The sequence below is a fragment of the Bufo gargarizans genome, chromosome 6 (assembly GCF_014858855.1).
Source record: "Bufo gargarizans isolate SCDJY-AF-19 chromosome 6, ASM1485885v1, whole genome shotgun sequence".
NCBI lineage: Eukaryota > Metazoa > Chordata > Amphibia > Anura > Bufonidae > Bufo > Bufo gargarizans.
In genome coordinates, this window is record NC_058085.1 from 98,606,144 (window position 1) to 98,665,821 (window position 59,678).

Here is a 59,678-nt window from a genome sequence, read left to right on the forward strand (position 1 = left end):
GTACTGTAGAAAAAAAATCATGGTCTAGTGGATGTGTGTCACCTGGGAAAGAGATGGCCCCAGGATGTGCAATGTGAAGAATCCCAGCCAACAGAGGCAGTGTGATACTCTAGTCTAGTAAGTGTCCTATGTCACCCCAGGGCTGGATGCACAGCTACACTCTTCAGTTCCTCGGTGCTGCTTATGAGGGAATGAAAAAGCTCATTTTTTGGGCTAGAATGTTGTGTGTTCAAATGTAAACTATTATTATTTATTTGAAAGAGAGGGTTACACATGCATATTATAAAAAATACAGGAAACTATTAGCACACTGGTATAGAGGGGGAGAGGACCCTGCCCACAAGAGCTTACAACCTACCATGAGATATTTTTATTTGTCCTCCTTGGGAAGTATTTGGTTTGGTGAGTGACCGACACTGATTGATTATATGCATTGCATCCTATAAATGGGAGATTAGAGCATGCTGCATCTTCTTGGATTAGGTTGAACAACCAATGCTGCTGGGATGTTCACTCACGTATGGTCATCAGTTTTTTTTCTAGGGGGTGGAAGTTTTACTAGTTATCATTTATTAGTACTAGTTATCAGGGGGAACCCCTTGTATTACATCCATATGCCCCAATAGCTCATGGGTAAATGGGTTATCTAAGGCCTCATGCACACGACCGTTGTGTGCATCCGTGGCCGTTGTGCCGTTTTCCGTTTTTTTTCACGGACCCATTGACTTTCAATGGGTCCGTGGAAAAATCGGAAAATGCACCGTTTGGCAGCCGCATCCGTGAGCCGTGTTTCCTGGCCGTGAAAAAAATATGACCTGTCCTATTTTTTTCACGGCCAACGGTTCACGGGCCCATTCAAGTCAATGGGTCCGTGAAAGAACACGGATGCACACAAGATTGGCATCCGTGTCCGTGATCCGTGGCCGTAGGTTAGTTTCATACAGACGGATCCGAAGATCCGTCTGCATAAAAGCTTTTTCAGAGCTGAGTTTTCACTTCGTGAAAACTCAGATCCGACAGTATATTCTAACACAGAGGCGTTCCCATGGTGATGGGACGCTTCTAGTTAGAATACACTACAAACTGTGTACAAGACTGCCCCCTGCTGCCTGGCAGCACCCGATCTCTTACAGGGGGATATGATAGTACAATTAACCCCATCATATCCCCCTGTAAGAGATCAGGGCTGCCAGGCAGCAGGGGGCAGACCCCCCCCTCCCCAGTTTGAATATCATTGTGCGGCCCCCCCCCCTCCCCTGTTGTTAACTCGTTGGTGGCCAGTGTGCGCACCCCCCTCCCTCCCTCCCTCTATTGTTTTAATACATTGGGGCCAGTGTGCGCGCGCCCCCCCAACCCCCCCTCCCTCCCTCTATTGTTTTAATACATTGGGGCCAGTGTGCGCGCGCCCCCCCCAACCCCCCCTCCCTCCCTCCCTCTATTGTTTTAATACATTGGGGCCAGTGTGCGCGCCCCCCCCCCCAACCCCCCCCTCCCTCCCTCTATTGTTTTAATACATTGGGGCCAGTGTGCGCACCCCCCCAACCCCCCCCCCTCCCTCCCTCTATTGTAATCATCATCGGTGGCAGCGGAGTAGAAGATTTTCATACTTACCTGGCTGCTGGCTGCTGCGATGTCTGCGTCCGGCCGGGAGCTCCTCCTACTGGTAAGTGACAGCAATGCGCCGCACAGACCTGTCACTTACCAGTAGGAGGAGCTCCCGGCCGGACACAGAGATCGCAGCAGCCAGGTAAGTATGAATCTTCTACTCCGCTGCCACCGATGATCGGGGGAGGGGGGGGGCACACTGGCCCCAATGCTATTATTACAATAGAGGGAGGGAGGGAGGGGGGGGGGGGGGTTGGGGGGGCGCGCACACTGGCCCCAATGCTATTATTACAATAGAGGGAGGGAGGGGGGGGGGGTTGGGGGGGCGCGCACACTGGCCCCAATGCTATTATTACAATAGAGGGAGGGAGGGGGGGGGTTGGGGGGGCGCGCGCACTGGCCCCAATGCTATTATTACAATAGAGGGAGGGAGGGGGGGGGTTGGGGGGGCGCGCACACTGGCCCCAATGCTATTATTACAATAGAGGGAGGGAGGGGGGGGGGGGGGGTTGGGGGGGCGCGCACACTGGCCCCAATGCTATTATTACAATAGAGGGAGGGAGGGAGGGGGTGCGCACACTGGCCACCAACGAGTTAACAACAGGGGAGGGGGGGCCTACTGGCCACCAATGAGTTAAAAACAGGGGGGGGGTCTGCCCCCTGCTGCCTGGCAGCACCTGCCAGGCAGCAGGGGACAGTCATGTACACAGTTTTTTTGTATATTCTAACCTGAAGCGTCTCCATCACCATGGGAACGCCTCTGTGTTAGAATATACTGTCGGAAATGAGTTTCACGATGTAGCTCATATCCGACAGTATATTCTAACATAGAGGCGTTCCCATGGTGATGGGGACGCTACAAGTTAAAATATACCATCGGATTGGAGAAAACTCCAATCCGATGGTATAACAGAACTCCAGACTTTACATTGAAAGTCAATGGGGACGGATCCGTTTGAAATGGCACCATATTGTGTCAACATCAAACGGATCCGTCCCCATTGACTTGCATTGTAATTCAGGACGGATCCGTTTGGCTCCGCACGGCCAGGCGGACACCAAAATGACTTTTTTTTCATGTCCGTGGATCCTCCAAAAATCAAGGAAGACCCACGGACGGAAAAACGGTCACGGATCACGGACCAACGGAACCCCGTTTTGCGGACCGTGAAAAAAAACGTCCGTGTGCATGAGGCCTAAAGCCTAGATTCTCAACCTGTGGTACTATTGTTATGCTTTATGGTGTAGGGACGTGTATAATAATAGCCTTCACAACTTCAGTGTAATTTACTTGGGGAGGGGGGAATTGGCTTTGTAATCCAGAGAACTGTTCTAAAGCAGACAACTCCTTTAATTCCGAGTCATTTCAGACCACTTCACCTGTTAACCAATGACTCTGCACTTGGAAATTGAAGGAACAGTGGAGAAAAATTGACTAGGAAGTTGGAATTAGGCCTCATGCACACGACCGTTGTGTGCATCCGTGGCCGTTGTGCCGTTTTCAGTTTTTTTTCGCGGACCCATTGACTTTCAATGGGTCCGTGGAAAAATCGGAAAATGCACCATTTTGCAGCCGAAACCGTGATCCGTGTATCCTGTCCGTCCAAAAAATATGACCTGTCCTATTTTTTTGACAGACAACGGTTCACGGACCCATTCAAGTCAATGGGTCCGTGAAAGAACACGGATGCACACAAGATTGGCATCCGTGTCCGTGATCCGTGGCCGTAGGTTACTTTCATACAGACGGATCCGAAGATCCGTCTGCATAAAAGCTTTTTCATAGCTGAGTTTTCACTTCGTGAAAACTCAGATCCGACAGTATATTCTAACACAGAGGCATTCCCTTGGTGATGGGGACGCTTCTAGTTAGAATATACAACGAACTGTGTACATGACTGCCCCCTGCTGCCTGGCAGCACCCGATCTCTTACAGGGGGCCGTGATCCCTACAATTAACCCCTCAGGTGCTGCACCTGAAGGGGTTAATTGTGCTATCATAGCCCCCTGTAAGAGATCCGGGCTGCCAGGCAGCAGGGGGCAGACCCCCCTCCCTCCCCAGTTTAAATTTCATTGGTGGCCAGTGCACCCCCCCTCCCTCCCTCTATTGTATTAATAACATTGGTGGCACAGTGTGCGGCCCCCCTCCCTCCCTCTATTGCATTAACATTGGTAGCAGTGTGCGCCCCCCCCCCCCCCCCCCCGCCTCTCATCCCTCTATTGTTTTAATACATTGGTGGCAGTGTGCGCCCCCCCCCCCCCTTTCCTCCCTCTATTCTTTTAATACATTGGTGGCAGTGTGCGCCCCCCCCCCCTTTCCTCCCTCTATTCTTTTAATACATTGGTGGCGCACACTGCCACCAATGCTATTATTACAATAGAAGGAGGGGGGCGGGGGCGCACACTGCCACCAATGCTATTATTACAATAGAGGGAGGGAGGGGGGGGGCGCACACTGCCACCAATGCTATTATTACAATAGAGGGGGGGCGGGGGCGCACACTGCCACCAATGCTATTATTACAATAGAGGGGGGGGGGGGCGGGGGCGCACACTGCCACCAATGCCATTATTACAATAGAGGGAGGCGCACACTGCCACCAATGCTATTATTACAAAAGAGGGAGGGAGGGAGGGGGGCGGGGGCGCACACTGCCACCAATGCTATTATTACAATAGAGGGAGGGAGGGCGCACACTGCCACCAATGCTATTATTACAATAGAGGGAGGGAGGGGGGCGGGGGGGGCGCACACTGGCCACAAACGAGTTAAGTACAGGGGAGGGAGGGGGGGGGGGCCCACTGGCCACCAATGAGTTAAAAACAGGGGGGGGGGGATCTGCCCCCTGCTGCCTGGCAGCCATGTACAGGGAGTGCAGAATTATTAGGCAAGTTGTATTTTTGAGGATTAATTTTATTATTGAACAACAACCATGTTCTCAATGAACCCAAACAACTCATTAATATCAAAGCTGAATATTTTTGGAAGTAGTTTTTAGTTTGTTTTTAGTTTTAGCTATTTTAGGGGGATATCTGTGTGTGCAGGTGACTATTACTGTACATAATTATTAGGCAACTTAACAAAAAACAAATATATACCCATTTCAATTATTTATTTTTACCAGTAAAACCAATATAACATCTCAACATTCACAAATATACATTTCTGACATTCAAAAACAAATCAGTGACCAATATAGCCACCTTTCTTTGCAAGGACACTCAAAAGCCTGCCATCCATGGATTCTGTCAGTGTTTTGATCTGTTCACCATCAACATTGCGTGCAGCAGCAACCACAGCCTCCCAGACACTGTTCAGAGAGGTGTACTGTTTTCCCTCCTTGTAAATATCACATTTGATGATGGACCACAGGTTCTCAATGGGGTTCAGATCAGGTGAACAAGGAGGCCATGTCATTAGATTTTCTTCTTTTATACCCTTTCTTGCCAGCCACGCTGTGGAGTACTTGGACGCGTGTGATGGAGCATTGTCCTGCATGAAAATCGTGTTTTTCTTACCTTGCAGACTTCTTCCTGTACCACTGCTTGAAGAAGGTGTCTTCCAGAAACTGGCAGTAGGACTGGGAGTTGAGCTTGACTCCATCCTCAACCCAAAAAGGCCCCACAAGCTCATCTTTGATGATACCAGCTCAAACCAGTACTCCACCTCCACCTTGCTGGCGTCTGAGTCGGACTGGAGCTCTCTGCCCTTTACCAATCCAGCCATCTGGCCCATCAAGACTCACTCTCATTTCATCAGTCCATAAAACCTTAGAAAAATCAGTCTTGAGATATTTCTTGGCCCAGTCTTGACGTTTCAGCTTGTGTGTCTTGTTCAGTGGTGGTAGTCTTTCAGCCTTTCTTACCTTGGCCATGTCTCTGAGTATTGCACACCTTGTGCTTTTGGGCACTCCAGTGATGTTGCAGCTCTGAAATATGGCCAAACTGGTGGCAAGTGGCATCTTGGCAGCTGCACGCTTGACTTTTCTCAGTTCATGGGCAGTTATTTTGCGCCTTGGTTTTTCCACACGCTTCTTGCAAAACCTGTTGACTATTTTGAATGAAACGCTTGATTGTTCGATGATCACGCTTCAGAAGCTTTGCAATTTTAAGAGTGCTGCATCCCTCTGCAAGATATCTCACTATTTTTGACTTTTCTGAGCCTGTCAAGTCCTTCTTTTGACCCATTTTGCCAAAGGAAAGGAAGTTGCCTAATAATTATGCACACCTGATATAGGGTGTTGATGTCATTAGACCACACCCCTTCTCATTACAGAGATGCACATCACCTAATATGCTTAATTGGTAGTAGGCTTTCGAGCCTATACAGCTTGGAGTAAGACAACATGCATAAAGAGGATGATGTGGTCAAAATACTCATTTGCCTAATAATTCTGCACGTAGTGTACACAGTTTTTTTGTATATTCTAACCTGAAGCGTCCCCATCACCATGGGAACGCCTCTGTGTTAGAATATACTGTTGGATCTGAGTTTCACGATGTAGCTCATATCCGACAGTATATTCTAACATAGAGGCGTTCCCATGGTGATGGGGACGCTTCAAGTTAAAATATACCATCGGATTGGAGAAAACTCCAATCCGATGGTATAAAAGAACTCCAGACTTTACATTGAAAGTCAATGTGGACGGATCCGTTTGAAATGGCACCATATTGTGTCAACGTCAAACGGATCCGTCCCCATTGACTTGCATTGTAATTCAGGACGGATCCGTTTGGCTCCGCGCGGCCAGGCGGACACCAAAATGACTTTTTTTTCATGTCCGTGGATCCTCCAAAAATCAAGGAAGACCCACGGACGAAAAAACGATCACGGCCCTTCGGACCCCGTTTTTGCGGACCGTGAAAAAATACTGTCGTGTGCATGAGGCCTTATGGGGGAGATTTATCAAAACTGGTGTAAAAATGCCTCAATTGCCCCTAGAAACCAATCAGATTCCACCTTTTTTTTAGGACTCCTTTGGAAAATTAAAGGATCAATCTGATTGGTTGATATGGACAACTAAGCTGATCAAAACTGGTATAAAGGAAAACTGGCTTAGTTGCTCATAGAAACCAATCAGATTCCACCTTTCATTTTGCAGAGCTCCTTTGGAAAATGAAAGATGGAATCTGATTGGTTGCTATGGGCAACTAAGCCAATTCTACTTTACACCAGTTTGATAAATCTCCCCCAGTTTCTTTAACTGCTTTCCATCCAGTAGCATATTATGGTGCAGTGCTTGCCACATTTGTAAAGCAAAAAACACCATTTACAGAAGTTGCATGGAAGGGTATGGGATATATTAAATGCAGGACAAACAGGTGGATTTTGTTGTGGTGTTTTTTTTGGGATAAATGGCCTTTTAAAAAAAAAAAAATCACATTATCATCTCAGTCTGGCATTTTTCTCTTCTAGATCCCCACAGTTTTTTGCTGCTTAAAGAAAAGAAAAATGTTTCTGCAAGTGTGGGCATTCTTTTAAGGCCTTCACATTTTGTTTTTTTCCACGGACAGCACATGTACCCATTGATTTTAATGTGTTCACAGATCAGTCGTTTTTCACTGACTGTGGGTCAGCAAAAAAATCCAAGAGACATGCACTACTTTGGTCCATGATGCAGACCAAAACGGCAATTGAAGTCTATGGTTACGTGAAAATCACGTATACAACATGGATTGCATGTTGTGTTTGGTCCGTTTTTCACTGATCATTTGTAGGAGATGCTCTGGAAATTTGTTTTCAGCTGAGCAGTGTCCGTGGAATACAGACGACACACAGACCAAACATGGATCCTTCATTGATGAAACACAACACAGATCTTTTCACGGACATGAAACAGACATGGAAATGTGAACAAGGCCTTATGGTGCATATATTCTTTTAATGTATACATATTGTAATTAGCGGTTAGCGAATCGACTTCGGAAATTAAGTTATTAGGCTAGTTTCACACTCCGGGTGAACAGCCTGTCGGATCCGTCCTGCTGCTAGTTCACGTGTGCCCCCACACTGCCGCTCTGTCTCCATTGACTATGATGGGGTGCTCAGACTACGCCCTGCTCGGACTACGTGCGGAGGTCTGCCAGATTAGCAGCACGTGTCTAGTCTTTTGTTTTGTTTTGGAGTCAAGCTAGATCCGCCTCCCTTCAGGTGCACTGGGTGGGGTCGTTGGTTTAAATTACACCCACTCCCAGTGTTCCATGCGGGTTATAGCTTCTGTCTGGCTCTGTGGAAGTAAGGAAGGAAGGATTGGCTGTTCCTGCTCAGAAAAGATAAGTTGGTTGTTGTTTTCTTGTTGTTTGCTGTCTAGGCTGTTAGAGAGACACCTGTCCCCTCCAGGTTCTGAGGGAGCTGGCTGTCTCTATTCCCCTTCACCATTTTAGGGTATTCTCAGCCCAGGCACGAGGACACGTTATTCCTACCTTAAGGGTCTGACTGTGGGCATAGCAGTATAGGGAGAGCTGGTAGGGATTTGTCAGGAGGTGACCCTGATCCCCAGCTTCTTGCCTAGATACTTGTTTGTTTATTTTTCTGTGTATCTGATATCCTGTCCGCCGTGACGCGGGGGCGGTTCTGGCGGCAGTCAATGGGGACAGAGCGGCAGACTGGGGCACACGTGAACTAGCAGCAGGATGGATCCGTCAGGCTATTCACATGCCGAAACAGCCTGCCGGAGTCCCCTGCCGCTAGTGTGAAAGTACCCTTACCTGAAGTCTTGCGAGACTTCGCAAAGCAATAACTTGGGCTAATCGGAGCCAGTACATTCTAATAAGCTCCGTACAGTATTGGAACAAAGTTTTATGTGAATCGACGTCAGATGATTCATCCGAAGTCGATTCACTCATCCCTAATTGTAATGGTGCATAGAATTTTTTTATCAGTATTTTTTTCATACCTCTCCAGAGAATGTGACATCACAGTGGGACACACATTTTCCTATATATAGAAGTAAAAGAAACACCGTAAATGCCTTTTAACCATTAGAGGACCTCGCAATTTGGGTGTGGCGGGGGATTTCCCTGTGTTAAAGGTGTCTAGTATCTATTTTGATGGTTGATGGTCTATATGGGGTGTATCTCACCAGGCTTAAGTGTGGGACCGAGAGTGTCTAGTCATTCCGGAACCTTCATGTGTGTCTATTCAGTTGGAGTGAAATAAAGAGGTTTGGCAAGCCAAGGGAAGTGCAATGTTTTTAAGGTATCAACCTTATTAGTCAAACGTTCTAAAGGTTTTCCACGGGCCCCAGGTGCGATTGTGTGTCTCCCAGTGGGCAAGTTCCTCAAACCGGTATATCTGGTCTACTTTATCTGTCCAAGCTGATATGGTCGGCAATGAGTTACTCTCCATAAATATGGAATTAGTAGACGAGCTGCTGTGATGAGCATGGTGGGTAAGTTACTATTTGAAGGGACTCGTTTAGGCACGACAATAAGATCAGCTTGGGGTCCAGGGTGAGTTTTGTGTGGCAAATTTGTGTGATCATTGATCCAATTTCGGACCAGAAGGGAATTATGCGTGAACAATGCCACCAATGTAGGAGAGGGAGCCGACATCCGCCTCACACCTCCAACAATGGGCGGAAATCTCCAGATTGAGCCTATGTAGAAATTCTAGAGTTTTATACCATCTCGTCAGAAGTTTTATACGAGTTTTCTTGTATTTTAATGCATCTATTAAAACAATGAGAGTTGGTTCAAATGAAGGCCTTTTCAGGGTCTGTGAGGCTGACTGCGAGCTCCTCCTCCCATGCCTCTAGGAAGTATAGGTTTGGTGGTAAGTTGGTTAGTGATAGTTTATACATTAAAGAAAGCAACTTTCTGGGGAGCTGGGTTACATCTAGTAATTTCTCCAACCAAGATAGGAGCTATATAGGCTTTTAAGAAGTTCTTTCTACCTATCCATGAAATGAAAGGTATTTTTAGGGATTTGAGTTGTGCTCTTACAGACTGCAGAAGTGGGACGTAGTTAAGAGCGAATAGCTCAGTTAGATTAGCCGGAATATGAACTCCCAGGTATTGAACACTCTTAGACGCCCAGGTGAATGGAGTTTTCCGTTTCAGTGAGGAAACAGTAGAGGACGGGCATAATACATTTAGCGCCTTTAGCGCCAATGATTTACTATAGTTAATTTTGAAATTAGATATGGTTCCAAAGTCACAAAAAATGGACAGAAGTCTTGGGAAGGATGTCAGTGGATTAGAAGTCATGATAGGGAGAACATTAGCAAAAGCAGCAGTTAAATGCGTATCCGCCCCTACCTTCAATCCCTTGAACTGTTTGGGTATACCAAAGCATGACAGTGCAGCCGACATATAATGCCAGCTGACCCTGTCAAACACCTTCTCAGCGTCAGTGCTAGGGGTGTACGTGTTTTTTGTGCCCAGGTCATGAGTCTGAGAACTTGTTCCTAATCAATAATAGTGGGGAGAATTGCTTGGAGGCGTTGAGCTAGTATTTTCGCCCAACATTTGAAATCCATGCTTAAAAAAGATATTGGGCGTTAGCTTCCACAATCTAAGGCTACTTTCACACTGGCGTTTTTAATTCCGTTTGTGAGATCCGTTTCAGGGATCTCACAAACGGTTCAAAACGGATCAGTTCAGCCCCAATGCATTGTGAATGGATAAGGATCCACTCAGAATGCATCAGTTTGGCTCCGTTCCGCCTCCATTCTGCTCTGGAGGCGGACACCAAAACGCTGCTTGCGGAGCCAAACAGCTGTATGTCAGGACGGATCCGTTTTGACTTAGACTTTTTTTAAAAAGAATAATGCAAACGGATCCGTTCTGAACGGATACAAGCGTTTGCATTATAGGTGCGGATCCGTCTGTGCAGATACCAGACGGATCCGCACCTGACGCAGGTGTGAAAGTAGCCTTATGGGTCTTTCTTGTCTTTGTATATTATTCTGATATGGGCTTCTAAGGTTTGGGGTGGTAGGGTGCCCCCTTTGAAAAGAGAATCACAGAGAGTTTTGAAGTGAGGGATGAGGGTTTGTTTCTCTGAAGGTTTTGTAGTATTGGATAGTGAACCCGTCTGGCCCAGGACTCTTACCGGATGGGATAGATGTTAGTACCTTGCTTATTTCCGTTTCTGTGAGGGGAGATAACATTTGGTCTATTTGAGATACGGATAAGGTAGGCAATTTGAGAGATGAGAGAAAAGCCGATGTGGCCGTGGACAGGGTTTTTGGTGGTGAGAGGGAGGGTATTGTTGTATAGGTTGGCATAAAAGTTTTGAAAGGCTTTAGCTATGTCTGGGGTGGTTTTCTGCATAATGCCTTTGGTATCTTTAATAGAAGTAACGGAGTCAGATTGTTGCTTTTTAAGTAAAGCTGACATAAGTTTATTTCCCCTATCACCATGGGCTTAAGCCTTAAATTTAAATTGAAGGAGTGTTTTTGCAGAGGAGATATTGAGGAGATAGGTTTGTAGCTTTAAAAGGTCTTGAGCACAAGCTCTCGCTTTGGTCTGTTTATGAGAAATTTCTAACTTGGATATGTGGGATAATAGGGAGTCAAGTGCTTATGAGCGCTTCTTTTTTAAGGCCTCTTGCACACGACCGTATGGCTTTTTCAGTATTTTGCAGTCCGCAAAAAACGGATCCGCAAAAAATACGGATGACGTCTGTGTGCATTCAGTTTTTTTTGTGAAAAGGAACAGCTGGCCCCTAATAGAACAGTACTATCCTCGTCCGTTATGCGGACAAGAATAGGACATGTTCTATTTTTTTGCAGAACAGAAAAACGGAAATAGTGAAACGGAAGGCATAGGGAGTACCTTCAGTTTTTTTTTGCGGATCCATTGAAATTATTTGGTGCCGTATAAGGAAGGAAAAAAAACTGAACGTAAACGGGGAAAAAAAACCTTTATGTGCAAGAGGCCTAAGTCTGGAACCTAGAGCAATTAGTTCACCCCTGATCACTGATTTATGTGCTTCCCACCAGATAGCTGGGGAGGTCTGATCAGCAGTGTTTAGGTTAAAATAGTCCTGAGTTTTGAGTTGGGAGCTATTAAGGGGGTTCGCTACTAATGTGTCATCTATTATAGGAAAAACCGGAGGAAAACGCTTCCGTTTTGTCCCCATTCATTGTCAATGGGGACAAACCTGAACTGAACAGAATGCACCAAAATGCATTGTGTTTCATTGCGTTCCCATACCATGCAAGCAGTGTTTTTGTGTGCGTCATGGGATACAGATCAAGATGGCATGAAACACAATGTAAGGGCTCACGCACACGACCGTATGTATTTTGCGGTCCGCAAAAAATATGGATGACATCCGTGTGCATTCCATATTTTGCGAAACTGAACAGCTGGCCCTTCATAGAACAGTACTAGCCTTGTCCGTAATGCAGACAATAATAAGACGTTCTATTTTTTTGCAGAATGGAAATATGGATATACGGAAATGAAAAGCACACGGAGTAACTTCCGTTTTTTTGCGGACCCATTGAAGTGAATGGTTCCACATATGGACCGCCAAAAAAAACATAACAGACACGAAAAAAATACGTTTGTGTGCATGAGCCCTAAGTCAATTGTGCCAAATCCGTTTTCTCGGACACAAAAGAAAAGGGACCCTGCGCCATTGATCCAGCATCTTGGTCATTTAAGAGATAATACAACCAGATTCATTCATAACAGATGCAGCCGGTTGTATTATCACGACGGAAGCGTTTTTGTTGATCCCTGCCGGATCCGGCAAAAATGCAGATTATTTACACTTTGATGCAAAGTTAATTTTCAGTTTGAACACTATTATTGCTTCTCAAACTGATGATTTATGTGATGGATTTTGGAACACACTGTAAATGTGTCCTGTATACAGGTGAGGCCAAGTTCACACTTCAGTGTTTTGGTCAGTGATTTCCATCAGTGATTTTTAGCCAAAACCAGTTCTGGCTCTAAACACAGAACAGGAGCAGATCTTTCCATTATACCTTATCTTTGTGTAGGCTTCACAATCACTGATGTACAAACCAACTGAAAAAATGGCGTGGTGTTAAACAGGCAGGAAGTGCTCAAACCCACATGCAGTTATGCATATATATACAGGGCAGTAAATCCTGCACTTGTGGCCTGTTGCTAATGACGATCCCCAGCAAAAATGCATACGATGGAGGATGCCTGCAGCGAACCACAAGTACCACAATAGACATCCTACACAAGATAGCAATTATGTGGATGTGATGACTAATATAACAATATAATAACATTTGCCAAGACAAGTGCACTCTGCGGACTTATTAAACCCTCATACTGATGTTAAAATTGAGAGATTAGCCAACATATCCTACGGTGTAGGACATGTCTGAGCCCGAGCACCGCACCAAGGTTTCTCAAGTAGCTCGGGACTTAACACTCACCTACCTGTGCCGTATGAGCAATACCAGGGGCCAGTGGGCAAATTATAGGATGAAAATACTGACTGTGTGAACTAGGCCTTACAGTTTCAAATTTCTCATCAGTTTATTGAACCATGCACTTCCGTTTATCTCTCTGCAGCTGTATGAACTGCCTCCAGCAGAGAGCATGCTGGGATTTGAAGTCTTGGAGAATGTAATTGTTTGCATCTGCCAGGGTACAGAGAGACTATCCACCCAGAATGCCCCTGTGAGGATGCTGGGCATGTGCAGTGTGACCTAGCAGAGCTGTGTGGGTGGTAGGAGACTGCTAGTGTTTGAATGTAGCAGTGTGCAGCATGCAGTTGTGTCACAGCTGGGTCTTGCAGCACTGCCGCCATCTCCAGGAGCTCAGTGATGACGCAATGTGAATTCTGGAGCGCAGGTTGAATCCTAATATTGGAAATGGTAATCTGATGAGAGCGGGAGCTGTGAAAAGATCCGACTGCTGTTTGCTGCAGGATGTGCATTGCCTGAGGGGACGCTAAGCCTGAGAAGGTGAGTCTAATGGTTGCTTATTATGTTTTATATACAGTATTTAGTAGCATCTCTATATTCTGGTTCTTCAAGGCTGGCATCGTGTTATGTTTAGTGGTGTATTTTCTTTGTCAGTTTTTTTTTTTTTTTTAACTAGCAGAAGAAATGAATTCTAGGGAAGAGAGATGGATAAACGAGTTCTAGGTAGATGTCTAGTCTAGACAGATCACGCCTGCTCCTTTCCTGGATGCAGTATTTCTTGAGGTTTTCACAGTGTAAACACAATAAGGCCCCATGCACACAACTGTATCCGTTTTGCAGTCTGTAGATTGCAGATCTGCAAATACGGATCCGTGTTGCGTCCGCATTTTGTGGACAAGTATAGAACATGTTCTATCTTTTTGCAGTGTGCTTTCTGCATCCATATGTCCATTCCCAAAAATGCGGACCACATACCCAAAAAATGGGTCTGCAAGGAAAATGTGGACAGCACACGGACCACATCTGTATTTTTCCAATCTGCAATATGCGGACTGCAAAATGGACATGGGGCCTAACAGTTATAAAAGAAAGTAAGGAGCAGCTTCAGAAATGAAGGTGGTTTTTATTCTGCTTTGTAGCATTAATGGGGTTGTCAGGTTTCAGGAGGAAACCAAACACCACGTGATCCACCTGCAAAAAAGACCAGACCAGACCCCAGATCCCCATTCTTCATCAGACCCCAACATCAGACCCCCAAGCTCCATCAGCTTCAGATCCGACCCCCAATCTCCATCAGCCTCAGATCAGCCCCCCTTCTCCAAGCCTCCATCAGTCTCGGAACAGACCTCAGATCAGATAAAAAATAAATAAACTTACCTCGCTTGCTCAGGACGGTGCTGCCACTCACCACTCCCTGGTCTTCCTCCGGCCCACACTGCACTGTGACCTGACATTGCACAACGTCAGGTCATAATGCGCGCCTACATGCACTACATCCTGATGCTGTACACTGTCATGGCAGTGCAGAGTTCAGAAGAAGACCAGGGTGAGGAGAGCCAGCGCAGCGCTTCCCTAACTGCTCCCTGCGCCTCCCACATGATGATGACTGCTTCCCTAATGGAAGCAGCCATAAGAATTCAGACTATAAGACGTACCCCTCACTTTTGGGGGGGAAAGTGGGTCTTATAGCCCGTAAAGTACGGTAGATAACCATTTGCACCATGTTCTATATTAGTGAAATCACAACCATTGATTTTTGACAATGCTCCTGTCCATAAAAGGGGTGCGGGTGGAGGGGCATGTGATGAGACACATCATTCAGCCTCCTCCACAGTAACACACAACTCGCAGAAAACTAGTGAGCCATATGTGTTCTGTATTGGTGGGGGTGGGATGGATAGCTGTTGTGTATGGCCAGTTTTAGGGCAGGGCTACATGGAGACACTGGTCATGGCAAGGATCGCAGGGACATGCAGTGTAGTGATGATCCCATATGAATGGGATCGCAGCGAGATTCACATGTGTGCCACAACCGTGACCTCTGAATCGCAAAAAATCCAGCTCTGCTGGATTTTTTGCAATTCACAGGTTGCAGTTGTGGTACTCCTACAACTCGCACTGCGACCCCATTCATATGGGATCACTGCTACACTGCAATGCCCCCTGCGATCCTGGCTGTGACAGCTGTCACTGTACCCTTAGCCTGGTCCCTGGACAACATAATGAATAAAAGGATATCCTCATTGATGCCTGAACTTTAAATACCTGCCATATGCAGCAGCCAGCGGTGGCTTGGGTTCCAGGTTCTGCTGGTTGTTTATGTATCTCCCATTCACTTCTCTGGGAGTTAAGGAAATCATGTAGCACAACTCGTACGGATGTTTCTGTAACACCAGCCACCTCGGGCTGCCGCATATAACAGGTATTCCAACATTAATGGCTGAGATTAGTTTTGCCCATTTAATTTCACTTGAGAGGGTTCTCTTGTAAGGTTCCTTCACAGATTACTACTGATCTCTGAGGGTCCCAGCAATAGGATCAACTTGTTGAGAAAGCATGCTAACAAAAAGATTTTCCACAGTGGAAAACCCATTTAACATCCCTACGTTTGATTTATTTCTGTATTTTGTTGTTTCCAAAAATGTCTACAACTTCCAGAAGACCTCCATAGTAAAGAGTTTGCACAGGATGAGTAAAAACAAGGCTCTTTCTTCAAAAACCAGTGCCACACCTGCAGGGCTGCCATCAGAAATTTTGAGGCCCCTTACACAGCTCAAGGCCTGGGCCCCCCCTCCTAACCTTCAGAATTCGTCCTGACTCCACCTCCCCTCCACCCCCAAGGACCTACCCCCAATTTCATTATTTTTTTACAACTACAAAGACAGTAAAAAGTGGTAATCAGCGATTTCAGTAAGGAATTAATTTTTGACCAAATAATATGAAGCCTGCTACCACGGCAAGGTAGACTCCTGTTCTAATCTGCCCTAGCAATCTTCCCCTGGCACATTTAAGAAAAAACACCTTAAAAGCACAAGGTTTACTGTTACAGTGTTATGGAGGGCAGGGCCGTTTAAAGGAATTTGGGGGCCCCAAGCAAAATAGACATGGAGGCCCCCCCTCCACGCCCTCCCCACCTTACGCACGCAAAGCCTACAGGAACCACAGTATAGCCATACAGTTTAAGTTCACCCACACTTTATATAACTAAAAAAGGAGGTTTACAGTGCAAATACTGCTGTTGCATTTAATGTGCATGAAATTTGAACATTTTCAACAAATGAGCATTTGCAAAAAACACCACTGTACCATACAATCCAATATACATTAAAAAAGTGCATTCCCCTCCCCGTGTGGTTTTTACTCCACCCTCCCTTCTTATTCCACTACCCCATGTGTGCTTCTCTACCTCCTCTACCGAGCTCTCCTCCTCTACCTCCTGGCTGTCACTCAGTCCGGCCGGGAACCGCTTGGTACAGGTCAGGAGATTCAGTTTCCTGTTCCCGGCCACGGCCGGACTAAAAGGAAGTGAGCACTCACTCCGTGTACACTTCCTGTCAGTCCGGCCGGGAACAGGAAACTGAATCCCCTGTTCCTGTACCGCGCGGTACCCCGCCGGACTGAGTGACAGCCAGGAGGTAGAGGAGAAGAGCTCGGCCACGCTACAGAGCAGCAGTCAGCACAGCAGAGGAGGAACTCGGGAGGTAACCAGGACTCCTGCAGTCCTATGTAAAACTACAGATAACACTAGTGCTGAAAATGTGGTAGTGTTACCTACGTCCTTAGTGTGCCTCCCTATTAGTGTTGAGCGAACTTGTGTTTTAAGTTCGGCGTCTAAAGTTCGGGTTCAGGTTATCGAATTATCCCGTTATGGATTCTAAATTCCGTTATGGTCCGTGGTAGCGGAATCCATAACGGGATACTTTGATAATCCGAACCCGAACTTTAGACGCCGAACTTAAAACACAAGTTTGCTCAACACACTTCCCTATGTCTCTCCCACGGACTCCATGCTGGTGGCGCTGCCTCCTCCTTTTCTTCTTGCCCCGCACAGAATGTCTTGATGCAGCTGCGTCAAGACATAGGAGCACTGTGGGCATGGGGATGGTGACAGACAGGGACAGAGAGACAGACACACACACACACACGGAGAGACACAGACACACACACACACACACGGAGAGACACAGACACACACATCCTTTAGGACTCATTTATACCTTTTAATCCTGCACCTACCAATTCATAAAACGTAACTTTTAATAATTTGAAATAATAATTTTTTAATAGTGCCACATCAACGATTTGTGATTTAAAATTCCCAGTATCACTGGCCTTATAGTACCACTTGAGGCATGCTGCCAGTACAATTGGCTGGCTTCATATGCCCGTTAATAACTTGGGACACACATTTCCTTCACAGGCTGCGCGCTTGCCTGTTTTTCTGACGGCTGTATGTCCCAGAATTTATTATTATGTGCTAGGGCCAATGTGATTGCTGATCTAAAATTGGAGCTACACGCTGCCCCCCGACATGTTTCGCCGTATCACGGCGTCCTCAGGGGTTAGGGCAGTGTATGAGCGTGTCCGCTTTCCTTGTGGCTTATATGACCTTTGTTTGTGACGTAATTCTGTACGTCTTCATGGGGGCGTGTTGGATAGCTCTGCTGGGCTGCTGATTGGATGTGTTTAGGGGCTCGACTCTGTGACGTACTCGCCTCGTTCCCTGACACTTCTTGTGTACAGTTATCGCCGATCCTATTGGTGCGAGTCATCATCCGGTGTCGCGCTTGTTGATGATGTAAGGGCTCTCGCCGCTCTCACGCTACTGCGCATGTGTTAGTACTTTGTTCGCGATCCGGATTCTCCATTGCGCATGCCTACGGACTTCGGCTTCTGCAGGTTCGCTGCACCTCAGTTCTTCAGGTAGTTTGTACCCATACCAATTTCCTTAGTTACCTTATTTTCTACCCATAGGACCTTCATACAGCAGTGATGATGGCTATTTACCAGCAGGTTTCCCCCAAGTTTATTATTATATGTCTTCTACATATACACTGTATTTACATACTTTACTAGGGATTCATTTCTGGAAATGTGGATGAACTTAATTCCAAGTTTTTCTTGAGATATATAAAATAGGGCCATACTATATACATATCTTCTTCACTATCACTAGTTCATTAGAGACTAACTCCTTTGATTTTCCCTATAATTTTTTTTAAATATCAGTTTTCTATATTTGCCATCTTTTTAGTACGAAATACTTTTCCTTTAATAGTTTAATTGGATCTTGCTCATTTTCCACTACTTCCATGGAATTGTCCCTAGTCAATTTTTCTTTTTTCACTATCTTTCCTTTAAAGATGCTGTTATTTTTTGGTCTTGCCACTGTCTAGCTGCTCTTTCATCATTAATTATTGCTTGAACTGTTTGTATAATAGTATATTCTTGTTTTATTTTGTATTTTTATTTTTTCTGTTCCCAGGAGAAGTTGCCACTGTCTGGCTGTTTTTTCATCATTAATTATTACTTAATCTATTTATATCAGTGATATTTTCTTGTTTTATTTTTATTTCTTTTATTTCTTCTGTTCACAGATGCGGTTGATATTTATAGGAAGGACGAGTACGTAAATCCCTCATTTAGGCCATTTGGGGAGAGACTATTCAGTAAGTATATCCATTTCGTTTCCTCTTGTTGGAGTTTTCTGTCTATATCCCCTTTCCGTGGGCCTATTTTCATCTTCATTACTCCCCAAAATTTGATTGTATTGCAACCTTTATGCTTCTCTCTCATGTGTCTCGCTAAGCTGGTATCCTCTCCTGTACTGATACTGCTTATGTGTTTTGATATTCGCCGTCTCAGTTCCTGGATGGTTTTTCCAACATATAATTTTGGACACTCGCATCTGATGATATACACTACTCCCTTTGTCTTGCAATTGATGTAGTCCCTGACTTCATAACTTTTTCCATCTACTGGGTTTTTGAATGTTTTGGTAACTTCCATCTTACTACAAAAGACACAGTCCCCACATGGATATGATCCATTGTGGGTCAGCCAAGTGGTTTTTTTACCTGCCCCTTGGGGTTGGTAATGGCTGTGGACTAGTTTTTCTTTCAAGTTCTGTCCTCTTCTGTATGTTATGGCAGGGTATTTTGGTATCACTCGTTGTAAATCTACATCTGTTTGCAGTATGTGCCAGTGTCTTTTTAGAATCTGTTGTATAGCTCTATGTTCAGTATCGTATGTTCCTATACATCGTATAATTTTCGCTCCCTCTTTTGTTTTTTTATCTATCAATAGGTCAAGCCTCTTTGTCTTCCTGGCCCTGTTGTAGGCCCGATGTAAACATTTTTTGGAATAGCCTCTCTCATAAAAGCGTGAGTATAGAATGTTACACTCTTTTTGGAATGCTTCCTCGGTGGAACAGTTCCGCCTGGCCCTGAGATACTGTCCCACCGGGATTCCTTTCTTAAGGGGGTCGGGATGGAAGCTCTGCCAATGTAGCAGATTGTTTGTTGATGTTAGTTTACGATGTATTTCTGTTTGGATTCTGCCGTCAGGTTGCAGGTTTATTCTCAGATCCAGGAAATTCAATGTGCTCCTGTGTATTTCGGCTGTAAACTTCATGCCTACTTGGTTGTCATTTAAGTGGCATACAAACTCATGAAATTGTGCTTCTGTGGCATCCCAAAAAATTAGAATATCGTCAATATAACGACCCCAAAATAATATGTGCTGTGTGTACCTCTCCATTGTGTCAGTGAATACTATACGATCTTCCCACCACCCTAAAAATAAATTTGCATAACTTGGTGCACAAATCGTGCCCATAGCAGTTCCGGTGACCTGTAAATAATATTTTCCATTAAATAGAAAATAATTGTGCTCCAACAAAAACTTTAATAGTGAAATAACAAAATTATTATGTTCGTGGTATTGTGTTCCCTTTGAATTTAAATAATATTGAATAGCCTGTATGCCTAAATGATGTTGGATGCTTGTATACAGTGCCTCAACATCAAGGCTGGCTACTAGTGTGTGTGAATTTACCTGGATTTCCTGCAACCTGACGACAGTATCCTTAGTATCCCTAAGGTACGAAGGTAGGGTTTTAACAAATGGGGAGATGATCTGTTCCACATAATCACTTATGCTCTCACAGAGGCTTTGATTACCTGAGACGATAGGTCTCCCTGGAATCGGTTCTCTTTGCTTATGGACTTTTGGGATGGCATAAAAGGTTGCTCTAGTAGGTCGCGGCCTGTACATAACTTTGTACTCTTCCTTTGTTAGTAAATTGCAATCCTTGGCATTTTTTAGTAGTTTCTTTAGCTCTAATACATATTTCTCAGTGGGGTCAGACTGTAATTCCCTATATGTATTTTTATCATTGAGAAGATCCATTACCATTTGCTCATAATCATTCCTTTCTAGCAGTACTATATTTCCTCCTTTATCCGAAGGTTTTATTACCAGATTCTCATTTTCTATTAGATCTTTCATAGCTGTCTGCTCTTCCAAGCTCAGATTACTATGCTTGTTCCTCTTGGGAGCTTTCATTTTTTGTAAGTCTCTGGTCACCACATCAACAAATGTTTGAATGTTTGCATATTTCCCAAAAGGAGGGGTGAATCTGGACTTAGGGGTTAGGGTACTAAATGGTGGACAAGGGGCTAAAATTTCACCTTCTCCTTCCCTTAGCAGACACTCAAGTGTCTCAACTGCTTCTCTCTCACGTCTCTGAATGTTGATTTCTACCTGTTCCCTAGAGTTGAATTCTTTATGTAATGCTAGTTTCCTAGCGAATAGGTTGATGTCCTTTACCCACAGGAAGCAGTTGAAGTGTGGTGCAGGGGTGAAGGAGAGGCCTTTGTGTATAAGGCTATTATGCTCCGCAGTCAGATTTATCTTTGTTTTATTAATTATCTGCATTGCCCCATTTTTGTTACTTGGATTCGTTATTGGGCTACAATCAGGATGGCTTCCTGTTACTTGCGGTTTTTGGATATTTACATCTTTTGATTGTAGCCCCACTTCTCCCTGTCTCGTAATCCCATCCCCTGTCCTAAAAAACCCCCCTGTATTCCATTTTGGGGCTGTAGTGCAACATTTGTTGGTATAGATGATGAAGGCAAGAACGGAAATTGTGAACATTGAGAGTACTGTGCTTGTGTGTTCTGGCCTGATTCTTGGCTTGTAACCCATGTTATATTCCCAGCGGACACGCTCATACACTGCCCTAACCCCTGAGGACGCCGTGATACGGCGAAACATGTCGGGGGGCAGCGTGTAGCTCCAATTTTAGATCAGCAATCACATTGGCCCTAGCACATAATAATAAATTCTGGGACATACAGCCGTCAGAAAAACAGGCAAGCGCGCAGCCTGTGAAGGAAATGTGTGTCCCAAGTTATTAACGGGCATATGAAGCCAGCCAATTGTACTGGCAGCATGCCTCAAGTGGTACTATAAGGCCAGTGATACTGGGAATTTTAAATCACAAATCGTTGATGTGGCACTATTAAAAAATTATTATTTCAAATTATTAAAAGTTACGTTTTATGAATTGGTAGGTGCAGGATTAAAAGGTATAAATGAGTCCTAAAGGACATTAGTAGTAGATAGCTGTTGTAAAAAACACACCTCATTCCTGCACCTAAAGGGAAAGTAGTAGTTGAAATTCAAATAAAGGGTCAAAATCCCAGTTATTTCCCAATACCATAGGGAGATAATTTATAGGAGGGACATAAGTACACCCTGTTAGGTGTATAGTGGGCAAATGGCAGGATTCCTCTCAAACCCCGCAACTACACAAACGTTCTTGGCTGAGGCAAGTCGAGTATTTTCCACAGAAAGCCTACCTGTGGATTGTTTGGACGTAGAACAGGCCTTTAAAGAAATTAACAAAACTTACAAACGATACATACGAGGTGTATGGGAAACTGCCAGCCTAGAAACATACATCCAACAACAAATAGTTTACAGGGGAATGAGAATAAACATAACCCCAAATTCACACCAGGAAGACTTGGAGTTTATTAAGGGGTGGGAAATACTCCTTACAGAAAACTCGCTGCGCATGCAAGCGTACCTTCTCGAGTACGAACGAAAATCCTTGGCAAAAATTACAACACAATTGCAAAAAGAAATTCAGGAGATCCAAACATCTAAAACCAAACCAGAGTTTGTGGAGTACGAACAAAAATTACAAAGAAACGTAGAGAGTCTACAGGGGGAAATCAAGGAGCGAAAGCATAGGAAATATAACAGAGACAAAAAAGATTTCGACACAGGTAATATATACTTCAGAAAACAAGGGGGGCGTTTTCCAGCTAGGCCAAAAGAGAATTGGAGAGAATACACGGATATATCGGAATCTGATTTCTCTGAAGTAGAAAGTAATAATATACAAACTACAGTCAAGACCAAACGTAGACCCAAAAACAAACCGACATATCCACAAAAAAGATACCCACAAAAGGGTTCCACCACAAATATAAACCCAAGTTCAGCTGGGAATATAACATGGGTTACAAGCCAAGAATCAGGCCAGAACACACAAGCACAGTACTCTCAATGTTCACAATTTCCGTTCTTGCCTTCATCATCTATACCAACAAATGTTGCACTACAGCCCCAAAATGGAATACAGGGGGGTTTTTTAGGACAGGGGATGGGATTACGAGACAGGGAGAAGTGGGGCTACAATCAAAAGATGTAAATATCCAAAAACCGCAAGTAACAGGAAGCCATCCTGATTGTAGCCCAATAACGAATCCAAGTAACAAAAATGGGGCAATGCAGATAATTAATAAAACAAAGATAAATCTGACTGCGGAGCATAATAGCCTTATACACAAAGGCCTCTCCTTCACCCCTGCACCACACTTCAACTGCTTCCTGTGGGTAAAGGACATCAACCTATTCGCTAGGAAACTAGCATTACATAAAGAATTCAACTCTAGGGAACAGGTAGAAATCAACATTCAGAGACGTGAGAGAGAAGCAGTTGAGACACTTGAGTGTCTGCTAAGGGAAGGAGAAGGTGAAATTTTAGCCCCTTGTCCACCATTTAGTACCCTAACCCCTAAGTCCAGATTCACCCCTCCTTTTGGGAAATATGCAAACATTCAAACATTTGTTGATGTGGTGACCAGAGACTTACAAAAAATGAAAGCTCCCAAGAGGAACAAGCATAGTAATCTGAGCTTGGAAGAGCAGACAGCTATGAAAGATCTAATAGAAAATGAGAATCTGGTAATAAAACCTTCGGATAAAGGAGGAAATATAGTACTGCTAGAAAGGAATGATTATGAGCAAATGGTAATGGATCTTCTCAATGATAAAAATACATATAGGGAATTACAGTCTGACCCCACTGAGAAATATGTATTAGAGCTAAAGAAACTACTAAAAAATGCCAAGGATTGCAATTTACTAACAAAGGAAGAGTACAAAGTTATGTACAGGCCGCGACCTACTAGAGCAACCTTTTATGCCATCCCAAAAGTCCATAAGCAAAGAGAACCGATTCCAGGGAGACCTATCGTCTCAGGTAATCAAAGCCTCTGTGAGAGCATAAGTGATTATGTGGAACAGATCATCTCCCCATTTGTTAAAACCCTACCTTCGTACCTTAGGGATACTAAGGATACTGTCGTCAGGTTGCAGGAAATCCAGGTAAATTCACACACACTAGTAGCCAGCCTTGATGTTGAGGCACTGTATACAAGCATCCAACATCATTTAGGCATACAGGCTATTCAATATTATTTAAATTCAAAGGGAACACAATACCACGAACATAATAATTTTGTTATTTCACTATTAAAGTTTTTGTTGGAGCACAATTATTTTCTATTTAATGGAAAATATTATTTACAGGTCACCGGAACTGCTATGGGCACGATTTGTGCACCAAGTTATGCAAATTTATTTTTAGGGTGGTGGGAAGATCGTATAGTATTCACTGACACAATGGAGAGGTACACACAGCACATATTATTTTGGGGTCGTTATATTGACGATATTCTAATTTTTTGGGATGCCACAGAAGCACAATTTCATGAGTTTGTATGCCACTTAAATGACAACCAAGTAGGCATGAAGTTTACAGCCGAAATACACAGGAGCACATTGAATTTCCTGGATCTGAGAATAAACCTGCAACCTGACGGCAGAATCCAAACAGAAATACATCGTAAACTAACATCAACAAACAATCTGCTACATTGGCAGAGCTTCCATCCCGACCCCCTTAAGAAAGGAATCCCGGTGGGACAGTATCTCAGGGCCAGGCGGAACTGTTCCACCGAGGAAGCATTCCAAAAAGAGTGTAACATTCTATACTCACGCTTTTATGAGAGAGGCTATTCCAAAAAATGTTTACATCGGGCCTACAACAGGGCCAGGAAGACAAAGAGGCTTGACCTATTGATAGATAAAAAAACAAAAGAGGGAGCGAAAATTATACGATGTATAGGAACATACGATACTGAACATAGAGCTATACAACAGATTCTAAAAAGACACTGGCACATACTGCAAACAGATGTAGATTTACAACGAGTGATACCAAAATACCCTGCCATAACATACAGAAGAGGACAGAACTTGAAAGAAAAACTAGTCCACAGCCATTACCAACCCCAAGGGGCAGGTAAAAAAACCACTTGGCTGACCCACAATGGATCATATCCATGTGGGGACTGTGTCTTTTGTAGTAAGATGGAAGTTACCAAAACATTCAAAAACCCAGTAGATGGAAAAAGTTATGAAGTCAGGGACTACATCAATTGCAAGACAAAGGGAGTAGTGTATATCATCAGATGCGAGTGTCCAAAATTATATGTTGGAAAAACCATCCAGGAACTGAGACGGCGAATATCAAAACACATAAGCAGTATCAGTACAGGAGAGGATACCAGCTTAGCGAGACACATGAGAGAGAAGCATAAAGGTTGCAATACAATCAAATTTTGGGGAGTAATGAAGATGAAAATAGGCCCACGGAAAGGGGATATAGACAGAAAACTCCAACAAGAGGAAACGAAATGGATATACTTACTGAATAGTCTCTCCCCAAATGGCCTAAATGAGGGATTTACGTACTCGTCCTTCCTATAAATATCAACCGCATCTGTGAACAGAAGAAATAAAAGAAATAAAAATAAAACAAGAAAATATCACTGATATAAATAGATTAAGTAATAATTAATGATGAAAAAACAGCCAGACAGTGGCAACTTCTCCTGGGAACAGAAAAAATAAAAATACAAAATAAAACAAGAATATACTATTATACAAACAGTTCAAGCAATAATTAATGATGAAAGAGCAGCTAGACAGTGGCAAGACCAAAAAATAACAGCATCTTTAAAGGAAAGATAGTGAAAAAAGAAAAATTGACTAGGGACAATTCCATGGAAGTAGTGGAAAATGAGCAAGATCCAATTAAACTATTAAAGGAAAAGTATTTCGTACTAAAAAGATGGCAAATATAGAAAACTGATATTTAAAAAAAATTATAGGGAAAATCAAAGGAGTTAGTCTCTAATGAACTAGTGATAGTGAAGAAGATATGTATATAGTATGGCCCTATTTTATATATCTCAAGAAAAACTTGGAATTAAGTTCATCCACATTTCCAGAAATGAATCCCTAGTAAAGTATGTAAATACAGTGTATATGTAGAAGACATATAATAATAAACTTGGGGGAAACCTGCTGGTAAATAGCCATCATCACTGCTGTATGAAGGTCCTATGGGTAGAAAATAAGGTAACTAAGGAAATTGGTATGGGTACAAACTACCTGAAGAACTGAGGTGCAGCGAACCTGCAGAAGCCGAAGTCCGTAGGCATGCGCAATGGAGAATCCGGATCGCGAACAAAGTACTAACACATGCGCAGTAGCGTGAGAGCGGCGAGAGCCCTTACATCATCAACAAGCGCGACACCGGATGATGACTCGCACCAATAGGATCGGCGATAACTGTACACAAGAAGTGTCAGGGAACGAGGCGAGTACGTCACAGAGTCGAGCCCCTAAACACATCCAATCAGCAGCCCAGCAGAGCTATCCAACACGCCCCCATGAAGACGTACAGAATTACGTCACAAACAAAGGTCATATAAGCCACAAGGAAAGCGGACACGCTCATACACTGCCCTAACCCCTGAGGACGCCGTGATACGGCGAAACATGTCGGGGGGCAGCGTGTAGCTCCAATTTTAGATCAGCAATCACATTGGCCCTAGCACATAATAATAAATTCTGGGACATACAGCCGTCAGAAAAACAGGCAAGCGCGCAGCCTGTGAAGGAAATGTGTGTCCCAAGTTATTAACGGGCATATGAAGCCAGCCAATTGTACTGGCAGCATGCCTCAAGTGGTACTATAAGGCCAGTGATACTGGGAATTTTAAATCACAAATCGTTGATGTGGCACTATTAAAAAATTATTATTTCAAATTATTAAAAGTTACGTTTTATGAATTGGTAGGTGCAGGATTAAAAGGTATAAATGAGTCCTAAAGGACATTAGTAGTAGATAGCTGTTGTAAAAAACACACCTCATTCCTGCACCTAAAGGGAAAGTAGTAGTTGACAGACACACACACACACGGAGAGACACAGACACACACACACACGGAGAGACACAGACACACACACACACGGAGAGACACAGACACACACACACACGGAGAGACACAGACACACACACACACGGAGAGACACAGACACACACACACACGGAGAGACACAGACACACACACACACGGAGAGACACAGACACACACACACACGGAGAGACACAGACACACACACACACGGAGAGACACAGACACACACACGGAGAGACACAGACACACACACGGAGAGACACAGACAACACACACACACGGAGAGACACAGACACACACACACACACACACGGAGAGACACAGACACACACACACACACACGGAGAGACACAGACACACACACACACACGGAGAGACACAGACACACACACACACACGGAGAGACACACACACACACACACGGAGAGACACAGACACACACACACACACGGAGAGACACAGACACACACACACACACGGAGAGACACAGACACACACACACACACGGAGAGACACAGACACACACACGGAGAGACACAGACACAGACACACACACGGAGAGACACAGACACACACACGGAGAGACACAGACACACACACACGGAGAGACACAGACACACACACACGGAGAGACATAGACACACACACACACGGAGAGACACAGACACACACACACGGAGAGACACAGACACACACACACGGAGAGACACAGACACACACACGGAGAGACACAGACACACACACACACACACGGAGAGACACAGACACACACACACACGGAGAGACACAGACACACACACACGGAGAGACACAGACACACACACACGCACGGAGAGACACAGACACACACACACACGGAGAGACACACACACAGGGACAGACTCTCACAGAGTACTGTAGACAGATCCCAGAAATCACAGAGAACATCTGGCTGAATGAAAGAACAGAGCAGCTTCAGGTGGATCTCACCCTGGAAAAGCTTATGTTAGATGGAGACAGTCAGCAGGTTGTATGCAGGGCTCTCTGTGTGTTGACACACTGTAACACAGGTGCTGTAATGGAGGCACCAAGGTACAGAAGGGCTGGGACCACCACTAGGATGAGGTAAGGGGCAGGAGGACACACACAGTTGTGCTAATTAATGAACAGCCAAAACATAGGCCCCTTCTAGGACCAATCTAGGATACCCTAATAGGATAATTGACAACCTTTTAAAATATAAAAGTTGTTGGATCCCTGATGCCATTGGAGGTTAGGAGGTGCCAATTTCACTAAGAGGACAAAAGGGAATTTGATATATTTCAAGTAGTGTACATTCACAAAGAAACTCAGAAACTATAGACCAAGAAGGAAAGAAAATATTTTGGACAAGCAAGTTTGAGTCTAGAGGATGACACAAATGAAGCCAAATGAACTATTTCTTGTTCAAGTTAAGATATATAAATAATTCTGTAGACCAATATTTTCCAACCTGTGGCTCTGAGGCTGCTGCTAAATTTCTGAGCATGTCCTGGCAGTCTTTGGTGGGCAAGAAATTCTGAAAGTTGTAGATCTGCAACATAGGTGGGGCCCTGGTCACAGACTTTACCTAGGGAATCCCACTTGACTTCGCCCATACAGCATCACAGGGTAGCGACAGCATCACAGGTCCTTTACCTCCTCCAGTTGCACAGCCTGTGAGCCTGACTCCTCCCACACAGGATCACATGGTCTTGACATCATCACAGGTCCTTTACCTCCTCCCGCTGAACAGCCAGCCCAGGAGACTGACTCCGCCCACGCAGGATCACGTGGTCATGACATCATGAAAGGTCTTTTAGCCTCCAACTAAAAAAAAGCCTCTAATGTATGGGCTCCTGGGAGGAATAGGTCACATGACGAGGGGACATGAAATAGGTGAAGAAAAATAGCTCTTTAGCACAGCTGCTGCGGGCCCCTATCCTGGCCGGGCCCTCGGACCAGGAGTGCTGCAGCCGCCTGAGGCTCTCTATAGAGCGCTCAGGCGGCTGCAGCCTTAAAGGAAGCAAAACAAGCATCGGCTCTGCTTGGGGCCCCGGGCCAGCTCGGGGCCCCAAGCAATTGCTTGTTTTGCCTGTCTGTTAGCGACGGGCCTGATGGAGGGGGATCTGTGGATGACACTGTTATGGAGGGGGATCTGTGGATGACACTGTTATGGAGGGGGATCTGTGGATGACACTGTTATGGAGGGGGATCTGTGGATGACACTGTTATGGAGGGGGATCTGTGGATGACACACTGTTATGGGGGGAATCTGTGGATGACACACTGTTATGGGGGAATCTGTGGATGACACACTGTTATGGGGGGAATCTGTGGATGACACACTGTTATGGGGGAATCTGTGGATGACACACTGTTATGGGGGGAATCTGTGGATAACGAACACTGTTATGGGGATCTGTGGATGACACTGTTATGGGGGATCTGTGGATGACACTGTTATGGGGGATCTGTGGATGACACACTGTTATGGGGTACTGTGGATGACACACTGTTATGGGGGATCTGTGGATGACACACTGTTATGGGGGATCTGTGGATGACGAACACTGTTATGAGAGATCTGTGGATGACACACTGTTATGGGGGATCTGTGGATGACACACTGTTATGGGGGATCTGTGGATGATACACTGTTATGGGGGATCTGTGGATGACACACTGTTATGGGGATCTGTGGATGACACAGTTTTATGGGGGATCTGTGGATGACACACTGTTATGGGGGATCTGTGGATGACACACTGTTATGGGGGATCTGTGGATGACGAACACTGTAATGGGGGATCTGTGGATGACGAACACTGTTATGGGGGATCTGTGGATGACACACTGTTATGGGGGATCTGTGGATGACACACTGTTATGGGGGATCTGTGGATGACACACTGTTATGTGGATCTGTGGATGACACACTGTTATGAGGAATCTGTGGATGACGAACACTGTTATGGGGATCTGTGGATGACACTGTTATGGGGGATCTGTGGATGACACACTGTTATGGGGTACTGTGGATGACACACTGTTATGAGGGATCTGTGGATGACACACTGTTATGGGGGATCTGTGGATGACGAACACTGTTATGGGGGATCTGTGGATGATACACTGTTATGGGGGATCTGTGGATGACACACTGTTATGGGGATCTGTGGATGACACAGTTTTATGGGGGATCTGTGGATGACACACTGTTATGGGGGATCTGTGGATGACGAACACTGTAATGGGGGATCTGTGGATGACGAACACTGTTATGGGGGATCTGTGGATGACACACTGTTATGGGGGATCTGTGGATGACACACTGTTATGGGGGATCTGTGGATGACACACTGTTATGGGGGATCTGTGGATGACACACTGTTATGGGGATCTGTGGATGACACACTGTTTATGGGGATCTGTGGATGACACACTGTTATGGGGGATCTGTGGATGACACACTGTTATGGGGGATCTGTGGATGACGAACACTGTATGGGGGATCTGTGGATGACGAACACTGTAATGGGGGATCTGTGGATGACGAACACTGTTATGGGGGATCTGTGGATGACACACTGTTATGGGGGATCTGTGGATGACACACTGTTATGGGGGATCTGTGGATGACACACTGTTATGGGGGATCTGTGGATGACACACTGTTATGGGGATCTGTGGATGACACACTGTTTATGGGGGATCTGTGGATGACACACTGTTATGGGGGATCTGTGGATGACGAACACTGTAATGGGGGATCTGTGGATGACACACTGTTATGGGGGATCTGTGGATGACACACTGTTATGGGGGATCTGTGGATGACACACTGTTATGGGGGATCTGTGGATGACACACTGTTGGGGGGGATCTGTGGATGACACACTGTTATGGGGGATCTGTGGATGACACACTGTTATGGGGGATCTGTGGATGACACACTGTTATGGGGGATCTGTGGATGACGACACTGTTATGGGAGATCTGTGGATGACACAGTGTTATGGGAGATCTGTGGATGACACACTGTTATGGGGGATCTGTGGATGACGACACTGTTATGGGAGATCTGTGGATGACACACTGTTATGGGAGATCTGTGGATGACACAGTGTTATGGGAGATCTGTGGATGACACACTGTTATGGGGGATCTGTGGATGACACACTGTTATGGGGGATCTGTGGATGACACACTGTTATGGGGGATCTGTGGATGACACACTGTTATGGGGGATCTGTGGATGACACACTGTTATGGGGGATCTGTGGATGACACACTGTTATGGGGGATCTGTGGATGACACACTGTTATGGGGGATCTGTGGATGACACACTGTTATGGGGGATCTGTGGATGACACACTGTTATGGGAGATCTGTGGATGACACACGTGTTATGGGAGGATCTGTGGATGACACACTGTTATGAGGAATCTGTGGATGACGAACATGTTATGGGGATCTGTGGATGACACACTGTTATGGGGAATCTGTGGATGACGACACTGTTATGGGGATCTGTGGATGACACACTGTTATGGGGGATCTGTGGATGACACACTGTTATGGGGGATCTGTGGATGACAACACTGTTATGGGGATCTGTGGATGACACACTGTTATGGGGGATCTGTGGATGACACACTGTTATGGGGGATCTGTGGATGAACACTGTTATGGGGGATCTGTGGATGACACACTGTTATGGGGGATCTGTGGATGACGACACTGTTATGGGGGATCTGTGGATGACGAACACTGTTATGGGGGATCTGTGGATGACGAACACTGTTATGGGGGATCTGTGGATGACACACTGTTATGGGGGATCTGTGGATGACACACTGTTATGGGGGATCTGTGGATGACACACTGTTATGGGGGATCTGTGGATGACACACTGTTATGGGGGATCTGTGGATGACACACTGTTATGGGGGATCTGTGGATGACACACTGTTATGGGGGATCTGTGGATGACGAACACTGTTATGGGAGATCTGTGGATGACACAGTGTTATGGGAGATCTGTGGATGACACAGTGTTATGGGGGATCTGTGGATGACACACTGTTATGGGGGATCTGTGGATGACACACTGTTATGGGGGATCTGTGGATGACACACTGTTATGGGGGATCTGTGGATGACACACTGTTATGAGGGATCTGTGGATGACACACTGTTATGGGAGATCTGTGGATGACACAGTTTTATGGAGGATCTGTGGATGACACACTGTTATGGGGGATCTGTGGATGGCGAACACTGTTATGGGGGATCTGTGGATGGCGAACACTGTTATGGGGGATCTGTGGATGGCGAACACTGTTATGGGGGATCTGTGGATGACACACTGTTATGGTGGATCTGTGGATGACACACTGTTATGGGGGATCTGTGGATGACACACTGTTATGGGGGATCTGTGGATGACACACTGTTATGGGGGATCTGTGGATGACACACTGTTATGGGGGATCTGTGGATGACACACTGTTATGGGGGATCTGTGGATGACACACTGTTATGGGGGATCTGTGGATGACGAACACTGTTATGGGGGATCTGTGGATGACACTTTTATGGGGGATCTGTGGATGACACTCAACCACTCTCAAACCCAACTGGTCAAACTTGTTAAATGGATCCAAAGCACAATATGCACAATAACACCCCCACCCCCTCCAACACTTAATTAACCCCTTCATGGCCTAAACATTTTTTTTTCAAAGCAGAACACAAAGCTAAATAGAGCTGGGTGGGCTGGCAAGGGAGGGGTTAATAACAATAAGTGATGGAGGATCCTGGCCCTGTGGGATAATCCAGAAAACAGCTTTGCATTTTACCCCCGAGCGAAGACCACACAACATAGAGCTGCCAAGCCAAGTAGACAACATAAGGATCAATGTGAAAATAAATAATTTGGAGCCTTTGAAATAACTTAGCTCAGTATGCGGCATAGGCTACTTTCACACTGCTGTTTCAGGGATCTCACAAGCGGCCCCAAACAGATCAGTTTTGCCCCAATGCATTCAGAATGGATAAGGATCCGTTTAGAATGCATCCGTTTGGCTCCGTTCCGCCTCCATTCCGCTCTGGAGGCGGACACCAAAACGCTGCTTGCAGTCGGATCTTTAGATTCTTTTAACCTGTGACTCATTCGATTCTTAGACTCCCTGTACTTGTGTCAGTGACTCAGACTCAGAGCTGCTAGTGCTTGCCTTTCCTCAGCTCTGATTGGTTGGTGGGCGGGGAGGGGCTGGCAGAAGCAGCTTCCACTCTAGGATCAGATTACACTCCTCCCCTCCCTGCTGCCAGCGGCTCTGCTATTGTGTTCTAGGTCAGACTGAGCTGTTTCACTCGGATCCGCTCAGTCAGAGGAATCGACTCCTCCGGTTCAGTGAACTGAATCGATTCAAATGAATGATTCGTTCATGAACCGGACATCACTAGCAAGGAATAATCAATTGCCCCCCTCTAGTGATGCTATAAGTTCAACTCAAGTCACTGACAAATGGGAGGGGGGAAAAAAATATTTTAAAAAATATATAAATTTTTTTTTTTTTTTTGGAACTGGCTGGGCCCCCCTTAGGGTCTGGGCCCCTTACTGGGGTATTGGCTGTACCCCCCTGATGGCGGCCCTGAACACCTGTGCATACATAAATAGAAAATGACCCACTTAGCAAGTGATGGGCGTATTCAATATATCCTATTTATTATATAGTCGTAACAGACTAAATGTCGCCCTATTTTGTCACTCGCTAACAAGTTTAAAACTTAACCTTTATTCAATTCCATTTTCTAGAATCATCCTTTGAATATAGAGGTAATGGTTAAAACACTCAGTGGGAGACACAGTATTGGCAGTATATATATATATATATATATATAGACGAAAACGGACAGCAACTCCAATATTGGAGTTGCTGTCCGTTTTCGTCTAAATACAAGGGTAAGCAGTGAATTCCCTGGACCTAGCACCCTATTTTCTCTCTTTGGTATAAATTGGTGCTGCCACACATTTTTCTTTTTATATATATATATATATATATATATATATAAATGCTTGTGTCTGCTGCCTAATGTCTCAGCAGCCATACAAGATCTGTTGCACTAGTGTTTGTGCGCAGACTCCAGCACTACCTATCTCAAATAAATATAGAATAATGTCGCACTACAGTGGGGTGGAGATCCTCTACATAGACTGTTCAAGGCTATATACGCTTGCGATTTTGACTACAATTATTTATGTGCACTAAAGGATTGGCCATAAGTCGATTATTATATTCGGCAGCAAGCGATTATTTACACCACTAATATTTCGCATTGAAAATCTATTTCTGTATGACAGCGGACTGACCACAAGTCGATCATTATAATCGGCAACAAGTGATTATTTCATAATATTAATATTCTGCATTGGAAAAACGCATTGACTTACCACCAGTGAATAATATTGTTTTTCGATTATTATCGAATATCCGAACTTATTGTTTTTAATATTCATATATTGGGATCCTATTTATGTTGATTTTACTGTCTATATTTTAGTCCATTTTCTAATTTCACCACTAGTACTTACTATTTATCCTCTGCTAAATTTTACAATATTGTCGATTTTACTGTGAAAGTTATTGCAAATTTTATTGCATATTATGTTTAATAAAAGATCCCTTTACTTATAGAGAGTGCCCCACTTCAATAATCTACTACCTATCTCAAGTTTATTTCTTATCTTTACTGCCTAACTGTGCTCTGTTTCACTAAAACCTTACGCTGCCTCCCGACATGTTTCGCTGGAAAAAACGGTGTCCTCAGGGGAACCGGGCAGTGTATACTAGAAGACAGCCCTCTATAAGTACTTGTATAATTACGTCAGTTTATTGTATCGTCAATGGCCTTGTTTAGCTTATGTATATGACCCGTGTGGTGAAGATACTCCATCACTGATAGGATGGGGTAACGACACAGCCCCTTACCTCTCCTCCGGTAACATACTCCCCTCTCATCCCCTTCTTGAGTCAATATCGTGCTCTCCAGACCTTTTGCTATGTCTTCGTATTTGGCGCATGTGTGAGGACTTAGTCTCACTTATCGCAGGGTCCAGTTTACTGCGCAAGCGTCTGCTTACCCTGCATGCGATGAATAGTGATGAACTTGTTACACTTTTGTTGCTAATAGCTATTTAAAACTGTAACTATATGTACTCTCTTTGTTTATATTTATTATTAGCGATTCTTTCGCTAATTACATGTAAATATAGCATACTTATCACGTCTTCTAGATGTAATATTCTTACAGTATTCTTATTTTATAGGGTAACAAAAAGGGGGAGAGGAGGGGGGAATATATATATAGATAGGCCATTGGACTATATGCTTTCTTGTTTTATTGCTATTTTTATTTTATTTTTGTCTTATTGTTACCAGGTTTTTTCTTGCCACTATCACTCTTTATTCCTCAATTGTATATGGTAAATCAATATTTTTATCCCAAAATGCTACCAGTGGGACAGTCACATTTAATTATATAGACGACGCCTATCAACTGACAATTAATGAAAAAGGAAAAGGATCCACTCAGAATGCATCAGTTTGCCTCCGATAAGTCTCCATTCCGCTCTGGATGCGGACACCAAAACACTGCCTGCAGCGTTTTACTGTCTGCTTGACGAAGTGGAGTCAAACGGATCCGTCCTGACACACAATGTAAGTCAAAGGGGACGGATCCATTTTCTCTGGCACAATAGAAAACGGATCCGTCTCCCATTGACTTTCACTGGAGTTCATGACGGATCCGTCTTGGCTATGCTACAGATAATACAAACAGATCCGTTTATGATGGATGCATGCGGTTGTATTATTGTAACGGATCCGTTTTTGCAGATCCATGACGGATCCGCCCAAAACGCGAGTGTGAAAGTAGCCTTACCAGTTTTTTGCCAATATCACCCTTTATTCCTCAATTGTATATGGTAAATCAATATTTTCATCCCAAAATGCTACCAGTGTAAAATAGTTACCATTTTTATATAGAGTATAAGACTGTATAATCTTTCTTCTGAAAATACAACCAGAATAAAAAGAAAAAGGTTTTGACGCAACTTCATTAAGTCCATGTGGTGATAAGCTATTAAGACGATAGATACATCTCGTCTCTTCTTGTTGCAACCTTTTGTCAATATTGCCTTGTCTAGGGCCTGGTCTTATTTTACTAATACTCCAGAATTTTAAACCCAAGGCATTTCCATGATGTTGTGATCTTACGTGTCTATACTAGATAGAGTCGTATCTTCTGCAGTATTGACGCTGCTAAGATGTCTAGAAATCCGTCTTCTCAACTCCTGTATGGTTTTCCCTACATACAATTTGGGACAGTCACATTTAATTAGATAGACGACGCCTGTCGACTTACAATTAATGTAAAAGGAAAAGGATCCGCTCAGAATGAATTAGTTTGTCTCTGATCAGTCTCCATTCCGCTATGGAGGCGGACACCAAAACGCTGCCTGCAGCCTTTTGCTGTCCGCCTGACGAAGGTAGATAGAGATAGATAGAGGGTACCCTAAAAAGAGTCTGCATCGGGCCTAAAATATGGACAGAAATCAACTCCTGACCAATAAACAAGTTGGTCCGGAAAATAAAATTATACGATGCATAGGTACTTATGATGTACAGTATGAAAGAGTCTGAAATATATTACAACACCACTGGCATATCTTACAGGCAGAGAACGATCTAAATAAGGTACTACTGCAGCGTGCCAGTCCGCAGGGGTAGAACACGTGAGGTTCATGGTGGGCCGGAATGTACATACAGTTCATCAGTTACTCACCTCCCTGGGCCAGCAGTACAGTGAAGGGGAGAACAGCATTGGATTCTCCGGGGCACACTCGGTTTCAAGGGACACCGGCCAGATGGTGATTGAGGTGCCCTTGATGGTGAATGGGTGCTGAGTGCTTGTGCGTCTGGGCCCCTGACTTAGGTAGTGTCGTGACGCCAGCACCTTGATGGTGCAAAATGTTGAGAATGGTAGTGATATGGAGTTAGAAGAATGAGGCAGGTTTAAATCCAACGTTAAACTTTACAATAACCAGGTTCTTGATAACAGTTTACATCCAGTAGTAATACAGTCTCTGGTATACATGCAAGTTGGATGTGATTAATCCCAGTAACAGGCTGTGCTGGTAGTAATGTGTCAGGCTAGGGTAGTTAGTTAGGTACTCACTGATTAACAGCTCTTTGCCTTGCTTCAGTCTTGGTTGAGGTAGCTCCAGTCTTGATCTTCTACACAAGTGATATGACAGAATCCTTATCTGTCCTTAGAATAACGGTGAGGCTGCCAGAAGCTAATAAGTCCTTCACCTAATTACAAAGGCGCCTAGAGACTATAATAATGGCCTTTTCCTTCCTTTATCTTGATCCAATAATACCAGAAATTCACTTGTTACCCCTGAAGAGTGCATAGTAGAAAGTAGACTTTCCTCTGCCTGTCTTCCTGGCTTTGTTACTGAAGTGTAAGCTGGCGTCTCTGGGCCGTGGAGCTCCAGAGAGAGCTGAGAGGAGAGGGGACCTCTCCTTCCCCCTGAGCTCCTCACTCCATCTTCTTCTCTACTGAGAGAACTCGGAGAACTCCCTAACTAGGCCTGAACTGCCCTATTTATACTGTGGTGCTACCCCATCTAGTGGTGGATGTATGTGGTGCACCTAACAGCCTGGTGACAAGGGATTTCACACAGTAGTACAATACAGCATGATATTGCAGATGACAACAATAAGCTTTTGCAGTTCCCACATAAGCTAGTGGGAACGCTGCACTACCAGGGAGTCCAAGTATAACATTCAGGAGAGGGAAAAATCTGAAAGAAACCCTGGTACACAGCCACTATCAGTCACGGAAGAGGAAAAGGATGGAGACATGGCTTAAAACTAAAGGATCATTTCCCTGTGGAGAATGTACTTTTTGTAACCAAATGATACCAACTAAAACATTTCATAACCCCTTAGATGGGAAAAAGTACCAAATAAAAGACTACATTAATTGTAAGTCGATAGGCGTCGTCTATATAATAAATCTGACTGTCCCAAATTGTATGTAGGGAAAACCATACAGGAGTTGAGAAGACGGATTTCTAGACATCTTAGCAGCATCAATACTGCAGAAGATACGACTATCTAGTATACAGGGAGTGCAGAATTATTAGGCAAATGAGTATTTTGACCACATCATCCTCTTTATGCATGTTGTCTTACTCCAAGCTGTATAGGCTTGAAAGCCTACTACCAATTAAGCATATTAGGTGATGTGCATCTCTGTAATGAGAAGGGGTGTGGTCTAATGACATCAACACCCTATATCAGGTGTGCATAATTATTAGGCAACTTCCTTTCCTTTGGCAAAATGGGTCAAAAGAAGGACTTGACAGGCTCAGAAAAGTCAAAAATAGTGAGATATCTTGCAGAGGGATGCAGCACTCTTAAAATTGCAAAGCTTCTGAAGCGTGATCATCGAACAATCAAGCGTTTCATTCAAAATAGTCAACAGGGTCGCAAGAAGCGTGTGCAAAAACCAAGGCGCAAAATAACTGCCCATGAACTGAGAAAAGTCAAGCGTGCAGCTGCCAAGATGCCACTTGCCACCAGTTTGGCCATATTTCAGAGCTGCAACATCACTAGAGTGCCCAAAAGCACAAGGTGTGCAATACTCAGAGACATGGCCAAGGTAAGAAAGGCTGAAAGACGACCACCACTGAACAAGACACACAAGCTGAAACGTCAAGACTGGGCCAAGAAATATCTCAAGACTGATTTTTCTAAGGTTTTATGGACTGATGAAACGAGAGTGAGTCTTGATGGGCCAGATGGATGGGCCCGTGGCTGGATTGGTAAAGGGCAGAGAGCTCCAGTCCGACTCAGACGCCAGCAAGGTGGAGGTGGAGTACTGGTTTGGGCTGGTATCATCAAAGATGAGCTTGTGGGGCCTTTTCGGGTTGAGGATGGAGTCAAGCTCAACTCCCAGTCCTACTGCCAGTTTCTGGAAGACACCTTCTTCAAGCAGTGGTACAGGAAGAAGTCTGCATCCTTCAAGAAAAACATGATTTTCATGCAGGACAATGCTCCATCACACGCGTCCAAGTACTCCAATACGTGGCTGGCAAGAAAGGGTATAAAAGAAGAAAATCTAATGACATGGCCTCCTTGTTCACCTGATCTGAACCCCATTGAGAACCTGTGGTCCATCATCAAATGTGATATTTACAAGGAGGGAAAACAGTACACCTCTCTGAACAGTGTCTGGGAGGCTGTGGTTGCTGCTGCACGCAATGTTGATGGTGAACAGATCAAAACACTGACAGAATCCATGGATGGCAGGCTTTTGAGTGTCCTTGCAAAGAAAGGTGGCTATATTGGTCACTGATTTGTTTTTGTTTTGTTTTTGAATGTCAGAAATGTATATTTGTGAATGTTGAGATGTTATATTGGTTTCACTGGTAAAAATAAATAATTGAAATGGGTATATATTTGTTTTTTGTTAAGTTGCCTAATAATTATGCACAGTAATAGTCACCTGCACACACAGATATCCCCCTAAAATAGCTAAAACTAAAAACAAACTAAAAACTACTTCCAAAAATATTCAGCTTTGATATTAATGAGTTTTTTTGGGTTCATTGAGAACATGGTTGTTGTTCAATAATAAAATTAATCCTCAAAAAACAACTTGCCTAATAATTCTGCACTCCCTGTAGACACATATGATCACAACATCATGGAAATGCCTTGGGTTTTTAAATTCTGGGGAATTAGTAAAATAAGACCAGTCCCTAGACAAGGCAATATTGCCAAAAGGTTGCAACAAGAAGAGACGAGATGTATCTATCGTCTCAATAGCTTATCACCACATGGACTTAATGAAGGTTTTACATACTCGTTCTTACTATGACATCACTCTAGAAGCTAACATATTAGAGTTAAAAAAATATCTAAGAGGAAGTAACTTTCTATATAAGAGATTGATAAAAAGGAGGCAAAGACACCCATAGTTGCGTAAAAAACTTTTTCTTTTTATTCTGGTTGTATATTCAGAAGAAAGATTATACAGTCTTATACTCTATATAAAAATAGTAACTATTTTACACTGGTAGAATTTTGGGATAAAAATATTGATTTACCATATACAATTGAGGAATAAAGAGTGATAGTGGCAAAAAACTGGTAAGGCTACTTTCACACTCGCGTTTTGGGCGGATCCGTCATGGATCTGCAAAAACGGATTCGTTACAATAATACAACCGTCTGCATCCGTTCAGAACGTTTGTATTATCTGTAACATAGCCAAGACGGATCCGTCATGAACTCCATTGAAAGTCAACGGGAGATGGATCCATTTTCCATTGTGTCAGAGAAAACTGATCCGTCCCCATTGACTTCAATTGTGTGCCAGGACGGATCTGTTTGCCTCCACTTCGTCAGGCGGACAGCAAAACGCTGCAGGCAGCATTTTGGTGTCCGCCTCCAGAGCGGAATGGAGACTGATCGGAGGCAAACTGATTCAATCTGAGCGGATTCTTTTCCATTCAGAAAGCATTTGGGCAAAACTGATCCGTTTTGGACCGCTTGGGAGAGCCCATGACAAATCTTACAAACGGAAAGCCAAAACGCTAGTGTGAAAGTAGCCTAACAATAAGACAAAAAATAAATAAAAAAATAGCAATAAAACAAGAAGGCATATAGTCCAATGGCCTTTACCTACCTAGTGGTTGAAGAGGAGGTAGTTGGAATATTATCTCTGAAAAGGAAAAAGGAAAAATTGTGTGAGACCAACTTACAGTGCCTTGCAAAAGTATTAAACCCTTTTTTCGCATTTTGGTACATTACAGCCTTAAGTTCAATCAGATCAGAACACAATAGTCTAAGTTGGTGAAGTGAAATAATAAAAATATATAAATAAAACTATTGTTTAGAAATAGAAACCAGAAAATTGGCATGTGCATATGTATTCAGCCCCTTTGTAAGGAAGCCCATAAAAAGCTCTGGTACAACCAATTACCTTCAGAATTCGCATAATTAGTTAAATGATGTCCACCTGTGTGCAATCTAAGTGCCACATGATCTGTCATTACATACACACACCCTTTTTGAAAGGACCCAGAGGCTGCAACACCTAAGTAAAAGGCATCACTAACCAAACACTGCCATGAAGACCAAGGAACTCTCCAAACAAGTAACGGACAATGTTGTTGAGAAGTACAAGTCAGGGTTAGGTTATAAAAAAATATCCAAATCTTTGATGATCCCCAGGAGCACCATCAAATCTATCATAACCAAATGGAAAGAACATGGCACAACAGCAAACCTGCCAAGAGATGGCTGCCCACCAAAACTCACAGACCGGGCAAGGAGGGCATTAATCCGAGAGGCAGTGCAGAGATCTAAGGTAACCCTGAAGGAGCTGCAGAGTTCCACAGCAGAGACTGGAGTATCTGTACATAGGACGACAATAAGCCGTACGCTCCATAAAGTTGGGCTTTATGGCAGAGTGACCAAAAGAAAGCCATTACTTTCAGCTAAAAACAAAAAGGCACATTGTGAGTTTGCGAAAAGGCATGTGTGAGACTCCCAACATGTATGGAGGAAGGTGCTATGGTCTGATGAGACTAAAATTCAACTTTTCAGCCATCAAAGAAAACTCTATGTCTGGCGCAAACCCAACACATCACATCAAAGTTCCAATATATGTTGATCGCGCTGCCTATGAGTGTAGAATTCCAATCCCAGATTCTTATCCCAAATGCGCAGTTGTTTCACCTTGTAGCCAAACAATCGGTTTCCAGAGGCTGGTGCACTCACGTACACCTGCACCCTAGAGAGAAGTTATAACACAATAGTGAAGTTCCACCAGGTAATTCTGCTGTTTTATTCTACTTACAAAAAGGACATAAAATTTCAGCCTTTAAAATCAATATATTCTCATCACAGAAAGTCCACCCGACCCGGGTTTCGCCAGTCCAGCTTCTCACAGGTGCGGCATTTATTGGTCCTAGATCACATCTATGGACCGCCCATCTATACAAAAACCTTTTCTTTTTTGTTCCTCTAGGATACTCATCAAAACTCAAACAATAAATAAACATGAATTCCTAAAATCCACAAATGCTATCGGTATTTTGAAAAAAAATAAGATTCCTTCTCTGCTTCTTAGTAAACACATCGCCCAAAGAACACCATCCCCACAGTGAAACATGGTGGTGGCAGCATCATGCTGTGGGGATGGGACTGGGAAACTGGTCAGAGTTGAGGGAAAGATGGATGGTGCTAAATACAGGGGTATTCTTGAGCAAAACCTGCACCACTCTGTGCGTGATCTGCGGCTAGGACGGAGGTTCACCTTCTAGCCGGACAATGACCCCAAACACTTGAATGGTTTAAGGGGAAACATGTAAATGTGTTGGAATCCCAGTGGTAAGATGTGACAAGCTCATAGAGACTTATCCAAAGCGACTTGGAGCTGTGATTGCCGCAAAAGGTGGCTCGACAAAGTATTGACTTTAGGGGGGTGAATAGTTATGCACATTGACTTTTTTTTGTTATTTTGTCCTATTTGTTGTTTGCTTCACAATAAAAAAAAAATCTTCAAATTTGTGGGCATATTCTGTAAATTAAATGATGCAAATCCTCAAACAATCCATGTTAATTCCAGGTTGTGAGGCACTGTAAATAGGCACTCTTGCAAGGTACTGTAAATACAATAACTATTATATAAAGATCTGTTATATATTCCCCCCTCCTCTCCCCCTTCTTGTTACCCTTTTAAAATAATAATACTGTAAGAATATTACATCTAGAAGACGTGATAAGTATGCTATATTTACATAAATAGATTGTCTAAAATCGGTAATCAATTAATTATAAATAAATAAAGGCTGCACACACATATAAGCAGTAAAGCTGAGAAATGGGGATCATTCTAAATTCAAGTGGTACTATACCTACTATTGGAATCAATGGAAGCTCTTAGCGCACATTTTGATCAAACTTGTGTCGGGGCCCATCCACCACGAGTCAAGGTGGCTTATTCATAATCATAGTCATGGGTGCACATCCATAAGGCAAACAATAAATAAAAAATATGCCAGTCTAAACTTTCTTGTAATATTTATCTGAAGGTGGCGCCTCTTTTAGACTGAGCACACGCCCATCTGCCTGGAGCTTCTGAGCAAAGTACAAATGAAGCTGGTTCCTTCACTGCCCTGATAATGTGGACTTGGATAAGTCCAAGAGAGGCGGTATATTAGTGATAGAGACCCATCCGCGGAAGCCACCTTGACGCGTGGTGGATGGGCCCGACACAAGTTTGATCTAGGTATAGTAGGTATAGTACCACTTGAATTTAGAATGATCCCCATTTCTCAGCTTTACTGCTTATATGTGTGTGCAGCCATTATTTATTTATTTATTATGTTTGCCTTATGGATGTGCACCCATGACTATGATTATGAATAAGAATATGCCAGTCTAAACTTTCTTGTAACAATTAATTATAAAACCATTTACTCTAAAACTATGAGTGCAAAAGAATCGCTAATAATAAATATAAACAAAGAGAGTACATATAGTTACAGTTTTAAATAGCTATTAGCAACAAAAGTGTAACAAGTTCATCACTATTCATCGCATGCAGGGTAAGCAGACGCTTGCGCAGTAAACTGGACCCTGCGATAAGTGAGACTAAGTCCTCACGCATGCGCCAAATACGAAGACATAGCAAAAGGTCTGGAGAGCACGATATCGACTCAAGAAGGGGATGAGAGGGGAGTATGTTACCGGAGGAGAGGTAAGGGGCTGTGTCGTTACCCCATCCTATCAGTGATGGAGTATCTTCTCCACACGGGTCATATACATAAGCTAAACAAGGCCATTGACACTGACGTCATTATACAAGTACTTATAGTGGGCTATCTTTTCCGACCCTGCATATACACTGCCCGGTTCCCCTGAGGACGCCAGTTTTTCCGGCGAAACATGTCGGGGGCAGCGTTAGCTAGGTTTTAGTGAAACAGTGAGAGCACAGTTAGGCAGTAAAGATGAGAAATAACTTGAGATAGGTAGTGCTGGAGTCTGCACACAAACACTAGCACAACGGATCTTGTATGGCTGCTGAGACATTAGGCAGCAGACACAAGCATTTATATACAGAATACTGTATACTGCCAAAACTGTGTCTCCCACTGAGTGTTTTATCTGTGTTGCATGGAGTCAACCAACTTCTGGCCCCTGTGAACAGGTATTCCAGCCCAGGATGATTGGACTACATTCCACAGTTCTTCTCTATTTCTTGGTTTTGCCTCAGAAACTGCATTTTTGATGTCACACCACAAGTTTTCTATTAGATTAAGATCCGGGGATTGGGCTGGCCACTCCATAACGTCAATCTTCTTGGTCTGGAACCAAGATGTTGCACGTTTACTGGTGTGTTTGGGTCGTTGTCTTGTTGGAACACCCATTTCAAGGGCATTTTCTCTTCTGCATAAGGCAGCATGACCTCTTCAAGTATTCTGATGTATTTATACTGATCCATGATCCCTGATATGTGATTAATAGGCCCAACACGTAGTATGAGAAACATCCCCATATCATGATGCTTGCGCCACCATGCTTCACTGTCTTCACAGTGTACTGTGGCTTGAATTCAGTGTTTGGGGGTCATCTGACAAACTGTCTCCGGCCACCAAACCCAAAAAGAACAATCTTACTTTCATTAGTCCACAAAATGTTGCGCCATTTCTCTTTAGGCCAGTCAATGTGCTCTTTGGTAAATTGTAACCTCTTCAGCACATGTCTTTTTTCAACAGCGGGACTTTGCAGGGGCTTCTTGCAGATAGCTTGGCTTCACATAGGCATCTTCTAATTGTAACAGTACTCACAGGTAACTTTAGACCCTCTTTGATCTTCCTGGAGCTGATTGTTGGTGGAGTCCTTGCCATTTTGGCTATTCTTCTATCTATTCGAATGGTAGTTTTTTCACTTTCATCCACGTCTTTCAGGTTTTGGTTGCCATTTTAAAGCATTTGCAATCATTTTAGCTGAGCAGCCTATCATTTTCTGCACTTCTTTATATGTTTTCCCCTCTCCAGTCTCCAATCAACTTTTTAATTAAGGTACGATGTTCTTCTGAACAATGTCTGGAACGATTCATTTTCCTCCGAATTTCAGAGAGAAATGCACTGTAACCAGCATGTACAACATTTGCTGCCTTCCTTCCTTAAATATGGGCAATAATTACCACCTGTTTTTCAAAGAATGAATGACCTCACTTATTGAACTCCACACTGCTATTATTTTGAACATGCCCCTTTCAATAAGTGATTGAATTACAGAGAATCAGCAGCATGCATGTCATGACTGTTGGGTTTCTATTACTCTACTACACCTGCTAGTAAATTATTTGCCATGTAGAAATATCATTTCTACCAAAAACAGTGATTTATCAGGTTAGTGATGTCTGACTGCTATTATTTTTAACACAACTGTATATACTGCAAATACTGTGTCTCCCACTGAGTGTTTTAACCATTACCTCTATATTCAAAGGATGATTCTAGAAAATGAAATTGAATAAAGGTTAAGTTTTAAACTTATTATCGAGTGAAAAAATAGGGCGAAATTTAGTCTGTTACAACTATATGTAAATAGGATACACCTGTGCATAGGTTGTGCCCGGTAGTGCAGCTCAGCTCTGTTGAAGTGAATGTGGTAAGATTCAATACTACGCACCTCCTGTGGGCTGTTTTTGTGAAGAAAGCAGTCTTATTTTTTAATCCTGAACAACCCCTTAAAAAGTCTATTCCCATGTGGGACACTGATGGCATATTTCTCGGTTATACCATCAATGTTAAGACCCGCTCCTATGTCCAGAATGGGGCCCCAGAAGTGAAAGAGAACACCCCACACATGCATGGCATGCTCTCCATGCACTGCAATGGGACTTTGGAAAATACAGTTGCAAGAAAAAGTATGTGAACCCTTTGGAATGATATAGATTTCTGCACAAATTGGTCATAAAATGTGATCTGATCTTCATCTAAGTCACAACAATAGACAATCACAGTCTGCTTAAACTAATAACACACAAAGAATTAAATGTTACCATGTTTTTATTGAACACACCATGTAAACATTCACAGTGCAGGTGGAAAAAGTATGTGAACCCCTAGACTAATGACATCTCCAAGAGCTAATTGGAGTGAGGTGTCAGCCAACTGGAGTCCAATCAATGAGATGCGATTGGAGGTGTTGGTTACAGCTGCCCTGCCCTATAATAAACACACACCAGTTCTGGGTTTGCTTTTCACAAGAAGCATTGCCTGATGTGAATGATGCCTCGCACAAAAGAGCTCTCAGAAGACCTACGATTAAGAATTGTTGACTTGCATAAAGCTGGAAAGGGTTATAAAAGTATCTCCAAAAGCCTCGCTGTTCATAAGTCCACGATAAGACAAATTGTCTATGAATGAAGAAAGTTCAGCACTGCTGCTACTCTCCCTAGGAGTGGCCGTCCTGTAAAGATGACTGCAAGAGCACAGCGCAGACTGCTCAATGAGGTGAAGAATAATCCTAGAGTGTCAGCTAAAGACTTACAAAAGTCTCTGGCATATGCTAACATCCCTGTTAGCGAATCTACGATATGTAAAACACTAAACAAGAATGGATTCCATGGGAGAATACCACAGAGGAAGCCACTGCTGTCCCAAAAAAAACATTGCTGCACGTTTACAGTTTGCACAAGAGCACCTGGATGTTCCACAGCAGTACTGGCAAAATATTCTGTGGACAGATGAAACCAAAGTTGAGTTGTTTGGAAGAAACACACAACACTATGTGTGGAGAAAATGAGGCACAGCACACCAACATCAAAACCTCATCCCAACTGTGAAGTATGGTGGTGGGGGCATCATGGTTTGGGGCTGCTTTGCTGCGTCAGGGCCTGGACGGATTGCTATCATCGAAGGAAAAATGAATTCCCAAGTTTATCAAGACATTTTGCAGGAGAACTTAAGGCCATCTGTCCACCAGCTGAAGCTCAACAGAAGATGGGTGTTGCAACAGGACAACAACCCAAACCATAGAAGTAAAAATCAACAACAGAATGGCTTAAACAGAAGAAAATACGCCTTCTGGAGTGGCCCAGTCAGAGTCCTGACCTTAACCCGATTGAGATGCTGTGGCATGACCTCAAGAAAGCCATTCACACCAGACATCCCAAGAATATTGCTGAACTGAAACAGTTCTGTAAAGAGGAATGGTCAAGAATTACTCCTGACTGTTGTGCACGTCTGATCTGCAACTACAGGAAACATTTGGTTGAAGTTATTGCTGCCAAATGAGGTTCAACCAGTTATTAAATCCAAGGGTTCACATACTTTTTCCACCTGCACTGTGAATGTTTACATGGTGTGTTCAATAAAAACATGGTAACATTTAATTATTTGTGTGTTATTAGTTTAAGCAGACTGTGATTGTCTATTGTTGTGACTTAGATGAAGATCAGATCACATGTTATGACCAATTTGTGCAGAAATCCATATCATTCCAAAGGGTTCACATACTTTTTCTTGCAACTGTAGCTGAGCAAGCACGCTCAGCTATTTTCGGAAGTTATATTGACATGAATGGACAGCAAGGCGCACAAGTGTGGCCACCTCCATACTCACCGCTATGGAAATAGCGAGCCAGCGCTGTTTTTGGAACTCCTATAGTGGTGAACAAGGGTGGCCACACATGCTCAGCTGCTTGCCCTTCTCTTCAGGGGCCCTGTTCTGGAGAGGTGGGACCTGCACCTATCTGACATTGATGCCATCAATGTCCCAGATGGGAATACTTCTCATTATTCACATCTCATCATGGGGTATCTACAGTATGTATGATATATAAAATATATAGACTGCTGTGTTATAGTAAACATTTGCTATTCTTTTACAGTCACTGGTCACAATGGGTTGCCAGGAGGTGCACGCAGTGACTTTATTGGCTTTTGTATGCGGAACGGCGTCCATATCAGGTCTCTTTGTCGCCACTCTTCTACCCCAATGGAGGCTGATGAAGCTTTACACATTTAACAGGAATGAGAAGAACCTCACAGTCAGCATGGGGTTATGGGTGAAGTGCACGCGCCTAGAATGGAGCAGGGACTGTATGATCTATGATGCAGAATGGTACGCCAGCGTGGACCAGTTGGATATCCGTGTCCTGCAGTTTGCCCTTCCCTTCAGCATCCTGACGGGGGCCGCTGCCCTTATCCTGTGTCTGACGGGGATATGTAATACCACATTCAGCTCTACCATGCCAAGTCTGAAGCTTACCAAGTGTCTCGTCAACAGTTCCGGCTGCCATCTTGTGGCTGGCATGCTATTTTGTTTAGCAGGTGCCATGAGCATCACCCCATCCGCCTGGGTCATATTTTACAACCATATTTTAAACAGCAAATATGGTCCGTACTTCACCTATGACATTGCCGTCTTTGTTGCTATTGGGAGTGCTGGAGGAATGTTCTTCACTGCGGCATTGCTATTTGTGTGGTACTGTAATTGTAAATCCTTGACCTCTGCTTACTGGCAGCCCCTCTACTCTCACATCCCAAATATGCAGAATTACATTCCCCCCTCATACTCCTCTCAGTCCCACCTGTCAGCCATTGACATAGACTTTCCTGTCACCTATACTGTTTAATTAGTCATTTGTGACACCGATTATATATATTTTTTTCAGTCTTGGCGCTGTATATTGTGTAATGAGCAACTTAATTAAAAGGGTTATAGGCGAGTATATGTTTTTCCCTTTCCCTGTGCCTCCCCTGCCAGGCCCTACAATTTAGGATGCATTCACCTGACTGTGCCGTGTTTTGTGGATCCGCACCTGGACCCATTCATAAGGTCCTGTGAATGAGTCCTGCCCCTTACTAATGTGTTTGCGCTATTTTTTCTGTCCGACTCCGGAGATTGGGAGAGTGGTCATATGACGGCACCCTCTGCGAAGACTGTATTTCCTCTGACATCACGACTACCTCCCATGATCCCATCTGTCTGAATTCTCGGCCGAACGGTCTTGATGTCAGACCCATGTGATCTTGGAATGGGCTGGTCGACGCCCTCAATCAGAGTAGGCCGACTCCACTGGTTGTCATATCAAAGCTGTGTGGGTGGAAAAGTGGACAAGTGAACACTGAGATTGCTGCAAAGATTTAGGCCTCTTTCACACGGCGTCTTATTTTTGGCCCGGATAAGAGGCGGGTGCGTTGCGGGAACACGCGCGATTTTTCCGCACGAGTGCAAAACATTGTAATGCGTTTTGCACTCGCGTGAGAAAAATCGCGCATGTTTGGTACCCAAGCCCGAACTTCTTCACAGAAGTTCGGGCTTGGGATTGATGTTCTGAAGATTGTATTATTTTCCCTGATAACATGGTTATCAGGGAAAATAATAGCATTCTAAATACAGAACGCAAAGTAAAACAGCGCTGGAGGGGTTAAAAAAAATAAAAAAATTAACTCACCTTCTCCTCTTGATCGCGTAGTTCCCGGTCTCTTCTTTACTTCTTTAATGATGAGCGGTGGGCTAAATGACCTGTGGTGACGTCAGATCACATGCTCCAATCACATGGTCCATGACCATGGTGAAAAACGCAGAATATAGAGCATAAGTGATGCGTGAAAATCACCTCTCATGTGAACAGCCCCATAGAAATGAATGGGTCCGGATTCAGTGCGGGTGCAATGCGTTCAACTCACGCATCGCACCCGCGCGGAATACTCGCCCGTCTGAAAGGGTCCTTAGAGTATGTGACAGTTACTAATACCTATGTCCCAGTAATTCATAGGGTGTCTCCCCTTACACCCCAATAATCTTATACTCACCACAGTTTGATAATAAACATGGATGGGATGATTTGTAACATACTTTATGAATATTTCCAAAGGGTCTTTTACAAAGGCCAATGATTGGGACTGAACATTTGGCAAATTAGCCGTCAAAACAGCAAACGCCCGTTTGTAGGCTGATCAGACCTTTTATGCTCGCTGTTCGGCAGCATATCACCCTGTGTAAACAGTGGATATGCTGCCAAAAGCATGCACACTGAATGGGAATGAATGCCGGTAGCCCACCCCCCTTTTGCATCGGCCGATGTGAAGGCACTTTAAACGCTAGCCACTTCACTTGTAAGAACACCCTTAGGGCTCATGCAATGGCCGTATCTGGTCACGAATCCCGGCCATGTGCATGCTGCTATTTTCTTTTTCACCTCAATAAAAATATCCGCAAAACAGACAAGAATAGGACAAGTTCTATTTTTTTGTAGGGTCGGGGAACAGACTCGCAGATGCGGACAGCACATCTTTTGTAGCCCCACTGAAATTAATAGGTCTGCATCTGATCCGTAAAAAATGCGGATCGAATGCGGACCAAACATACGGTCGTGTGCATGAGCACAAATACGGATAGCTGCTATGCTACGGGGGTCATATATAAATTGCTAAAATAATATTTAAGAGAATGCTGTCAGAGTGTGGATCTCTGCACAGGCCCCAAAATATCTCACTCCCTCTATATAATTCCAGTATGAAGGCTTCCATGCTCCATAATGTGCTTAGTTCTTCCATAAATGGTACATACGACTGTTATTAGCATTTCCTTGTAGGAAGCTTTTAGTATTCATAGGCAATAGAAGAGACAAGGTATAACATGATCTGTACATACCATATCTAGAATGTATCTTGTATTAATGTATATATACAGGTCCTTCTCAAAAAATTTGCATATTGTGATAAAGTTCATTATTTTCTGTAATGTACTGAAAAACATTAGACTTTCATATATTTTAGATTCATTACACACCAACTGAAGTAGTTCAAGCCTTTTATTGTTTTAATATTGATGATTTTGGCATACAGCTCATGAAAACCCAAAATTCCTATCTAAAAAAATTAGCATATCATGAAAAGGTTCTCTAAACGAGCTATTAACCTAATCATCTGAATCAACTAATTAACTCTAAACTCCTGCAAAAGATTCCTGAGGCTTTTAAAAACTCCCAGCCTGGTTCACTACTCAAAACTGCAATCATGGGTAAGACTGCCGATCTGACTGCTGTCCAGAAGGCCATCATTGACACCCTCAAGCAAGAGGGTAAGACACAGAAAGAAATTTCTGAACGAATAGGCTGTTCCCAGAGTGCTGTATCAAGGCACCTCAGTGGGAAGTCTGTGGGAAGGAAAAAGTGTGGCAGAAAACGCTGCACAACGAGAAGAGGTGACCGGACCCTGAGGAAGATTGTGGAGAAGGACCGATTCCAGACCTTGGGGGACCTGCGGAAGCCTTGGAGTAGAAACATCCAGAGCCACCGTGTACAGGCGTGTGCAGGAAATGGGCTACAGGTGCCGCATTCCCCAGGTCAAGCCACTTTTGAACCAGAAACAGCGGCAGAAGCGCCTGACCTGGGCTACAGAGAAGCAGCACTGGACTGTTGCATGTCATTCGGAAATCAAGGTGCCAGAGTCTGGAGGAAGACTGGGGAGAGGGAAATGCCCAAATGCCTGAAGTCCAGTGTCAAGTACCCACAGTCAGTGATGGTCTGGGGTGCCATGTCAGCTGCTGGTGTTGGTCCACTGTGTTTTATCAAGGGCAGGGTCAATGCAGCTAGCTATCAGGAGATTTTGGAGCACTTCATGCTTCCATCTGCTGAAAAGCTTTATGGAGATGAAGATTTCATTTTTCAGCACGACCTGGCACCTGCTCACAGTGCCAAAACCACTGGTAAATGGTTTACTGACCATGGTATTACTGTGCTCAATTGGCCTGCCAACTCTCCTGACCTGAACCCCATAGAGAATCTGTGGGATATTGGGAAGAGAAAGTTGAGAGAGGCAAGACCCAACACTCTGGATGAGCTTAAGGCCGCTATCGAAGCATCCTGGGCCTCCATAACACATCAGCAGTGCCACAGGCTGATTGCCTCCATGCCACGCCGCATTGAAGCAGTCATTTCTGCAAAAGGATTCCCGACCAAGTATTGAGTGCAGAACTGAACATCATTATTTGAAGGTTGACTTTTTTTGTATTAACACTTTTCTTTTATTGGTCGGATGAAATATGCAAATTTTTTGAGATAGGAAATTTGGGTTTTCATGAGCTGTATGCCAAAATCATCAATATTAAAACAGTAAAAGGCTTGAACTACTTCAGTTGTGTGTAATAAATCTAAAATATATGAAAGTCTAATGTTTATCAGTACATTACAGAAAATAATGAACTTTATCACAATATGCTAATTTTTTTAGAAGGACCTGTATATGTAAAACATATGATTGCCCTGTACAACATACCTAAGCTCCCACAATGCACTGCAGTCTGGTAAAAGACACCAACAGCACTCGCAATCATAAATGAAGCAAAGTGTTATCAGTTTCTGACGCTTCTGGGTAAATGTGAAACATTGTCAATTACTGTTAAATGTGGTGATATTCTTTACATGTTAAAAGCTCAGAATTGTAAATTTTTTAGATTCTTTTCCATTTTCCAACAAAAGTATCATCATTTATAGATGGAATGTGCGATAAATGTAGAAAATGTCCACGATAAGTGTGTTGTTTTCTTAAGTTTGTATTGTGGAGGAATTTTCTGGATTTGTGATCATATATATATATATATGTGTGTTTTGTTTGTTGTATTACCTGTAAGAATATTCATCCTGGAATAAAGTTCTCCTGATGTATCTGAGATCCGGAGCTTTCCGTGTCACTCCGGTGTAGTCTGGCAGTTTACAGGACTACGCTCAGGTATGACAAATAATGAACTGTATCATGAAGTATTATAGTACTAGAAGGATGCCTCTGGATAGAAGTTTATAACAGTCCTTACAAGGTACTGCTTTGCTGTGCTTATTGTCTACACTACATCTTTTGGGGCATCTTTTTTACTGAACTGCACCAGTTTGCTAAAAAAAAAAAAAATCACTTTTGTAATTGGGTTTTATTGCAAATGTTTCACTGTTTGCCTCTCTGCTCTCTTTAAAGAGATTCTGATATTGATGACCCATTCTCAGGATTGGCGGAGGTCCGACTTCTGGCACCCCCCGCTGATGAGCTGTTTGAAGAGGCTGCAAAGTTCCGGTGAGGTCCACAGCCTCCCCACCACTTACCAAACACCATTGTATAGTGGCTGTGCTTGGTATTGCAGCTGAGTCCCATTCACTTGAGCTGCACATAGGCCACGTGACAGTAATGGCCTAAGTAAAGGCCACGGCGCTCACCACTGCCTCTTCAAACTGCTGATCAGTGGGTGTGGTGGGGGTCAGACCCCCACCGATCTGATATTGATGACCCATCCTGAGGCTAGGTCATCAATATCAGCATCTCGGACAACCCCTTTAACACCAATTTAAGCCGGCCTCTTTATAACCAATAACATGGAATGAAATAAAAAACGATGTCAAGCTTTCTGAGTGTTCAGGAGCGCAAAACGAGACTGCAGACTGAGTTGTCGGAGTTTGTCTGACAGCTTTCATGCTGATCGAGACTAAACAGCCTGCAGTGTATGAGTATGTGTTTCACAACAAAATTACAAAAATACATGCGTTCTGTAAAATAAACACCCCGAAGGTGTCCATAACCTTTAAAGCAGCTCAATGTAGGTAAATGGCCTCGTAATGCCACAGTCCTGTGATGAGAGACAGAAAGAAAAAGTGGTAGGCAACCAATGTAAGCACACCCAAAAATATACTTAACATTTTTTTTTCAATCTTTATTAAGATATATTAAATTCCAAAAATGAAAAAAAAAAACATTTAAAACATAGCACAAAGGACAGTTGCCATGATATGCTACCCCCAGGGGTAGGGTGGTTGCCTATCATGGCAGCTGTCCCCTGTGCTATGTTTTAATTGTTTTTATCAGGTTTGTTACATGGTTGGAATTTAATATATCTTAATTAAGATTGAAACATTTTAAAGTATATTTTTGGGTGTGCTCAGATTGGTTGCCTACCACTTTTTCTTTCCATCCCCTCTTGCTATTATAAGTGTAGCTCCCAAATTTGGTATTGTTTAGGTTGTGCACCCACAACTTAGTTTGTTTTTATGCAGTCCTGTGATGGAAGATTTCTGTTTGCAACAAACAGCAGGGATGAACACATATCTTGTAAGTCCCCTTAGCAGAACTTGGTATGGACCCCTTACACCCCCTCCCCTTCCTATGAGATTTTGAACAATATTCACAATTTTTTTTTTTATTAAACGTGGGAATTTTCACTCCACCTAACCCACTTTATCTGACTGCTATGGTGGAAAAAAAAAATGGAACAGGTAGTATATAAATATGGTGCTCATTTCTGAATGTATTTACCACCAGACAACTGGCATACATATGTTGATAAATCTTCTCCATACAGTTCTAAAGCCCCTGCTTCCCTTCTTATAATACATGATAAATCTGCCTGCAGCCACTATTAGGGGTAGCTCAGTGAGTATGAATTTATACAGTTACGATTGAAATTAATGGAATCTGTAAAAAATCTCGGTGCACTGAGCTCCCCCTAGTGGCCATTGTTTTTCATGATCAACTGATGGATGTATCACATACCTAGCCTCTGCCGCCTCTACCTCTAATAGCAGCTTTCGAACCGTGGATTTATTATTAGTTTTATTCCTTTTTTTATTTACCTCCGCTATTAAAGCCTTCATGGTGTCCCATACTGCCAATCAAGATGCTGTGGGTAAGATATGTGTAAAAAAAACTCTTTCAGCTGTTCACCTATGCCAGCCACATCTGCAAACACATTTAGCCAGTGTGGATTGAACTTCCATGTCTTATCTCCCCTCAACCCTGGAGGCAGGATGTTGGCTATAGCAAGTACTGGGGAGTGATCAGATATCCTCCTGGGAAGATATTTGATCTCATGAATTAGGTGGCCCATCATAGCGTTACCTAGTATTAGATCTATTCTAGATAACGATCCATATGTACTGGAGTAGCAGGAGTACTGTTTTTTTTCTGCGGGTTTCTCAGTCTCCAATATTCTATCAAGGAGGCTTTGTACAGATTTCTCCCAAATGGGGTAACCTCCCCTTCTGTCAGATGGCCAGACCTACCCATTTTATCTAAAGCTGGGCATATTACATTATTAAAATCTCTGAGGACTTCCGGTTCCGGCGCCAGCATGGTAAGACGCAGCTAACTTCGGCTCCGTGCAGTCAAACCTCAGTAACCTAATTCTCCTCAACATACCGGATAAAATTCGGGACTACCGTCACCGCTAGTGCAGCGGGAGTTTATGGATCGATACATCCTAAATATGGGGACGAGAAGCAAGTCTAAAGGTCAAAATAAGCCTTTGAAAACTGCAGCGCGGGAATGCGAGGGGGAGGAGGAGGACGCTCCCATGCCTATACAGCGGGAAGCAATGGAAGACCGCTTAGAACTGGAAGAAACTGAGCTCAGAGGAGACGAGACGAACATTGATTATATTAAGCTGGCAATAGAAGTGGCTAATAGAATTTTACCTGATCTGCAGGAGTCCCTAGCCAGCACAGTGAGACATACGCTTCAGTCCCTACAAGCAAAGGTAGCGGAGCACGGGTCACGGCTGGAAAACACAGAAACTCGTATACAAATTCTGGAGGAATCATGTTCCGATTTGCGCATACTGCTGGAGAAAGCAGAAAGGGAAACAGCGTCCATGAAACTGAAAGTGGACGATCTGGAAAATCGCTCACGAAGGAGCAACCTGCGCATTGTGGGACTAAAGGAATCTATACCAGCCCAAGATTTGATCGCATTATGCGAACAAGAGATACCATCGGCCCTGGGTCTCGAAAAACCGCGCAAGGTGGAAAGAGCTCACCGTATAGGCCCAGACCTGATATCAGGGGCGGACCGCACTTCAAAAGGCATGTCAGCTCTGCAGCAGAGACCGAGACCTGTCATAGTGAAATATCTGGACTTTACGGGTAAGACGGCCATACTGCGACAATACAAGCGACAGGGGTCTTCATTTGAAATCCGAGGCCAAAGAGTGTTGATATTCGGGGACTACTCCATTGAAGTGAAAAAGAGGAGAAGAGAGTTCTCAGGCATTTGTTCTGAATTATATGAGAGGCATACTAGGTTTGCGCTCTTATACCCAGCACTTCTCAAAATATTCCATTCGGATGGTACGTCATCTACTTATGCATCTGCAGAAGAGGCGAGAACTCAACTGGGCCTACAGCACCTGCCGTCAAGGCTCCCAGGCCGGCATCGACTACCAGAGAAGCCAGCTAAGTCCACGGAGGATGGAAAAGAAGCTGTTGCGTCAAGTATGGATACAGGCGACGAACCAAGAAAATGGCCTGCACGTTGAAGGTGGTAACTGTTAAACTAATTGTCATGTTCATTGTGTTTAAAAGGACATTTAGTCTTAAAGACTGATTATATAAGACTTTCAAATGTTTATATATTGGTTTGAAATCATACTGAGGGATTGACTGACCATGTTGGAAAAAGGTGAAGTAAAATAGAGAGTGAGAAGAGGAATATGTTAACATATAGTGTTATAGACAGGTATGAAGTTAGTGGGAATATAGTTCCTGGCAAGTTGCCGTGGAAACTGTTTGGGGCGGGAAGGGGTTTGGTGTTTGTCTGGATGTATACTCATGTACCTAGGTCACATTCTCTACATGCGATACTATTATAATGCGAGTTATATCATGGAACGTGAAGGGGCTTCGTTCCCCGGCCAAGAGAAATATGATCCTGAAACATTTGCAAAAATGTAGGGCCGACATTGCACTGCTACAGGAAACCTATTTGGGTGCAGAAGATTTTGTCCGCATGGAGAGAATGTGGGTGGGGAAAGCAATAGGATCAGAGTCAGCTAACCGGAAGGGAGGAACACTAATACTTTTTCATAAGAAAATGCAGGCTGATATATTGACACACGCGACAGATGATGCTGGCAGATGGCAAGTAGTAACTATGAAATCACCTATGGGGGAGATAGGGTTAGTCAATATATATGGTCCTAATGGAGAAAATAAGAAGTTTTCTGAAGAGATAGGCGCTCACCTGAACAATTTACAACAAAGAAATGTTATAGTGGGGGGAGACATGAACACGGTGATGGAGGGCAGGGAAGATCGTAAGCCGGTTAGATCAATGAAAAAGACGATAGTAGGGAGAGAAAGAGTATTAGAACAGTTGATGCGAGACCATGACCTCATGGATCCTTGGAGAGCAGCTAATCCTGAAGAATACACTTTCTACTCGGCTCCTAATGATTCATGGTCTCGTATTGATTATCTATTGGTGTCGGCTTTCTTGTTTTCCATGATTGAACACCCCAAGATTTTAGATATGGTCACATCAGATCACGCCCCAGTACAACTAGATCTTAAAGAGGAAGTGCAAAAAGGATCTGATTATATATGGAGGTTTCCGGCCTTCTTAGGAGAAAATGAAAACTTCAAGGATCTATTACGAGGATGGCACATGGAATTTCAGGAAGATAATGCCCAACACAGTGAGGACCCGACTTTATTATGGGATACGGAAAAATGTCTGAACAATCTAAACTAGAATGGTATACTGCAAAGAAAAACTATGAGCTGTGGTATACCAGATGGGAAGGGATGTATTGTTCACAGAAAGATTCTAAATGATTTCAATACGGGAATAAATCTGGGAGGCTACTAGCAAGGCTGTCTAAGGGACCAAGAAGTCAAATGGTCTTCCCGACGTTGCTAGATGAGCAGGGCAATAGGCAGAATAAACCTGAGAGGGTCTTAGAGATTTTCAGACAATATTACATGAAATTGTACTCAGTAGGATCAGATGCCCAGCCACCCCTAACTCATTATCTTGACAAGAAAAACATACCTAGGCTCCAGGACAGTCAGCTCCTTGAACTTAATAAGCCTGTCTCAGTGGAAGAGGTGTCCAGGACAATTAAAAATATGCCGTCAGGAAAAGCACCGGGTCCGGATGGATATACTGGGGAATTTTATAAAATACTGAAAGATGACATAACTAAAATACTTACAGAGAGCTTTAACAGGGTCTTGGAGGGCAAAGTCACAAAACTGACTAATAATACAGCATATATACGTCTGTTACCGAAATCTGGGAAAGATCTGCTTTTGCCATCGTCTTACAGGCCTATATCCTTAATTAATGTGGATCACAAACTTTTTTCTAAAATTATGGCTGATAGACTAGCTGATAAATTACTGAATCTAATTGGGCCATCTCAGGTGGGATTTGTAAAGGGCAGGTCAGCAGTGTTTAATATGAGGAGGGTGCTGACTGTCCTGGATTATGTTGCTAGGAAACCGCAATTAAGGGAGGCACCTGCACTTCTTACAATAGATGCCGAAAAGGCGTTTGATAATGTTCATTGGGGATGGCTGGCGCAGGTATTAGACGCAATGAATATAAAGGGAGCTTTCCGAACATACATTTCAGCTTTATATTCGGATCCTAAGGCATAAATAGCACTGCCAGGCTTTCTCTCTAAATCTTTCCCACTATTAAAAGGGACGAGGCAGGGATGTCCTCTCTCACCACTTTTGTTTAATATAGCAATTGAGCCATTAGCCAGATACTTAGAAAATTCAGAAGTCTTTAAAGGTATAAAGATAGGGTCAAGAGAGGTGAAGTTGTCACTTTTCGCAGATGACATAATTATGTTCCTAGAAAACTCTTCTAGAGATGTTCACCGAATATTTAAAGTGATTGAGGATTTTGGGAAGAACTCAGGATTTAGAGCCAATGTAGAAAAATGTGAACTCCTGTATTTAGGTAATACACCCTCAAAGAATCAGCTAATAATGCAAGACTGTCCTGTAGTTGTTTCAAAAAAGCATATAAAATATTTAGGTATCAAAATTGGACCCTCACCTCACTCTTTATATAATCTCAACTATACACCGTTGATAAAGCAGATTAAGCAAGAGTTAGAAAGATGGCAATCATTGCCCTTAACTATGCTGGGTAGGTGCCACTTGATAAAAATGGTCAGTGTACCCAAACTGCTCTATCCAATGCAAACATTGCCCATCCTAATCAGACATAGAGATATAAAAGAGTTAAATAAAGCATTCTCTCAGTTTATATGGTCCAAAAAGAGGACTAGGATAGCCCTACGGAAGTTATACTTGCCGGCGGAAAAGGGAGGAGTCCGCTTTCCTGACCTTAGAAGATACAATCTGGCCAGTCTTTTCCGTCATTGTAGGGATTGGTTGGCTAAGACATCATACTATTCAAATCTGTTGTTGGAAAAAGAACTAGCCCAGGGGTGGGATTTGGGAGCACTTTTGCATACACACTTAGCCTCGATGCCGGTAGATATTAAGAGTTCAATAGTACTGAGGGACACCATTGTTACTTGGAAAGAAGTGAGAAAACGACACAATCTGCCCTTCAAGATTTCTAAACATATGTCTTTATGGTCCCACCCAGAATTTGAGGCAGGAAACACTAACAAATTGTTACAACAATGGAGGCTAAAGGGGATTACAACGGTACAGCATCTGTTGCATGGTCAGGAGCAAAGATACCTCACGCTATCAGAGCTAAGTGACAAGTATGGTCTCCTTGGTAGGCAAGAAATGCAATTTTACCAAATAAAGCACTTTTGTAAATCTAGATTAAAACAGGCTGCCCCGGAATGCAGAGTGAATGGTTTTGATTCCCTACTCAAGCAGATAGGAAATAAGTGGTCACTATCTGACATATATAGGCAACTTAGTGATAATCATAAATCGGCTGCAACAATTAGTGGAGGATGGGGTAAACTTTTGTTGAACCAAGGTTGGAGAGAGAGAATAATGAAGGGGTGGATTAGGACAAGGAAAGCAGTAATATGTGAAAAATGGAGGGAAACTCAGTTGAAACTAATGCACAGAGCAATATATGCATTTAATATCAATAACATACGTAATGCAGAGTCTTGGATAAATAAATGTCCAAAATGTAGCCTTCTAAAGGCAGATCTAGATCACGGGATGTGGTTATGTCCCAAGACACGGCAATATTGGG

General features: G+C 43.5%; 1 protein-coding gene across 1 annotated transcript; it reads left to right on the forward strand.

The window, feature by feature from the left end:
• The first annotated feature begins 13,282 nt into the window (after window positions 1-13,282).
• On the forward strand, window positions 13,283-48,909 carry LOC122942343 (claudin-12-like). The gene is made up of 2 exons (XM_044299902.1): window positions 13,283-13,511; window positions 47,597-48,909. The coding sequence occupies exon 2, from the start codon at window positions 47,609-47,611 to the stop codon at window positions 48,341-48,343; it is 735 nt and encodes a 244-aa protein (XP_044155837.1). The 5' UTR covers window positions 13,283-13,511; window positions 47,597-47,608; the 3' UTR covers window positions 48,344-48,909.
• Window positions 48,910-59,678: the final 10,769 nt, after the last annotated feature.

What these genes read in the sequence shown, in the direction of transcription:
- LOC122942343 (XM_044299902.1), top strand. Translation starts at nt 47,609, where the DNA reads ATGGGTTGCCAGGAGGTGCACGCAGTGACTTTATTGGCTTTTGTATGC.